Source organism: Rhipicephalus sanguineus, chromosome 6, assembly GCF_013339695.2.
Source record: "Rhipicephalus sanguineus isolate Rsan-2018 chromosome 6, BIME_Rsan_1.4, whole genome shotgun sequence".
NCBI classification, from domain to species: Eukaryota; Metazoa; Arthropoda; class Arachnida; order Ixodida; family Ixodidae; genus Rhipicephalus; species Rhipicephalus sanguineus.
Window position 1 is genome coordinate 73,035,005 of NC_051181.1, and position 72,089 is coordinate 73,107,093.

Here is a 72,089-nt window from a genome sequence, read left to right on the forward strand (position 1 = left end):
TTTTTTTCTCCTCAGTCGACTCTATTGATCCTACCCGAATGCTTTCCGCACACAATGTGGTTTTGCACAGCCTGATCGGATGAATTGAAAACTTTCTGCCCTTCACGACGTTTCGCAGTGCCTCCGTGGTCGGCACACCTTTGACCAAAGGACGATGCCATGTGATGACGTCGCAAATTTTAGTGACCTGTCATCACATTATGCCTTTTTTGCGTCGCTCGTGTTGACGCCGCCGTCGCCGACAGTTACTTTTCGCGTTTGATGAGGCATCTAAGCCTCTCGCCTTAGAAAGCTACCATGCATGATAATGAAGTGTCTTGCAAAGATATGATGGAGCCGGCCTTGATTTCAGTCCTCCAAAGCTCCTTAAGATAGTTGAGCGCATGGCCCTTATGATAGAGATTCGTAATTCTTAACGTTGTTCATGCGGTTGATGATTGATAAGAAGGCGGCGGGAACTTCTTTGGAGTGGAGTCCTGAGATATGTGAATTTTCTGTTACGTAAGCATAGGCCAGCAAGCAGGTGTGAAACTCACTCAGGCTCACTCAAGAAATAGGGCTCACTCAGACTCAGACTCACTAATATTTTCCTCAGCCTTACTTGCCCTGACTCAGACTCGCTAAAATTTGTTGTGGTAGCGAATATGTGGACCCTCTAGGCGGGTTTCTGCCGTCACCGTCATGTCCCGGATACGTATAAGTATGTATATATAAATAAAAGCAAGCAAGAAAAAAATAATCAGAAGAAAAAGTTTCCGAAGCGCGCCAGCGTGATTCGAACCTGCAACTCCTCGGCTCAACAGCGCACCGGTTTAGACAATTCGGCCACGCGCCAGCCGTTATCTGGCATACCAACGGCGAGCTATTCACATACACCATTTACCGCTGGCGGTACCAGCGGACCTCGAGGTGCTTCAGTGTGTGCAGCATTCCCCGCGATATTGCCCGAAGTGCGCGCTTTAGAGCAACGCTCTTAGGTTTTTTCTTCTGTCTGAAAACTGCTGTTGAGGCGCGCTATAAAGTGGCCCATTTCTGTACTCACTCGCGGTGTGGAAGTGCAGTGAACTAGAGTAGTGGAACGACGGGTAAACAACGCGTCGAACGCCACCGCGCGGCAGGAGACGCGGATGGGTCACTCCACGCGCCGCACTTTCGAGAAAAAAAGAATGTCTAAGAGCGCGGGGTTGTAGCGCGCTGCTCAAACACGAAGTAACAACTGTGACAGTTGTTTGTTCGTGCTCGTCCAGTGTATACCTGTGTGTTCTTTTCGAGCGCTCTTCCTTGTGTTTGAGCAGGGCTCTGCCATTGTCCAGCTGTGACCGTTGTTAGTTCGCGGTCGTCCTGTGTGCGCTCTTTTCGTGCGCCCGTTGCGCTTGAGTGGCGCGCTGCAATGTATCGAGCTGCTTGCCGTTCTTCGTGTGACATTGTAATTTCTTGCTATCGCATTCGTCTCTCGTCCTTGAGGCGAAACTGTGACTTTTTTTCAACTGGACTTACTCGGGCATCGACTCACGGCTCGATCTGAGTCTGAGTGAGTCGAGTGATGAGTGAGTTTGCCGCCATATGCATTTAAGTACGGCCTACAAATTCAATGACAATAAAAGCTCCGGTGGAAGAATCCTTCTCATGGGTGCGAAAACTCTGGAGTTTCTCTGGTTATAGCTATAAATCTATCAGACATTAATTCGAAAAGGTTCACTTGCAGCAGTTGGAAGTGTAAAGTGAAAAGCAGATACATATATGTGCGCCGCATATTTCCGGTTAATTTAAACGCTTGTAGCGCATATGTGATAAATCGTGCGCGTGGCTCGGTAATTTCTCTCTCTCTCACTCGTGCGCATGTCATCAAACCTTATATCTGCGCGATATCCTGATCTATCCACTTTTCCTTTACGCAGCCATGCCTGACAGGTAAGATTTTCATTGAGTGCAAGTTGTAGCGAAGTGTATTGTAGTAACTGTGATTTAGATATCAAGGAAGTAAAGTGGACGATAAGACAACTTGCCGCCGGCAGGGACTGAACGTTGCCGGTTCGGTCCCTGCTGGCGGCAAGTTGTCTTCTCGTCCCATTTTACTTTCCTCACATCTATATCACAAATACTAGGATACACTTAAAACCGTACAATTAATGTCTCAATTGCATTCCGTGGTTTCACAATCTGCTGATTTTCATTACGTTGTGTCAAACAAAGAAACTAGCCATAAAAAGTGCCTTCTGTCATTCGTAGAGGAGATTATTTGTTGTTTTTATTTACTTTGGTGTAATGATTATGACCATAATTTAAAGGAACTAACGTGGACGCGATAGCACCCTTTCATTCGATGGAATCCAAACCCACAACCCGGAGGCAGTCCAAAACCACATTAGATGCAGAAAGCTTCTGGGGAACGGGGGATGGAGTCAATGCAGCCGACTGAGAAGAAAATAAGAAAATGAAGAGGGTGGCTTTCCTCTTCGAGTCGTCTTAGGCAGATGCATGAGACCGCGCCAATGTTTCTCTTCCACAGGGCTGGCATCATTTACGGCGAGGCACAGGTCGTCGTCGGAATCATCATTATCCTCCTCGTCGTCATCGCCGTCTGTCTCCTGCTCATGTCTGCCAGTCGTAAGCAGCTCCTGTGCATAACGTACCGTTGCACCAGTTTGTTTCTCGTGATTTGAAGTGGGGAGCGAGTGGACATGGGTTGGAAATAGGAATGACAGGATATCCTTGCGGCTGTAGTGTGACTGATGCTTGGATTGATTACTCGTCTTTCATGTTGCTTGACTTTCGGTAAAGAGAAACATCCTGGACAAGACGTTTCACTTTGTCGCTTAGCAAAGTTCATGCACTTATATATACCACTTATTCAGTGGAACATGCGTCGTGCGAAATTAAGAGAAGAAAAAAAAAGCGCTGTACGGATTGAAAGAAAGAAAGAAAGAAAGAAAGAAAGAAAGAAAGAAAGAAAGAAAGAAAGAAAGAAAGAAAGAAAGAAAGAAAGAAAGAAAGAAAGAAAGAAAGGAAGAAAGAAAGGAAGAAAGAAAGAAAGAAAGAAAGAAAGAAAGAAAAGGATGGCTGTTTTAGAACCCGTTGTTTGTTATTGAGTGCATGAATAGATTTAAGTGCCGCACATAAGCTGATAGCTCCGGTGTGCAGCGAGAAAAGGTGAATTTATGCGTTCTGCGTCAGTTTTCTCCCCGATATTTCAAGGTTTTCTTTTTTTTTCAAGACTTGAGAAACGTACGACTGCTCGCCAAATGTAAACGATGAACAAAGTGTGCCGAATGTTGTAGCCAGAAAGAGAGAAAGAAATAGCGGTGTCAACCTGACTGCCGTGAAGGATCCTCTATTACAGCTACGCATAATTTTTTTTTTTAATTCACGTAGGGAGGTTTTTTTTTTTCTACTCAGTTCATAGGGTAGTTTGCAACTTTATATTACGACAAGAAAATGGTACCACGCAATTGCGCTAACTCCACCTCACGCGAGATCGAATGCAGAAAATAACTGAAGCGATTTGCACATGTCTGTGCACTAGTTGGACCTGTGTTTTCTGACAGCAGGTTTCGCAAAATACGTAAAATTTATTAAGAATTAATTTACACCTCATGCATTGTGCTGCCACTGTCTAGCCATACCTCCAAACTGCTAGATTGGTTATTCTCGCAGGCATAAACGGGTGCTATAATGTTGCAGTTCGAACCCTGGTTGTCTCGTACATGTTTAGAACTATTTAAAACGTTCATATAACTGTCTATCGAGAGTTACGGCACAACCAGCGCAAATTCTTGAAGTGGAACACGTTAGGCTGATTTCAGTCTCAGAACTTCTGGATTCATCAAGTATTTAGCAATATTTGAAGCATCGAAACTACTTTTCGAACCCTGCCAGTGACATTTTACAGGATTGTCGAAGGCATTTGTCCAGAAAAGTAGTCGTGAAATATTTCACGTCATAAAGCAATGTTCGTCAGCCTTTTCCCGCCACATTTACAACCACAAACTCTGTGTATTTCTCTTTATTTCAGTTTCAGCGGAAACAACGACAGAGGATTTCCCACCACCGTGGGTTGAGCGTGAGTACTGGTCTTTGACTTTTTACATATGCCGTGCCGCGTACTGACCACTGCACCGCCGGTTTGGCCACGTAGGCGTTTGCTACGCTTCCATAAATATCAATACAAATGAAATGAATTTTTCATTTTCTGTAAATACGAAATACAGGCTCAGGAAAGAAAAAAAAAAAGCTGCCAAGACAGCTTAACAGCACTTTGCAACGTTGTATGCGAAAAATATTGCACAAAAAACATTTTCTGAGCAACATGCTTTGCTGCCATCTCGGAGCAGTCAGAAAATGCGTGCATGGTAAATCATCGTAACGGAATTGATAGCATTGATAACATTGATAACAGTCGGCTGCAATCTATACTCCATCTCACAAGCTGGTTGCAGCAGGGTGGAAGCTACGAGGTGTAAGCAAGTCACATGCTTGCGCAGCAAGATATAGTTCAGTTTGTCATTGCATTATAACTGAAGAAGGTTAAGAAAACTGCGATTGTTTGGCACGTGCTACGTCAGAGTAATACGCGATACGCTAATCACGATTCGTATGTACGTCAGAAGCATTTCGTTATTGTATCGGTAACTGCCAATAACTGTGATGACACACCAACATGGCCGCGCCCATGCAGACGCGATCGCCCACTCCGATCCAAACTCGCGCTTGCTACTTGCCCACTGATTTGATAACAATAAATGAACGGTGGAATCGGCTATCAGTTTGTGTCATCTCACGCTGAGGACAAAATATCAGCTACGCTTTGCCATTATTATTGAGATTAGCTGTTTGTTTAGCCACGCCTGCTAAGCCTTGTCCCCGAGAAGAATTTTCTGCGGGAATGGAATTCAATACGATGCATAATTTCTGCAAGTTCTTCCGTAACTGCCACCGTTGCAACGATGGGCTCTAATAAGTGAATTTTCGAACATCCTGCCTTTCCTTTTTTCTTTTTTTTTGTTTTTTTTTTGGGGGGGGGGGTGGTTCGAAATTTATTGTGCTTTCTTGAACGGCGGTGACGCCAAGCTATTACAAAATTTCTTCATCGTAATGGTAAGTCAGCCTCATTATGAGATCATTTGAAACTTTTAGAGACGTTAGTTATAAAAGCGACCTTCTATCTTATAAAGAACAATTTAGTGATTCTGGCAGCCTTTATCCGCATCTTATCTTTATTTTAGACTACAACTTACACTAAAAGCGAAATTTTGTAATTTATCAATGTTAGACTACTAAACAATGAGCTGTGGATGTAAATCACTGCGGTTCTACATATGAACAAAAGAAGGGGAAAGGTTCAAGGACGTGTTTCTTTGTGAGTGATGTGTGCAGTGATGTGTGCAGCTCAACATCGTTACCATGACCTATTGAAGAAATCCAACAAGCAGCCAAATGCCTCCAACAGAAATGGTGCCCAAACGTTATGAGCGGCACTAGACTGTTGGTTGTCTGATTGAGAAGTAGCTTGTATGCATTACACGTGCGGGCGGATAATCTGCATATTCCTTGTGCCTCAAGCCTTTCTTTCCTGACTCATACCTCTCTTCTCTTTCATCCCGTTTTATAAGCGGCACTTCATGCCTAATAAATCGTGCAGTTGCTGTCAGCACAGCATTCTGTGTCAACCTTATCTGTGCGCCGTGTCACTATCGTTCCTTAGTGCCAATATGTGTGTCTAGCTGCAACTAACATAGTCGGATATTCGATTCACTCTACGACATCAAAGACAATCTACAACCATATCTGAGCAACTCACGAGTCGACTCATCCAGACTCACTCAGACTCATATCGAGCCGTGAGTCTGAGTGAGTCCGAGATCTGAGTGTGAGTGAGTCCGAGTGAGTAATATTTTGGTGTGCTTGTGTTTGAGTGAGTCCGGTTGAGAAAAATTTCAGTGAGTCCATGTTCAAGTGAGTCTGCTTGAGCAAAATTTTAGTGAAACTGACTCCAAGTGAGCCCTACGAGGAAAATATATTTCTTGAGTGAGTCTGGGTAAGCTCCACCTTTTTTTCCCGACCTTTGTCTACAAGTGACACCCAAAACATGACGCCAATGACACGTGTATGAATGCCGAATCACTTCGGCCACATGCAGAAGGTAAAACCACACATTTCGAGATCTATGTCTTGGTGTCGAGAAAGAGCTGATACAGGGGCGGGGATTTGGATGCAAGTCCTACATGCGTGTGTTACCTTCTGCAGCTACACCAAGGACCACTGTGAGGACTGCTTCGTCCATGTCATCACCCAAACCTACCCCCGAGCCAATGACATCCAGCAAACTAATCTTGCGTGAGTTCCATTCCTGCGCATACTGTTCTGGTTATAACCACAAGCGTACCGTTAAACGCAGATCGCCATACCGGTGAAACCGTTGTAGTACTTTATTGTAAAGGTGGCCACTCATAGCTATTTTTCAAGTAACCGATGGGTGCTCATACACATCGATCAAGAAATTCGCTCGATATTCAGTAAAAAAGGGCATAAGAACAGCAGATCTAAGATAAGGTACGTATTATGCCATAAATCGCCCCTTGTTCTAATTTAAGCCGGTTTGGGCAAGGTGGAGGTCATGGCACTGCATGCTCGTTGACGGATCGACTGCACACTAAGACCTTATTGCGCTTGAGAAAAAAAATGAAGAACTTTGCATTGCTGCGCAAAGTTAGAGCAACAGCAAAGCAGCAAAACTGGTCGAACCGAGGGCCGTAAAGAAGTGATGAAATAGCCAAGTTTGGGCCTAGCAAAGCCAAGCAAAACCTAACAGCAGCCAAGTTTAGACCTAGCAAAACCTAGCAACATCTATTTCTTCTCTTCCTCCTCACGCCGGTGTCGTCATACCAACTGGACATTGTTGTCCTCTTCTGCGCCATCTCTCTTCGTCTGTCGGGGGAAGACGTGAGCCGGCAGCGAGCCGGCAGGCGCGCGCACCTCGCGAAAGCCACTTGCGTCACGTGACTCCCACGTGGATAGCATGCCGCTGCTTGCCGAGCGGTGGCGCCGACGCGCGGGACGCCGCCGCGGCATGCTTTCCGGCAGTGTGCACGCAAACAGCTGTGGCGGTTGCTATGGCGACGGCTCGGCGGTTGCTACTCCTCGGCGTGGTGGCGACTTTGTCAACGGACGTCTTATTGCCAGCTTTAACAGTTTCGCTGTTAAAAACAGAGGCAGTTTGGCATGGGTACAAAAGTCCGGACGATGGCGAGAATTTGACTAACAGTGTAGTGAAACACGATACACGGAAGGGCGCGATAATACGGTACACAATGAAGAAGATGGACACGGGACGACGCGCTTGTCGTCCCGTGACGACGCGTGTCCATCTTCTTCATTGTGTACCGTATTATCGCGCCCTTCCGTGTATCATGAACCAACACCAACTCGCCCAACTTTTTACCTTACGTAGTGAAACACTCCGAGCGCTCCCAAACATCCTACCTGCGTTAACACCTTTCTCTAAGAGAGTGGTCAGGTTCTGTCTCAATGTACATATTTCGGCTACGTGAATGCGTGGATATGCGCGCGTGCTTGAATGTGTCACCTTTTTGCGTTCGATTGATTTTATACCCAAGTTGTTTCAGTGCGACAGTTTTACTCCCGCGGAGGGGTTCCTTCACTCTATCGCAGGAGTATCACTGCACTCCATAAGGAGGCGTTAGATCACTCTCTGTTTAGAGAGAGCCCCGGTTTCAGTCTGAAAAAAGGAGTGCCATCCGGGACAAGCGAAAACTCTCCCAAAGTGTGCTGGCCCCACTTTTTGTTTTAAGAGCGCAGAGGTACATTTATTTGGCGCCTCGCATCGCAACTTGATATCATTCATGCCACTCGTGTAATCCATGGTCATGCGAGATTTCCGCGAAATAAAAGAATATTGTTGCCCATTCACTCCCTTCAACAGTGAATCTTTTAACTTCGCAATATAATACTGCAGCAGTCACTAACGTTCTGCCACATTTCGTCCATAAATAGAGAGAGCGAGGGCCTTTAATCCTAACAAGACCTGCGTAATTTATAAATGTCGGGAACTTGAACATGTCACCATACATGATAAAAGCTCAAGAAGCAGTTTCCGGTTTGGGCAGCTCCTTGCCAGTGCCAGACTAGCGGTAAATCTGATTGCTAAGGGCGAAGGGCCCAAAGAATCCATCCACGAAGTACGAAGGCAACACAAAGGAAGTAATTTCCAATTTTTATATATTTTTTGTAGAGGTAGTAGCCTTCAATTGTTGGTTGTTAGAATAATTTCATCGTATATTCAGACGACCCCTCGTTCCTAACAATGACGCCACTGAATGACGCATTCACTGCAATAACATCTGCGCTCGTTTCCGTAACATATCCCGCGCACAGGCAGATAAAATAATGTCTGTCAAATTACCTCACTCCATAAAGCTAGTAATGAATTTAATGCTTGGTTGGGGATTTACAATGCCCGCTTTCTTTCAAGTCACGCTTACGATAAGTTTCTCACATATTAAAAACACAATTCTTTTGTTTCTGTAGACGAACGCTGTCAATCATGTCAGTACCCCTCTCAGAAAATTATAAGGACGCAGGAAAGAATGCCACATCGTCTACATTAGTAGAACAAAATGAACAGCATTTGTAGGCTATATTAGTGTAAATCGCAAAAAGTTACAACCGCGCTGACGAACACTTCAAACCTGTGTTTAAACGCTGCTTGTGTTTCTTCTCTAATAGCAACCACGGAGAAGCGGGTCACGACGCATTCGACGACTGCCACGACACCTTCGACGCGAGCCACAACAAAAAGTAAGTTCTTTGGGGCGAAAGCCTTAACTGTCTCGCTGCACGGCCACTTGAGCGAAAGACGGCAGGCGAATGAAGTCGTACAAAAACCGACATGAACTACGTGACAAATGACGTCGTTCTGTGACGTTACTATATGCTGTCATCATGACGCCATGTAGTAATTTCATCATGTGACGTAATAGTCACGTCACGCAATTAAATCACATCGTCATGAATCCCGAAGGACTGTGACATCGTCATGACGTGACATATATTCGGAATTCATGGCGTTATCATGACATCCCCACAAGACGTGATATGATGCCATCCTCACGTGACGCCATCACTTGGCATTGTCAGTTGGTGGAAGGTTGGCCAATCCCGCAGGCACTATAATACCAAGTGAGGTGACGAAAGCCTTAGCAGGGGAGGGTTCGGAGGGGTCGGTCCAATCTACTGAGTACGTCAATAAAGCTTAGTGGGCGTCTGACACACTGCGGCTCGTTATGCTCGGCAAGAGGTTCGGTACCCCGATTGCATAACCTATTTCATTACCAAGTGTGCCTCAGGCTTTCTTCTTAACGAGTTACGGAGAGTGTAAACATTCTTTACAACTTTCACTTAGCCGCGAACCCACATTTGAGATTCTACACCGAGGGTACCTAAAGATATGTCGTCGAGAATCGTTACGTATAACGTACTGTGAGGGATAAGGTTCGGGTAATCACGGCAACTTAAAGGATTGTTGCCGAGACGGACGAAGACATTTGCATCTTGAGTAATAAGGCTTTAATGCCACAAAAAAATGATGATGATGAAGTTTGGCGCGTTACAATGCAACCGCGAAGAACTGCCCTATAGCTACGAGCACGACACACGTTCTTGCAGGACTCAAGGTCTGACCCTCAGCGTAGTCCCCCACTGCACTACACAAGATTTTTGTGAACACTTCACCGTGTGACGGTCGAGGGCAGATCAGTCGATGAGTTGCGTTGCGTCTTACGCCGACAGCAACGATGACACAGGCATGGTCGGAGCGGAGCGTGCGGCTGAGCCGATGTGGCAAAGACGTCCCGGACAGCCAGTAGTAGGCCCAGGTCTGGAGTACGCCCGGGTCCGAGAACAACGGACCGGCGCCGGCTGCTGGAGCGCCTGGTAGACGGGAGCCAGGCTCGAGCGGTCACCAGGCACAGGGGTAGGCTTCGGGACCAGGACCCGACAAGCGCTTCACCCTCCGACTGCTTCGTTCGGTTTTCGTTACCGAAGCTCTCTCGTCGTCTTCCTCTTCTCTCTTCTTCCACACGGCTTGGCTTGACTTCGACGACACGATTCCGCCTTTTCGATGTCTCGTCGTCGTCTTCGTCGGTGCACCGCACATCACAAAACACCAACGCCGTGCACCAGATGGGATTACCGCGCACATCATGACAAAAGCCCCCCCTTTCGAAAGTTTTTTTAAAAAAAAAACTGTCCAAAGTGCGCGGGATACAAGACTTACGGCAAACAAATGTACAAAACTGTTGCACCAAGACAATAGTCTGTCTGTGGGAGTCCCTAGGCACATGGTACTTAATTACATTAATGTTGTAGAGCTAGCACCTACACCTGTAGCCTGCTCATATAATCAGCACCCACGTTCTCTGATCCTTTGATATGCTCAACACGAAAGGTGTACTCTTGCAATGCGAGACTCCAGCGTAAGACCCTGCTGTTCAAATGCTTGGCTTGAGAGAGGTATCGTAGCGGTTGATGATCAGTCTGAACGACGAACGAGGTTCCATAAAGGAATATATGAAACTTGGCGATCGCCCAAACTAACGCTAAACACTCTCTTTCAATTGCAGAGTATCTCTCTTCCCGGGGCATAAGTTGGCGGCTGGCATATGACACCGGGTGAAGAAGACCCTCGTGTTCCTGCATAAGTACGGCGCCTATGCACCTATCAGATGCATCTGTACGTAATACGAAGGGTTTCTTTATGTCAGCTGCCTTGACTACTGGTGCAGATGCTAGAGCTTGTTTGAGGGTTTCAAATGCCTCTTCTCTTTCGGTATTCCACGCTAACTTGTTCTTTTCCATCTTTCTTGTCATTTCAGTCAGTGGTTTCGCTTTCTCGGCATAATGAGGTATGAGGTCTCGGTAATATCCCGCCAAGCCGAGAAAAGAGCGAAGCTGCTTCTTCGTTTCCGGTCTTGTGGCTTTAACGATCTTCGCTTGGCCTATTTTGCCTTTGGGATATGTCCTTTGGCATGCGTCACATGATTTGACGAACCTTCGGACGTCCTCCTGTACACCGGGCCAATAAAACGACTCCAAAACTCGGTCCTTCGTCTTCTTGATACCATGGTGACCAGATATCGGGGTTTCATGTGCCAAGTTCAACACTTGGAGCCGCAACGCCCTTGGAACCACCGCTTGTTGAAATGCTTTACCTGGAGCCAAGTGGTAAACGCGGTACAAGATTCCTTTCTCAAACATAAATGGGTGGTACATGGCTCCTTTGCCGCGGATGATGGTGTCGACTTTCGCCCTACAAACATCCAGCGACCGGTCTTCCTCTTGTGTTTGGCGAAAGGACTCCTGTGTCACCTCTAAGTTTCTAAACTTAGCAGTCGTGAGCTTCCGGCTATGTCCTTTGCTTGAAACACCAACCATGATGGTGCTATTCGTCCCGTATCCATCTTTGGGTTTCTCTTCAGACTTGAATGCCTGATTAGTCGCCGACTTCTGGCTCGCTGACTCCTTCCACGTTGAGTCGGGGTCATTAGCGTCACGGGCGCCGGGAACATTTCCTACGATGACATCATAAAGTGGTGACGTCATGCATTTGACTATCGCATTTCCGCTGAAATAGGGCGATAGAATCCGTACTTCTGCTTCCGGTACCTCGATGCAACTACCATCAGCCAATAAAATCGTGGCGGTAGTACCCGTTAGCGCATCATCGGGAACAAGAGAACGGCGCACTACCAGGGTGTTGCTTCCAGTATCCCTCAAGACAGATACAGTATGTCCAAACACTTCTCCCTGTAACACCGGCAAGTTTCGCGTTGCTGTTGCGGTGAGTTCTGTGAGCGCACTGGCAACGTAATCATCTTGTGACGAATCATCGGCGCATCCAGGTGGCTCCGACTTCTGCTCGGTAGACACGATGCAAGATGTCGTCGTCTTTGACCCACCGTTGTTTGGGCATGCTCTTGCATCATGGCCTGGCTTTCGACAGTGCCCACAGAAGACTCGTTGGGGTTTCGTGCGGCAATCAGATGCTCTGTGCCCAGGTCGATCACAGACGAAACATCTAAGAGGAGGCTGGGTATATGTACATTCATCTTGCTCCTTGGTAATGTTTCCGGACTTGTTACGAAAGACCAACAAGTTTGTTTGCCGCTGGGCCTCCAAGAAGGTATCAGCCGCTTCTGCCATCTCTTCTACTGTCTTGCATTTCTTCTCCCTTAGGAACAGTGCCAGGCGATCGTGACAGTTATTCAGTAACTGCTCAGCTACAATAAGATTGCGCACGGATGCAAAGTCCTTGTCCGTTTTCGACATTTCCAGCCATCTATCGAAGAAGCTCTGTAATCTCGTGGCGTACTGTTTACCAGTTTCGCCGTGTTCCGGCTTGCTTTGCCGAAACTTTTCGCGATAGCCTTCGGCTGTGAAACGAAACCTCTGGAGCAAGGCCATTTTCGTACTCTGGTAATCCATCGAGTCTTCCGGCGACAGACGACCGAAGACTTTCAACGCTTCCCCACTGAGGCATAGACTAAGCGCTGTAGCCCACTTCTCCTCAGGCCACTCTTGACCAACAGCTACGCGTTCGAACCTCTTGAGATACGCATCGAGATCGTCACGCTTCTCGTCAAACCCTGGAATCAGGTTGTGAGGATCGATCAAGCACGGGTGGCTTTGACTTCTCTCAGGTTCTCGGCTACCTTCGACCTCAGCTAGTCTAATTCGCAGTTGAAGAGTTCTCTCTTCTATCTCCAAACGTTCCTTCGCCGCCTGCCTTTCCGCGGAACGCTCTTCACGCGCTTGCACAGATTCCTCATGAGCCCGCTCTAACCGCGCGTCTACCCACGTCTTTAGCTCAGCTCCTTGAAGCCCCATGCGTTCCGCTAGCGTTATAAGCTCTTGCTCACTCATCTTCACTACAAAGGTTTTGACTCAGTGCAAACGGCTTCGTCCTGCCTCGCGGACGCCAATTGTGAGGGATAAGGTTCGGGTAATCACGGCAACTTAAAGGATTGTTGCCGAGACGGACGAAGACATTTGCATCTTGAGTAATAAGGCTTTAATGCCACAAAAAAATGATGATGAAGTTTGGCGCGTTACAATGCAACCGCGAAGAACTGCCCTATAGCTACGAGCACGACACACGTTCTTGCAGGACTCAAGGTCTGACCCTCAGCGTAGTCCCCCACTGCACTACACAAGATTTTTGTGAACATTTCACCGTGTGACGGTCGAGGGCAGATCAGTCGATGAGTTGCGTTGCGTCTTACGCCGACAGCAACGATGACACAGGCATGGTCGGAGCGGAGCGTGCGGCTGAGCCGATGTGGCAAAGACGTCCCGGACAGCCAGTAGTAGGCCCAGGTCTGGAGTACGCCCGGGTCCGAGAACAACGGACCGGCGCCGGCTGCTGGAGCGCCTGGTAGACGGGAGCCAGGCTCGAGCGGTCACCAGGCACAGGGGTAGGCTTCGGGACCAGGACCCGACAAGCGCTTCACCCTCCGACTGCTTCGTTCGGTTTTCGTTACCGAAGCTCTCTCGTCGTCTTCCTCTTCTCTCTTCTTCCACACGGCTTGGCTTGACTTCGACGACACGATTCCGCCTTTTCGATGTCTCGTCGTCGTCTTCGTCGGTGCACCGCACATCACAAAACACCAACGCCGTGCACCAGATGGGATTACCGCGCACATCATGACACCTACTGTCTACCTACATAATGGTTCCGTTATTTCTTGTGCTCCAGTGTCACATCGGAGATACCGAAAGTACATATATTTCTAGTAGTCAGTAGACAGCAGGACTACCTATTTATAATTTTGACATTACCTGCAGTATTGGCACTGCTGAGGGAATTAAAAAATAACAATAACTTGAAGGCATCGAAAGGTCTGACGTTTTTTCCTCTTATTTCAGTTACCCTGAGAAAAACAAGTAGAACGCGTTTTGTTTCTCAATTAACAAGGGCCTTCGCCAAGCACAGGTGCACTGGCCTCTTTGTGAATGCAGTTTGCATACTTGGAGAACGGTCATGTCTACAAAGCGTGACAAAGATGAACATTTTTTTTCTCACACAGAACGCAAGCACTGCAGAACACTGTCACTTCTATGTTTTCCTAGCTTCTTTTTTTGTGGGGGGAGGGGTGTGGGGGGACGTATGCAGCCTTTCAAGATAGCTGCCTTCTGTGCCACTTCGCGCAGCACCTTGTAAAAGTACGCGCTCTAGGAGTGGAGAAAGCTTGGTTCTCTGTCCTGTCATTCCTTGCTCCGCTACAGCTATCAAACCACTCATACTTGTTGAATAAGCACACATTCTTTCCAGATACAATAATAAATCGAGATTAGTGGATATATGACATGTATAGAAATGTGACATAGTTTTCTGTGTGCCAACATAACGAATTGCTTCTTAGAAAATGGCCGCCGATGGCTGCGTTGGTGCACTTCATTTTGGATCTTCCGCGTCAAAGCAGACGAGTTGACGTGACCCCACGTGGCTTCCTTGCATATGCGTGCGCAGTTTTCTATTAGTGGAAAAGTGAGCCATGGAGGGCGGGGTGGGCGCCTCCCCCCCCCCCTTTCTCTTTGATTGGTCGAATTCAACAGAAAACACGCTCCCCAATGGATGCAAAAATGAAAACAAGTCGCAGTTTCACCGCAAGGTGAAACTGCGACTGTTATCGCATCGCAGATGCGATAACAGTGCGATGCGATTGTTATCGCATCGCAGTGTTGTTATCGCATCGCAGTTTCACCGCAATGCGATAACAACAAATTGTAGGGTTATATTAAGTGAGGCTGGCAGCTAACTGTTTTGTATACGATCTCGCGTAACTACAAAACGCTTGTGTAAGAGCATACGGCTGCTCCAGTGAGTGATGCTCTCCGCATAGTCACTTCGCGTTGAGAGCGCAGCACGTAGAAGGGTACACGAGCCGCCCGCTGTGTTGGCTGTCGAAATAGCGCGCGCGTCAGCGATCGCGACCACGCCCTTAGATTCAAAGTTCAAAGTGGCTGCTCGCGCGACACTCCCCCCCCCCCCCCGTCCTCGCGTCTTTTCATGGTCGTTAAACACGGGCGGGGCGTTTCCAGTCTGCTTCAAAGGCACGCCTCCCGAACGGGTTGATGTTATTGCATGCACCCACCGAGCGACGGAAATGGACCGGCTCGTTGGATCTCTGCTTCGGCTGCTTCTCTGCCCCGCTCGCGCGCTTTTACCCGCGGTAGAACATACGAGGAGCGGAGGGGGGGGGGACCTTATCAATCTGGACTTGATACGGGAGGAACGTGACGGTGACGGCAAAAACCGGTCGAGACTGCCCATATAATTGCTACCGCAATAAAACAGGCTAAATCAAGCGATGACGTGTTAATCAAAGAGGCCTGCTTTTAGTCTCCGGCTTGTCTGGGGTGGCGTCATAAAAGATGGGAAATAAACAGTCCTTGAAATGCAACATCAGTGGTCCGCGGCAATCGTTATCGTCAAAAAACATCAATGCCTTTAGCCGTCCACATTCAACGATGGCGGGACAGGTCCGACTGAACAGACTTACCCACCTTGCATGATTGGGGAGGGGCGGGTGGCGGCATTCCCCCGTCCCACCCTGTGCGCACGCCGACACTTCCCTGTATATGGTCACCTCTTGCTGAATCATACTCTTTCTTTTCACGTGAGGTTTAAGGTGTTAGGAGTTGTAATAGTGCCACGCGCGCGCTTCTTTTTCTATTTTCATGTAACCGACCCGCCACACGTGTGACCACTCCCTCGCGCGGGCCGCGCCGGAATGCCGAACATTCCGGACTATATTAGATTGTTCTGATAAGCTTGAGCACGCAACGCGAACAGTACAGCTTATTCTGGAACGAACGCGACCACCAACGATAAGGCTACAATCTTCGATGCCACATGTATGTACAAACGCCGACGCGCCTTACCGCAAATCAGATATCCGCCGACCGACGACGGGGATTGTCATGCTATCAGTTCACAGCGTGTATTCCTTGTAATTTGACCTTCCGTTTCCTGGATGCAAGTTCGCCCAGTAAGGAGTTTCATCATTAGCAGCCCGATCTTCGTTGTCCTCACCTTCACGACCACGTGACAATATCGATGAACGCGAATAATCGATTAATCAATGAAGAATGTCCCACAAAACGATTAATTATCACCGATGTCCGGTGAATCGAAATACACAGAGTGACAGGATTGGTGCTAAAACTCTGAGGTCATTCTAGAATGCTGAGTAAGAGCCTCGACTGTAATATTGCGACGGTTGCATGGTGGTTGATTGAGTGTGACATTCTATAGTGTCTTGAACATCCTTGAAAGAAAGCAACGACGACGACGACGTAGAGAAAGGAATCACACAGCACAGCGCTGACTCGCAGCAAATTCAGTTGGTTTGTATTACCCCCACAGCAAAACAATGCAATGGTGGGCCAAAATTTAGAAAACTTTTTTCTCAACAAAAACAAAAACTTCTTTGATTAAGCTTTCTCTGGACGAAGTTTTCATGATTGTCAATCGTATGCGCCATTCCGCTTATTTTTTCTTGGATCACCTTACGGTGCTACTAATGTCCTAACATAGGCCAATGTAGCATTTTTTCCAAGTTTAGGATTTTATTTTAGAGCCTATGCGTCGTACACAGGCAAAACAAAATTTTATGGGAGAGCAAGTTTTATGGAGAGATTTATAAAAATAATTCCTGTCTTTCATCGATAATTGCCTTTTGTAAAAAAATTTCTGAAAACAAAACAATTTACTCAAGTTTACCTACGCTCTAAAGAGTCAAAAATACAAAGCTACTATAAGGAACTGTCCTATAATGAAGTCACGATGCTCGAAAGACGTAAAAAGCAAGTGTTGAAAGAATGCCTAGAATTGTCGATTGATGGCGATTTTTTTTTCGTACCTGGTTTTCCAATATTTCGTAAAGTTCAAATGGCGCTCACGTGCGCAAAAAATTTTTCCCGCTCAAATTATTTTGGGAGAATACTGTAGAACTAATGTCTATGTGTGTGTGTACTTTTCTCAGATTTTTTTAGAGAAACTGATTTTTGTCGAGCGCCCTGACTGGGACAGTTGTTGTGGAATGACCCCAAAAGGGCATTCTAAGCGGTCATGATTACATCGGCCTGTTTGGCCGATATAAGCATTGTATCGATCTCACCGAAGGGCTTGTTGCGCATGGAGCGACAGAAGTCAGATATGTAGGGCACCGAGGAGCGCGAGATGACATCTTGAGCTTCCTGGACATAGGGTTCTCATCATAGACTTGAAAGTAACTCAGCAGTGTAACGCAGTATCAATTGGCATGTTTATACAAACTGCTGTTTAGAAGAATGGAAGAGCCTCAGCCGAAGTATATGTGTTGTGTTTCGACCGAGCTTCCTATATGCAGATGCTTGACAACGACTTGCAACTCTCCAACCCCGAATTTCAGGCACTTCACTTCCAAAATACATGCCACCAACACTCTGGGGGATGGAATTAAGACGAGCTCATTTATGGTAGTTCACGATTCTGTTGTGCACTTTCCTGCCCTGTTGAAGTCGTGGCATGAGCTGCGCCTTAAGTTTGGTCTTGCGTGCTTGGCCATGTGCATGACCACGCACGCAAGACCATGAAGTCGCTGAAAAGCAGGTCGTAGCCAAAGGGGGGGGGAGGGTTCAAACCCCACCTAAAATTTTCAATTTTGCTCTTTTATATATACACGCACACATACAAACGCACGCGCGAACTTACTTAAAGGATGGTTGAACCACCCCCGAAAAAAATTTCTGGCCACGCCCCTGCTGGGGCGTAGCCAGAAATCCCGTCAACTGGTTCTCATTTATAAAGCTTTAGAAGATGTTCTGGACTATTGGCGTTCGATTTTGTCTTTCTTGAGGAGCGACGACGCCAAGGAAATAAAGCGTGAGACGCTCAAAACTATTGTTTCGTCGCCGGAAGTTGTGCATGACATGCTGATTAAGTTGAGGTTTTAAGATGAATTTGTCTACTGTGCTCTCAATCATTAAAGAATTTGAGGCAGAAAGTACCCTGGTACACCAGATTTACCCCCATACCTCATTAGTTTGCACGCGCTCCTCACTCAATGGCGGGACGCACCTGACGTATCCACATCAGATGTCGTAAGTCTCTTGATCTTGACGGGAATGACGTCTATCGCAGACCTTCGTGGATACTACGTTGCTGTCGCTGAAAAGTGGACGCTGGCAGTTGAGCGGAACCTTTGAGATGCACTCCAGAACACCAGTAAATCGTTTTGGTACAGTGTTCGAATTTTGAATCCAAATTAGAAACACGAGCTACCCCGCGCGTTCGAAACCGAGGCGCCGACATTAAACTAGTGTTTCAAGAAACTGCCGACATAAGCCAGCTCATCAGTAACTTTGCGAACTATCATAGCTATAAAATAAGTGAAATTGTTAACTCCCTGTCGTTTAGGTGACCTCACATTGTCCAGTGGCCAGTCCTTTCTCGCTGGGCGCTGAGTCTTCTGGCTCTCCCTGTTTCTCGCGCAAACGTTAAAAGGGCATTTTCGTACCTGAGATCATTTCACATGTTTTGATCACTACGCAATTTTATTGCGTCTTTATGGCTCACCAATTGCGTGTTCGAGAGAAAGGGAAGATAAAAAAAAAGACTGGAGAAGCAAGCTTGCTTTATTAGCCAAACAGTGCACTTGCAATATACACCAAAATATGTTTTAACAAGACTGTTTGTTGGCCTAGTTGGTACTTGCTTAGCGACATCTTTTAGCCGCGAAAGAGCACATACACAAAGCAAAGAAACACACAACGACAGGACGGGCGGCCTTCTAGGACAAAGTTGTAAGGCCGCCCCTCCTGTCGTTGTGTGTTTCTTTGCTTTGTGTATGTGCTCTTTCGCGGCTAAAAGATGTCACTACACCAAAATACTTTGCAGATGAAGAAATCATGATAAAACAGCTCACGAGCACAATAGCACAATAGTTCGAAAACTCACGTTGCCCAATCGAGGAAAACCACTGCAGCGAGACAGAAGCCTTGAAAGTATCGCTTTGGCAACATTACAGTACAGCGTTTCTTCGCTTAGCATGCCGCATTCACCGTCACGAAAGGCGAGGGCAAGCCTGCCGTGCGCGAGCGAAAGTAGTCTGCAGTCACAGGAGCGGTTGTGTTGTCTACACATTCCGTGAGCTGGTTCAGCTTCCTTGAAGTGTCACGCCAGTAAACAATGCATAAGCAAATAACTAACGTACTGAAGATACGCGCGAAACCACCGCGCAAAAGTGAGCGATGCTTCGTTGACCCGACAATGCACCGAACTAAACACAAGGCCTAATAGCATACTCCCTGCATACGCCCCCCATTTATGGTACTCGACTAAAAGAAAATGAGGCAATCAACTGTTTAGCCAAGTGTCAGATAAACCGTAAAGTGAATTTGTAGTTTACTTTGGCATACATAAAATGGAGAGTATTGGAGAAAAATTACAGCATATCCACGGGTGAATGATGAAGAGCTTGGACGAAGCTCCTGAATCAGTCATGATTACACCGTGAAATGTTCAGTGGTTTCGCCCAGCAGTAATCAAAGCGATACGCCGCTTTGATTATTTTTCATTTCTCCTTTCTTTTCTTTCTTCTTTTTATTATTTTTTATTTTTTAGTTTGATTTATTTTTTATTTTTTATTTTCTATTTTATTTTATTTATTTATTTTCTATCTATGGGACAGCGCGATCTAGTATAGCATCACCCAACTGCAGTTCGCATGCATCTCTATGGGACAGCACCATCTACTGAATGATACGGGAGACGCGACGGCGGGGACGCGCCGGATGGAGCGACGACCGACCAGGTGATGCTATGAGGAGCTCCGCTCCTAAAAAATGCCATTTAGTTTTCCGTTTTCATTATTTCTCCCCTCCTCACCTGGTCGCGCCTCAATTGCACGGCGTGCGTTGATGTCTGTGTCAATAGGTTTTCGACCATTTTTCATCCCAAGTTTCGCGATCGATATAATTTGACCTTGGCAACGCTTCGAACGCTATGCAAGAAGTTCGGCCAGCAAGATATGCGACTACGCGTGTCTCGCGCTTCGCTTTCGTCGAACGTTGTAAACACTCGTGCCAGCTGAGCACGAGCCCGCGCATGATCCGTTGCGACCGGCTGTCAATGGAAAGCCAAAAACCGAAAACAAAGAGACGCTAAGCGGTCCAAAACAACTTATTGACAATCATATAAGGAGTTTTCTTTATATCTGGGGTACAAAACATCCTCACAATTACTCAGGCTAAAGACGAAAGGAAATAACATTGCGGGTGGTAAAATCATTGGACTGTTTCTTGGTTCGAATGCATCTCCTGCAAGAAGTCTCGCTAGCAGCCACGGCGTTGCAGCTGATTCATGAAACAGAGTACGGAAGGCGTTGTGTTTAGAAAAAAATTATCGTATCACAGACGGTTAACATCAATAACAATTTAACATGACGTTTTCTTGCTAGAAATACGTTCACGAGAGATATTTGCGAAGACGACGTGTCTCTGCACTGTCGTTGGAGCCAATTACATAACGGCACACCCAGCTTTAGTGATCCTGAAAAGCCTCCGTGCTCGACCTTGCTATACTTTAGAGTTCTACTGACTATTCATATACCTTTTCTAATAACCTAGACAACTAAATATAATGAAAAAGACAAATTAGCTTTCGATTTCAACCTTTAATGAAACGACCCAAGGCAATCAAAATGCAAGGAACGGTTCCCTTTAAATGTCTGCTGCCAATTCGTCAGCAAGCAATTGTCAGGTTCTACCAAAAGAAGCACTGACAGTCGTAGCAATTGATGAATGAATGAACGAACGAATGAATGAATGAATGAATGAATGAATGAATGAATGAATGAATGAATGAATGAATGAATGAATGAATGAAAAACAGCTTTGTATACACGTGCGGTGGCCTAACAGTATATCACATGCAATACGGGCCAACGATACGGGACGCGATACGGGCCAACCACTCAACCCTAAAAAACGCAGCATCGCCATACGGTTCGAATGCCACACGCGCATGATAAGTGTTGTGTCGTCACTATAGCAGAGCTAACCGTTTGTGGGTTTGCCTATACTTTTGACATGATAATAAAAGACCGGCTGTGGTATATTCACATAAGCTAAAAAGAAATAGTATAAAACGAATTTCATCAAAATCAAGCCAGTAGTTTGCCGAAAAAGAGTGGGACATATATTTCCCACTGACTTATGAGAGTATTTTGAAAAAGTGAGAAAACACTGTCCCACTGTCTCATGATGGCACCATCTCGAGATTGCATCAACGGGTATTTGGGATGAAACGGCCGAAGCAAGTGGCACAAAGTAACTATTCTCAAGTTGTGCTGAGGAAAGTTGTGGGGATCTCATTTCCAGAAGTAGAACACCACCTGCGCCTGCGCCTCTTGCGAGCCGTCATAGTGCTGTGTTCTGTTCCTGTAAAGCTTACGTCGCCGCATGCACCAGCCATTTTAGGAGCTGGCTCACCAGGTTCTTAAGCTGGGGCAAAGTCCCGCGCCGTAAGCGTAACCTCAGTTTAGAGGCGACCGCTACCGGCGCAACTCGCGCGAAAGAGATGTCTTCTTCCTCTTGTTCTTCGAGCGCCTTGATGATAAGAACGCAGGCAAAACCACATATAGCATAGCCAACTGTAGCATGCGGCGCTCGCTCCACTCCGGCAGTGCGCTTCTATGCTAATAACATGAACGAAGACAAGGCGGCGGAGCGGAGGGCTCGCAAGGCAGCAGCAATGCGGGCTCGCCGCCAAGACCCTGTGGCGAGAGCTCGCGAGGCCGCAGAGAGACGTCGTCAGCGTCATGCGGACCTAGAGATACAAGCCCGCGAAGACGAAGCAGCGCGGAAGTGGCGGCAAGAGAACCTCGAAGAGGTATGGGCGGGGGATGCAGTGGCCAAGCGCCGAAAGCGGTCGCTACCTGAAGTTGGTGGCGCCGACGCGCGCTTCAAGCGCGATTTCCTCGACCGCACGTTCGGCCACAGTTGCAAGGTCTGCGACCGCTTGTGGTTCGACAACAACCTGACCGCAATCGCTACTATAAAAACAATAATAATAATATCTGGGGTTTAACGTCCCAAAACCAAGATATGATTATGAGAGACGCCGTAGTGGAGGGCTCCGGAAATTTCGACCACCTGGGGTTCTTTAACGTGCACCTAAATCTAGGTACACGGGCCTCAAACATTTTCGCCTTCATCGAAAATGCAACCGCCGCGGCCGGGATTCGATCCCGCGACCTTCGGGTCAGCAGTCGAGCGCCATAACCACTAGACCACCGTGGCGGGGCACTATAAAAACAAGCCAGCTCCTCAATCATCATTCACTTCGTGGATATGGCGCGATTTGTTTTGTTCATTTGCATGTCCTTGCTTTGGCTGTCGAAAGTGTCGAGTGCAGCTGTTGTCCCTGAATATGCGCCTACTTTTCTCAAACTATATTATATCAACAAAGATATTTCCAAGCGCCAATATCCGCAATTATCCTGAGCAATGAGCGTGGCAATATCGCAAGGGGTCGTTTCGATGCGTTTATCGGTCTAGTTATTCCGCAAATTTACAAAAACGCGGGATGACTGGAAGTTAAAATAACCTCTCTGAAAAACCAGGAAAGAGGAAATTATCCGGTATTTTGATTGGTAGGTTCTTTCTATCTGAAGAAGAAAAAAATTCAGAAGCTACCATGAAAAATTGGTTGAACTTCAGCGTCACTGTAACACTACTTCCGCCCTTCGAAAGTGTGGTAAAAGATTTTTCCTCGAGAATACGAAGGCTTAGGTACGATATGTGTGACTTATCGTTGCGCTAATTGCAATGAGTGATGTGAGAGAAAATTTTTCCTGCAGACGGAAATGTGGGACGCATGTGTCCCGCTGTCGCACAAAGGGTTAATAAAGAGGCTGACCACCTCACCAAATTGTGTGCTCATGGCAACACTGTAGCCGAAATTTTCCACACTAGCAGACAATATCCTTCATTTAGCCACCACAAGCCAATGTTAGTCATAAGTTAGCGAAGAGTAGCCTGCATTAACCATCTTAAACAATAGCTTGTATGGTATGGTTATTCGTAGCTGCGACCGTACAGTCCTACTTTCCTTCTGCAGTGATGCGGCATTGCCATATAATACCCAACGTTAGACCCCATGCATACCTATGCACAGCAGCGTGTTACCTATGCCCAGCAGCGTGTTACGTGACGGACGCACGCTGCTTTTTTTCTTCTTGTAGTAAGTAACCATACAATGCTTACACATTTGAATAATTGAACCATACGAAACGAGAAGAGCGGGGGGGACGTTCTTCTTATACGACTTTACCGTATTCTCCTTCATCCCTGCTGCTTTATCTTTGCCGCTTTCTCCGCCTTTGCTGTCTATACTCGAACTGCTGCTGTCGACACCTCTCAGCTTGTTCCTCCGGCCTGAGCATGCTCCACCGCCTCGCCGTCGCAGGCTTCTCGCCGTTCTCTACATCATACTGCAGCAGCGCCACATGATCCAAGGCAAGGGACGCCGCGGGCTATTCCCGTTCTCCGCTACCAGTCTCCATTCTGTAGACGTCAAGGCCGACATGGACTCGAGCCGCCCAGATTAGCCCAGATATGCTGCAAAATACTTGGGCGCTCAAGCTACCGATGTCGCATGAATTCCTTCTAAGCCAACTTGACTACTACTACCCGCCTCCTAAAGTATAATCCAGATAAGCAGGCCAAATTGTGGCACAGATTGGTCCATTAGCTTTCATCATTCAACTTGTGTACACTGCAGGACTAAAAAAAAAGATGAAAAACGCACACTATATATATTGCAGTGCTGCTCTCTCTATACTCCAAAATTTCTTTGAAGCTAGCTCATGAACATAAGCATAAGAAAGGTCATCAACTCTAACGTGTACTGTCCTGTGTTAATTTCTCTTTCTGGTATACAGATACTGGTGATGACATCACAGTTGGTTTAATTGTCTGGCGGGCTATTTTTTTCTTGATCGTAGAAAAGGAGCTGAGGGCGGCGCGCAAGAGCAATTCCATGTTACCCTCAATGTGAAGCATTAACCTAAAGCCCTCCACTGCGCCGTGAATTAAATTATACTGTGCTTTGGCCAAGTAAAGCCGTAAAATATGGGAATGACAGGCTATATGTAACAGGGAACGCGGCAGACGGGGCAGTTGTCCACAATCTTCCATATGCCTGACCCTGCCTTCTGGTGCAGTGCTATTTATTATGCGTTACACGAATATCGTTTATATGAGGCCACAGAAGCGTTAAACATTTGAGCTCGTGTGCCTCCACAAGTACTCATTCGTCACATGCATACTAACGCTCAATCGCATGTCCGCCTCGGTGGCATAGTGGTTGCGGTGCTCGACTGCTGACCCGAAAGTCGCGGGCTCGATCCCGGCCGCGGCGGTTGCATTTCGACGCAGGCGAAATGCTAGGGGCCCGTGTTCTGTGCGATGTCAGTGCACGTCAAAGAACACCACATGGTCAAAAGTTTCGGAGCCCTCCACTACGGCGTGCCACATAAACATACCGTGGTTTTGGCACGTTGAACCTGAAATAATTTAATAAAAAAAATCAGTTGACGCTATCCAGAGCGCATTGGCGACGTTGCCAACTCTGAAAATGTGCAGTTGTGAACCAGCAGCCTTGTGGTAGCGAAGTACTTCGTCAATTGGCTGGGAGCTCGCACAGCTAAACAGTGAAATGTCCGCGCGTAAACCTAGTTATTTCCGCTTCTTCGAACGAATTATTGAATAACTCCAATCCCTGCAACTTAATATGCCTTCTGTTTTGAACGAGTAAAATCTCGAGCTGCTCTGGTATTTTGCATACTTAGCATTTTAACGCATCCCTCGCTGTCATATTTCATGTATTTGATGCGATATGATCTCCCTGTATAAGCTAATTTAGCATAATTGCACAGAGTCTCGTTTTTTATTTGTGTAGCATTGTCACACGTGTTTAAGAATTTTCGCTAAAAATTACGTAATATGACAATATGTTCGTTAAAATTATTGTTCGTTTAAGAACTTTCTCGCTGTATTGCTTTCTCGAGGTACCATGCTTACATGATGCATATTATTTTTATTTTGTTCGAAAACGTCGCCCGCTATTTACAACGCTTTTGGACCTAGTCAAGACGTCCACGGCGACTTTCGGCGCAATAATCGTCATCTGAAGAAAAAAGTTGAAGTTAAATTATCTGAATTTAACATTTTATACCACGGTACCATGTTGCAAAATCGCAACGAATAGCCGTTTTAAACACTCTCCTAGACTGGTTCGCCGCTTGCACATGGAAACTCCACCTCATGTTTCCCGAACTAACCGCCAGGATAAGAAATATATTCGTTTATTTCAATGTTCCTTCGTGTTCATCGCGTCGCTCGAAGCGAGCCAGTATGCTCAAAACGCGTTTTCAAACGTCTGACGCTCGACCGAGCATACAGCGTCATCGTAGTACCCTGGCTTATACAACAGAGTCGTTCGACTCTCCAGGATACGAGTTCGCGACTGCGCCGTTGGTGTGCGTGTACGGCAGCGGCTTCAACGAGAGCCTCGAATTTCCCGAGGAAGGCTTGTGCGACCTGACCGTGTTCGACTCGCTCTACAAGGACGACCGCAACCCGTGGCCGGAACCCGACAAGGACCTCCGACACTTCCTCAGTGCGGCGAGGCGACAGCGGAAGTCACAGTTTGGCCTGTCGTTTGATTACACGTGAGGGTGCTGCCCAACTATACCTTCAAAAAAAAAAACTTATATGCTTTGAGAAAGCAATTAACGCTCTCATATGCAACGATGGCAATGTTCTGATTGAATGTTTCAAGCGGTGTTTTAGAGACATCGCCTTTTGATGTTGCCAGTGTGTAGGGTTTAAGTTCGTAATCAACTTCTTTTAGGCATAATGCATGAATTATGCATAAGGTCCATCATGATAATCTGGGTTTGAGGTTGTAGAAGTAGATAGAGAAGTCATGTATCCCGTTGACTGGGGTTAGTTGGTTACCCATTGTCTTGGATAATAGTGCAGTAACGGATGGAGACGACTTCAAAGGGCCCCTTAACCACTCAGAGTTCCGAGACGAGAGAATGGTCTCTTTCTCACCTTCACTACCCTTCCCGCAGGTGCTATCTCCTCCTCGCCACTTATTTCCTCTTAAAACGCGTGAACAATGTCAGCAATAAGCGTTGAGCCTATCATGAGTTCGCGTTTTTCGGCTATACGCTGCTCTCCTCTCGCGCAGTCGAAAACGAAGAAAATGAAATGAAATCAGTTGATGGCGCATGATAGTCATGCGAGACAAGGCAGAACGGGTGTGGGACTGCATGGCAAAGCAGGGTAGGAGACAATTCACAACTGATATCCCTCGCATATGAACCAATCGAGAGCTTATTTCCTCATCACGTCGCGTGAACGGCCTGCTAGCGTCAGGAGTGGTGCCGTAAAAAAAAAACGGGAAACGCCAGGAGAGAATAACGCGCTCGTTCTCCGTATTTCCAGTGGTTGCTTAAGGGCCCTTCAAGCGAACACATAACGCGGAACTTCAACTATTTATCACAGACGTTTAATTTCTGCGCACGCGTACACGGGTAACACCACGTATAAGTAAAGAATTACAAAGAGCAGGCGCACTGCACAACCGCCTCAGCATATTCGAAGTCCCGATCAGCAGTGGATTCGTGTATTACTGCTTCCTCTGCTCTAACTGAATTTGTTGACATAGATCGCTGAGGCAATCTTGTTTAACATGTGTAGCAGTACAAGTGTACGTGCACTGTGATTCGCAGAAAAAAATATTTAACCAAATGTGCATGACAGAATGAAACAATAAAAATATTACTGCTGCGAGAGATATCGGTGAAACCGCACGCACGTGCCGAAAAGTTCCCGAGCTCCGTCGATAACTCTATATTCAAGAAAAAAAATCAGGGGGCGTAAATAAAGAGATCGACAATTTACTAATCAATCTCTGATCGGTACTCCCAGCGCTATAAGGATGCGCATGTGCAGTGTAGCTGCACTTTCGTATTTACTCAAATAGTAGTGGTGTTACGCGTTTATATATGTATGACGAGAACGTCTGAAGTAAACAGTCGTTAATCCCTGCTCTCTCTTGTTGTCTCTTCACGTAAATCTGTCCCTGTGCATCGCATCTCGATTATCCATGAGACTTGAATGCAACGGTTCGCGGGGGTGCCTCGCTTATCCATGCCTTACCATTTGACCTGGAAGCGTTTTGTGGTCATGTACGAACAAGTTCTGATGATATGTGTGCGTATATATGTGCCGTTTTATTGCGATATCCACTATAATGGCACTAAAGGCACGTTTTTTGCCTCCGCCGTCGGTGCTGCCGTGAGGTTTCGTATAAAGTCCAAATCGATAACATCGCCAAGCGCGTCGTATGTCAGAGTGAAAGAGTGCGAGCGCAGCCGACGGACGCATAAGGAAATGCGCCGACCATCTTTCTTTGCGCTAAAGGCCCATAAGTTGGTGGGCGGGGTCGAGGGATATCGTACATGTTTGTCATGTACGTACGTTAATGTATGAAATCTATTTGGGCACGTTGGTAAATCTTGATCTTAACAAAGCGCACACGCACGAACACAGAAGAATAAGGAACCGATGGCACGAGCGCTGACTATCAACTTGATAGTCAGCGCTCGTGCCGTCGGTTCTTTATTCTTCTGTGTTCACGTGTGCGCGCTCTCTTAAGACGAATGTATGAAAATATGCCTAAACGCATGGGTATATATTCCTGTTTCTACCAAGCAGGTGTCTTCCTGTTTGTGTTGGCGTGCTATGGTGTTGCGCTTCCGGGAGAACCGCACTCTGCTCAGCCAAGAAAATCCAACGTAAAATGCGAAATATAGCCTCAATATAAAATACCTGTTCTTGCTTAAAAGTGTGTACTAACAATCAACTTAAGAAAAAAACTGACAGGCTCCCTTATGCGTTCGCCTAACGACTCGAAGGCGAAAGCCATCTTGTTTTTCTTAATCGATGATTAATCCTCCCCACCGCCTTGCGGAAGCTTTCGGCACCTAGTGCTGAAAGTTTTGCATTGCCTCCAGGATCGGAGGCATTGCTTCTGCACCTACCTTGGTGTTGCCTTGCCTCTGTGAGTAGCGCACCTTTGGCCAAGCGACGGTGCCAAGTGATGACGTCATAGTGACGTCCTGATGACGTTACAAGATTTGGCGATCTGTGACGTCATGATGACGTCATGACGTGATGATGATTTTTGCATCGCTCGTGTTGGCCTCGCCGACGGTCACTTTTCGCGCTTGATTAGGCATCTAAGGCTTTCACCTTATTAACTTGGTGTATTCTGAAGAGATTCCATTGGGTCGTTCGCTCATTGAATACACCATTTCCCGCTAAAGGGGACCATGAGGCGATGCGAAGCCGGAGCACTTGCACGATCGCGTTCCGTTGGCGTTCTTTGGGCATGCTACCGACCTCGCGTCGTGGAACGCGAAGAGGAACGCTACGCGCGTCTTGTGTTCCCTCAGCCTGGCCGTTAATTCTCACAGGGCGAGCGGAGAACGCAGTCGGCAGGGGGGGGAGGTGATTCTTAAAGGGCCCCTCACCAGGTTTGACAATTTTGAGCTAACGAGCGCAATGCATACACTGGGCCTTCACGATCACGTCTGCCAAAATTTGCAACGCTACGCGCCGCGGAAATGGGTCAAATTTCAACGTGAACGCTGCTTGCCCTTCCTCTCGCGGGCGCGCGCTTTACAGAATGAGGGGATGACGTACATGAGAAAATGGCCCTACGTAGATGGTGGTGCTGTGACGTCGCTCCTCTACGTAGACGACTGTGCTCTGACGTCGCCAACAGTAGCACGTGACACAGCGATAATTATTTGACACGACATGTGTAGTTTGCCTAATTTGTTGCTTGAATAGATTAATAAAACTTGAGAGAAATAATGAGACACACAAAGAGAATGTGTGGGTCTTTTTCATTTTTTTTCGTGAACTGCAGCGAGATGCGGGTCTAATGTGCCTCCGTTTCCCATGCGTTCGTGTCACCGCGGTTAGCGCATCGAGCAGACGCCAGCCCTTGAAACGAAAGTAATGTTCTGCCGCGTTCGAGCACTCATTATGCTCATTTATTCTACCGCGTCCAAGTAAACGTTAATGCGGCACTGGCTCATGATACCGCCACTCTCGTGCCCGTACAAATGTCTCAGATTTCATGCCCGTCCCGCAGAAACAGGCAATACACCACAGAGAACGCCGACAAAACGCCCACGGCCGCTACATAAAAAATTGGCCGCGTATCTGCGTGCTTCGCTGCAAATGTCGTGTAAAGACGATAGAAGAGGCGCTGTGTGAGATATGGACGCCATCTGGCAATACGTCGGGAAGCATGAGTGCTGTGTTGCGTGCTGGTAGTCCCGGCGCAGCAGCAGGCGAAGACCGGCGGTGACCAACGCGACCGGCGGGGACGCCAGCCAGCCCGAAAACGCGGTTTGGCGCGAAGCGCTGAAGCAGAGAAACGTCCGCACTCAACGAGTACTCTCCACACACTCTTTTATTTACACGTCGCCTGGGTAAAACAGGAACGCCAGAGCGGCGCCCACAACCGGCAGCCTGAAGGCCGCCCACAACGCTGCTTTTTCATTTTTTAAATATTTTTTTTCACCTTCTTGGCCTTCTCAAAACTGAAGTTTTTCAACACCAACCCATGGTATTCGTACAGTGCAATACAGAACCGAAACCGAAACACAACAATGAGCTCGTGCGAAGGGCACGGAGGAAGGCAAATTTCAACGCAGTCGCATTTTCAGCTTTGTTGAAACAGCGCTCACTAGATGACGACGAAGTAAAAGGAGGCGCACGACAGGCAGCGCCTGTCCTGTGCCTTCTTTTACTTCGTCGTCGTCTAGTGAGCGCTGTTTCAACAAAGATGAACGCATACCAACTCGCTCAAGCTTCCATTCTTATGCATTTTCAGCGCAGCTTAAGAAACTAGGGTCTCTAGAATTACGTATCTATGTATTTTCTATTAAAGGAACACACCACCTAATACTTACCTAGTGATGTTGCGCCTCAGATATGCGTAATGTTTGCTTTTTGATCAACAATGTACACAAGTATGAACCTAGTCAGCCGTTCACGATGGCTGGCCCTTGGGCAAGCGGTTCAACTTTGGCCGAGTGGCTGAATCGAGGGACGTGCCGACAAACAGAAGACAGAAAGACAGACCAAAATTTCTGCGTTTAAGTTCCCCAAGAAAGACTATCGTCTTTAAAAAAGGTAGCGGCCGTGCAACGCCGCTCGCGTACTCGGGCTGGCTCGGGCACGTCATGCGCGCGTGACCATGCATGCGCATGACGTGTTCATGCGTATGTGTCAAGTGAAGAGGGCACGGAAGGGATTTGGCTTGCTAAGGCTACAGGGGGCGAGTGGCAAGGGTTTGAAACTCGCCTCCTCGCATCATGGTTTCGCGCCGCTACAAATTATTGTTTTTCTCAGCTCGTAATGAAGCGATTTGAAAAATTCTTGCGGCATACTGCTCTTCATTCGGCACACAACAACTTCCAGCGTCTAACTAAAATTTGCTATGTGGCCTGGTGAAGGGCACTTTAAAAGGAAGAAGGAAATGAAAATGGAAATTGGGTGTGGAGTGCACGATAACTGTCTCTCAAGTGAGGACACCTCAACCGATACATTCACGGGGGATTGGGGATTAAAGGGACAGTGAGAGTGAAAAGAGTATGGTAAAGGAAGAAAAAGAAAGGTATGAGTGGAAAAAAACAGTGAGGGGGTGGGGGGGGGGCAGGAGAACGGGCGTCCGAGTCACCGTGGTGAGCGGCTAGAAAATTCGTTCGACTAGGCCGGCATCCTCGACAAAAGCGAGTAGGGCCGCAAGGGCTGATCGGCCACGGTGCACGTGGCCGGTGGGATGGAGCAAGTCCTGTAGGGTCGCACACGGCAGTCCGACGAGGCGGTACTTCATGGCCAGCCGCTTCCGCGCAGTGTTGAGAGAAGGACAGTCAAACAATAGGTGGCACAGGGTTTCTATCGCGCCGCAATCGGTGCAGTTCGGTGCAGCGGTGCCGCGAAGACGATGCCTGCGTTTCGCGGGCCACACAGAACCGGTCCTCAGGGCAGGCGTCCGAGAGGGGGGCAGCGTAGGAGAGGAGAGAGGGGGGGGAGGGGACGCGCATGCGCTGGTGCTCATCGCGGCGTTGCGCAGGAGAGAAATTCGGCATGTCTAGCCCGCGTTTCAGAGGAAGAGTGGAAAGGGGGAGGGGAGAGGGAATGTGGAGAGGGGGAGAGGGGGAAAGGGGAGAGGGGAAGGGGAGAGGGGAGTGGGATGGTGGAGAGGGCAGCGCATGCGCAGCAAGGGCGGTCACGCCGCACACCACCACCACCACCACAGGATTGAACTCCGCCATAAGATACTTCGCATCTAATAGTGATTCCGCTGCGGCGGGTATCTGGCATTCTTTTTTACGTTGCTCTCTTGCTGCAGCGCCAGTGTCGTATGTCGTTAGTGTAAGAAATGATACAAAATATTGGTAGCTTCTCTCGAGATACACATCTCGGCACTCATTTAGCACAGATGAATTTCAAGAAGGGGGTAGAACTTTTGAACACGCTATGTACTTGTCTCCACTAGCCTATCATTAAACGCTTTTTGGAGGGCACTTCGTCAACGTTGTGAAAACGGGCCGCGCGTCTCCACGGGCTGCCTTGCACAAAGGAAATTCTTATGGAAACAATCGCCTTTATCAGAAAGGCACACATTGTGGACCGTTGCGAAGCAAGGTATATTCTTAAAGTGTTCTATTCCATCTGGTAAGGCATGCGCCGGTGGCGCACAAGCTTAGGCATCCGATTTGCGCAATATAGTGGGCTACAGCCTAAGAAAAAAATGTCTGGCGATTGGTGTAGCTCTAAATCCTGCGCTAAATGCAGCTCCAGTACTGTGAAACCTGAGCAAGTGTGCAGCATGGACACCCAATGATGCCCGTTTGTAGAGTTCCCACTGCTCCGTTTACCGAACCATCGATGACGTCAATGTTTGAAGTAAACATGTAGGGTTTCCCCGGCACGAGTAGAATCTTGTTATGGAGATTCGCAAACTCTGCGTGCGACATGTGCGCTACATTTCGCTGCGGTTTATCGACTCCCTGCTTCTTACGGCAGTTGAGATACGTGTCGTCTGCAGCGAGTTCCGTCAGGTTGTTTCCCCTTTCAGGTGTAGCGACAAAGGCACCGGGGAAGCTCCGGTAGGAGAAGAAATCGCGTGCTTGGCGAAGCGGTGGCGTCCTCTCTTGCGTAGCGCGGGAGTCCGCCGCATGTTTCATAGGCGTTTTTAGCGATTTCAAGTTAATTATTGCGATTACTTCTTGGTTATTCCTGTTAACTATGTTATTTTAAAAGTTGTGCGTTTATCTTAACCCCGTTATGAACATTGCTTGCTTTTATTGCGATAGCAATTACATGGACAGTCTCGGCGGGTTTTTGCTGTTGCCGTCGCCGTCGCCGTCATGTCCTTTCAGTATGAAGTCCAAATCGATAAAATCCCCCCAGCGCATCATATTTTCTACCGTGGCTAAAAGCGCGCGAACGGGGACGACGAAGGCGGCCGAAGCAGAGATAAAACGAGCCGTCCCGTTGTCGTCGCTCGAAGGGCGCATGCGATAACATCACCCCACTCGTGAGGCCTGCCGTCGAGGCAGACAGGAAACGCCACGCCCTCTTTTAATGAGCATGAAAAAAGACGCGAAGACGCGAGGTGGGAGGGGGGGAGGGAGTGTCGCGCGAGGAGCAACTTTGAATTTTGAATCTAAGGGCGCGGTCGCAATCGCTGGCGCGCGCGCTATCTCTAAAGCCATCACAGCGGGTGGCTCGTATACACTTCTACGTGCTGCGCTCTCAACGCGAAGTGTCTGCGGAGAGCATCGCTCCCTGGAGCGGCCGTATTCTCTTACACCAGCGTTTTGTAGTTACGCGAGAACGGATACAAAACTGTTAGCTGCCAGCCTCACTTCAATTTGTTGCTATCGCATTCATTGCTTCGCCTTTGCGGTGAAACTGTGAAGCTTTTTTCAGGCCTGTAGTCACCACTTGCTTTTGAGCGTGGACATGCCACATGAGACGGACGGACGAAAAGCCGGGCCCCTTAAAATACTACCCAGTTAGAAATCGACGCAGAATCTACTTCGGGAGTTGTCCAAGTGGTACGTCACCCTAAAGCTTTACTGTAGGTTGCAGTATTCATTGGAACGTTGTCGACCGGCTTCGGCACAACGCCTCTCATTCCCTATCTGGCGTTCGTCAGCTTCTGGGATGGCCCAACTAAAGATGCGTCCCGCGACCGCCACAACCCGTGTTTGGCATTGCATTTTTTGCGAAGTCGGGATTTTTCTGCAGCGCACAATGCTCCACGTCGCCTTTGCATGTTCTCAAGGCGAAGCATTTTATTTCACCATCACGAAATATCAAAAAGCCAATTCGTAGACAATGTTCTCCTCTTATATTTCGTTTGTACCACCACCAAGTAAAACGCACAGATAAGGTTCAAGCATAATCCCATTTTGCAAGCGTCAGTGTTTAGACAAGTGTTCCAAAATGGCGAAGACCATCAATAGGGATCAAAAAAGGTGTTTGGCCCGGTTGGTAAGACATGAGGTTTATGGTCGCGGGGCCGTCGGTTCGAAGCCCAGCACTGTCAAGAAAGTTGTTTTGTTTTATGTGTTTACTTCTTTATAGCGATTCGTCTTACGTGACATTGGGACGGAGGGATTGGTTGTCGGACACATCAGTGCTTGCGCACTTAAAATAAATTGTGGCTTATCTTCCTGTGCCTGCAGTCTATTGGTGACACTTCCGCCTGTAGGTTGGTCGACATAGCGATTTTCTTAAGGTCTTGCTCGTGTGCCCAACATACCACAGAGCATTTACAGCGGCGAGTATTGCGTAGGAGAGAGCGGATTCGCTCGTACTAAGCCATGAAGGGGGGGCGGGGGAGGGGAGAAGCTGCGTGCACTCGACTGGGCATGCGTACTTTGACCGACCGGGCATGGTCGCCCGTAGCCGCTTGCGCAGTATTTTAAGAGGCGATCAACAGGTGGCATATACCTTCGTACCTGTTGTACTCTCAGCGCAACATTTTCGTTGAAGCCATCGACAGCATGAAGCTCACTTCGCTCTCTGCTGCGGGCGCGTTTTCTAAAGGAGTGAGCTGTTAACCTTTTTTCGTGTAATATTTATATTTATTTCTATCGCATTCATATGCTTGGACTTGCGGCGAAATGGTGACCCTTTTTTTCTTATTCGTGTTGCAGAAACTGGCGAAAGTTATCCGGCGAGCTGACTGACGGCGATCCCACCAGGAACATTGACGACTACTGGTTCGATCGTATCTACCACTACGGAATGGTTGACATTTCTCCCTACACCGAAAACGAGTTCGAGGTAGCAAGGACTGTCGCATTGTTCGAGGTGAGGCGCCTATTTCGAATACAGCCGAGACGTCTATTACGCTTCCAATTTCGTGAAGGTTCTCGACGCAGACCACTACAGATTCGCTGTCTCATTTTCTACCATCCTCACTTAATGAAGAGTTAACAAAGGAATTGATGTATACTCATGCAATTAACAGTGTTTGAGTGGAGTTCTCATGCTTCGCCATCATGTCGGGTAGCGTTGCGTTTACCATTCGATAACCCCGTGATGACGCTAGCACTGGTGTAATCGATGGTTGGACTACATGTTCTCAGGTCGGTATGAAATGTATGAACGAAAAATTTAATGTACACCCAATAAGTAAACTCTCTTTAGCTGTAGCAAATAGGCGATAGGCGGAGCAACCGGAGACGCTAGTGCGTACTGTACAGAATTCCGCTTTGCTGCCGTTTGAGCCAGTAGGAAAGGTGCCGCAGAAGCCTGTAAACAATCAAGAGCTGACGAGTTGGTGAATGCTACAATATCGCGGAGTTTAACCGTGTCGGGAATACATCCCGGCATTGAACCAGCGAACTCAAGTTTCACCTTATAATGGTGGGTCCAGCCAAGCGCGCCGGAGCTTAAGCCACATTGTAACTTACATTGCAAGCTTACACTCTAGGTTTGAGTACTCCTTTCGGAACTTAGTCGCAAAAGTCTCAGTCCGAGCTAGTTGATTATTTGATACTATATCGAGAACGGTAAGCGCACCAAGACAATGACAACAAAAACGAACGCACGAGCGCTTCTGTGTGCTCGTTTTCGTTGTCTTTTTCTTGATGCTCTTGCCGTTTTCAACCTGACGCTAGTGTTGGCTCGCAATCAGTTGTTACATGACCGAAAGCTTAGTGTTTTCGCTGGCAGTGTCGACAACTGATAGCCGGGGTCAAGCGTACGTAATATCGATATTCGAGAGCGAAATAACCTGGATGCAGATATCCTTTGTGTTACGGCTTATGTCTGAAAACTATCTCTGCTCTTTTTGTGAAAGATTATATGAATTAGCTTATCGGATAATGTACGGGAGGATGTGTGGATGATTATGAAAAATGCGAAAGTGCTTTGCGTGAGCTATTTTGCACAGTAATGTGCAAGGGGTGTGTTCCTTCTACGCAGAAATTGTACGAGTTGCTGGCTGAGAAGTCATACCACAGTGGATTTGGCCAGCACACGATCATTTTCTTCGGGTTCTCTCCTCTGAACCATAGATGGGTTTCCTTCGTGCCCTCACTGTTCACGTAAGTTCTACCTCAAACCTGTTACCACTCCATAGGAATGCCGCAAAGTGCAGCAGCTAGCATAGCGACCAGGGTAGCTGGCATTCCCACGTTCTTTCTCGCAAGCGCTGCATGTCATTTCTCGACAGGGTAAGGCTTGTGCGTGGGGCTGAATAATCTCGACGCAGCTCAGCACGCTTCAGTGTTGTTTCCACAAGGCTGCACGGAACGCCCACGCTCGTAGGATCTGTGCTTCAAGGCTTTAAAAAGTGTTAACAAACCAGTAGTCGAGAAACAAGCAAAAGCGGTTTCCTTTACCGGTGAGAGAAGACAAGTAAGAACTGCGGCCGACTTCTTTATGAGCACTGGGGCGAAGCACCATAGGTGTGCGCAGAGTTCTCCATTAGGGGAGGACTCGTAGGTCGGCCAAAAAAATTGCAGCTCACTCAGACTCACTCAAGAAATATGTTTTGTTCTTAGGATTCACTCGGACTCAGACGCACTAAAATTTTCCTCAGCCGGCTCACCAAAATACTACTCACCCGGGCCCACGCAGACACAGACTCACGGCCCGATCTGAGTCTGAGTGAATCTGAGTGAGTCGACTAACGAATCCGTTAGCGTAAATTAGCTTATCCGATCATGGTGCCAATGCTATTCAACACTAATATCTCACATAATCGGTGCTCTACGATACGCCTTTTGATATTGTATTTTCAAACGCGTGTTATCAGTGGTTTCAAACCAGTAAGGACATCTTTATGAAATGCGCGACTCACACGAGATATATTATCAAGAACTTCTCGTGAAAGAGTTTACAGAGGGAGGTCGCGGCAACAACACCCCGTCCCCCACAACTCACGCTCGCAATCAACATTTATTGATCACTTGATCAATAAATGTTGAGGTGACGCACGAACGCTGATGCGTTGTCATATGTGTGAATAGACTTAAGTATAAACGTAAACCGATATTAGACTGGTAGTAATGCTGAAGATGAGTAGATAGGACAATAGGTCGGTAATAGAAGGTGGAGCTCACACAGACTTACTCAAGAAATACGTAGTGTTCTTAGGACTCACTCGGACTCAGACTCACTAAAACTTTCCTGAGCCGGACTCGCTCGGATTCCAGCTCACTAAAATATTACTCAACCGGACTCATGCAGACTCCGACTCGCGGCTCGATCTTTGAGTGATTCTGAGCGAGTCGACTTATGAGTGAGTTTGCCGACCTTTGCGGGAGATCAAGATTCACCGTATAAACCCCCATTTCCCCCACCTAAATTATTTGTCGCGTCCGAATCATTTGTCGTGTTCATGCAAAATTGAAAATGACGCCATGACGTGCTTTTCACAAGGACATGCCTGTGATGCCCGGCTCTCCAGAGCTCTCCAGAGGTAAGGCGGAAAGCAAACAGTTCTGGAATGCAACGTGAGGCGTCCTCGCCCGCCATCGTCGTCAAAAACCTGCATGGCCGTAGCCCTGCACTTAAAACAATGAACGGGACAGGCCTGAATATACGTAAACGTATGATGCAGACATTGCACCCCCATTGATGCTTAACCCCCCCCCCCCCCCCACTTCACTTGTACGCACGTCAATGTCCTTCACAAACTAAAACAAAGATATACTCATAGACTACTATGGTCTGGTCAAACCTGATTACTGCGAGCAGGCAATAATGTGTTGCAACGTAGTTTAAAAAAATATTCCGTTATTAAAAATATTATAATTATTTAAAGTTCGTCGGTCTATGCCTTTCACTGAATCCGGTAGTAAGGGAAAGCAGCCGCTGGAGTAGTTCGGCTTAGTCCTTCGTGGTGAGATGTTTTTGTTGTTTTTTGTTGTTTATCATCGGTCTATGGTGAAACCAACCATGCGTTCACACATTTTTTTTTCGTTTCCAAATATTTGTTTTATACGGCTCCGTGTTAAAAAGGAGTCCACAATGTTTTCTATTACAGAACCTTCAGACCTCACCTGTTCGTGATTCGAGGACATTACTCGCTCATCAATAATAATGAGTCAATCTGCAGGATAGTGGCGCCCACGTTTCAGAGTCGTGCGCCAGGAACGTACTTCACATTGGTAAGCGAATATTTCAAACGTTAATTTCAGAAGTTTTACGCGCGAAAGAACGGTCTGTTTCCGAAGCAGATCGTAGTGGGGGACTACAGAATTACATGGCTCAAACGAAGTTTTTTTGGAGTGCACCATACCCTAACTACAGGGGCAACCTCACGTGCATGGCATAGCCCACTGCAAACCACAGCAGGTTTCCTTAGAATCAGCAACACTTCGGCTGGCAGCAGGGAATGCAACTGCGCAGACAGTATACCTTACGCTCGCTTTATTCGCGTTATTTACACAACTACAGGTCTGCAATTTTATAGGCCACCGGTGGGCCGGTTTCAGCTGACCGAAAACAAGACATTCCCATTTTATAGAAAATTCAGCAAGGCGGCCCGCCGAGCTAGTAGGTAATAGATGAAACAAAAATAGGGATGTGTGAATAGAAATTTGGAAGGCCGAATCTAATGTACGAACCGAATCGAATACTCTTTGAATAGTTTTGGATATTGAAAAGCCGTTCATGAACTTTTATAAAGTGATGTTCACATACCCAGATTCATAATTTTAGCGTAAGAAGCAGAAATGCAGCATCAGGAACATATAATCCCATTCCTCCAATGCCCACAAGACTTCGCAAAATGCGATCGGTGATTGTACAGACTATAAAATCTGGCTCCCCAAGCATTAGGTATACCCCGCCGTGCTACTTAAGCTCTCGTGCTTTACGCCAGTACTATGTCCGCTGGGACTAATTTTACCGCATATTCGCACTCATTTGGTGTTAAGCATGAAGCCCTCTTAGCTACCTTTGTCGGCGACCTTCACATCACCTTGAGTCAAAAGCCAGAGCCGTTATCCGGGAACTCAAAAAAAAAAAAATTCACCGCCATATCCACGAAGTGAATGATGTTAGAGGAGCTTGCTCAGGGATGATCGGGTAACCCGCGAATGCTCCGTACACATTCCTCTACCATCATGTATAGACGTGACAACGTTGTTATATACGCATTACATACACAATGTTTATTAATTTACGGTTGGATGCACTGTATACATTTTGATGAAGCATATGTACATTTGGATGAACTATAAACATAATATATACACAAGAGATGTTGTTTTACCAAGTTCAAGAAGGGCGTCCCTCGATGAGTTCGGGGACTGGTTTACCTTTAAAGATGATTGCTTTATGATGGATGAACTATATGCATTACATATACACAAGAGATGTGCTTTTACAAAGTACAAGAAGGGCGACCCTCGATAACCTCGGGGACTCGTTTCCCTTTAAAGATGATTGCTTTATGATCAGTAAAGTATGTTGCCAAGGGGTCATCGATGATGGGACGCAATGGAAAGTTCGAGAAGGCAACATCGATACAGGTGCCCTTGATGGTGGTGGGACGTTTGCAGTCGTACGATACGCATCGGAGAGCGTAACGTGACATCATGTGTTGGCTGGTTATTGGCAACGCGAGATCTTCCCGAGCTGCTGCTGCGTTGCGAGCCCGTCGCGCTGCTGCCGTTCATGCTGCGGATCGGCAACGAAGAGTGTTCACTTAGTGAGCTCCCGGCGAAGAGAAAGGAAGCGAGCCAAACGAGAGGCGCGGCCCTCAAGCAGTCACCTAACTAGCGCTTGCGCCGAGCGCGGTGTGTGCCGCCTTGAGCGGCGGCGCGATCTAGTGAGCATTCTTGAAATCACCGGAGAGAGCGCAGCTGCGCTCCTGGCGGGACCAATGAGAAGTAGTGAGCCACCGGGCACGCCGCGTGTGGACAAGGCACGAGCATAAGAAGCTTGGCGAGCAAGCTCCTAAAAGAAAATTCGGGGATTGTTCCTAGAACAAAACGAGAACATTCGGGCAATCAGTCAAATGAGTTTTGAGGTGCGGGGTTTGCACCTTCTTCAATAGATGGCGCCGTGCTGCGTGCAACGCATCAGTGTCGTACGTCGCGTCGTGACCGCATACGCTAGTGAAAGCGCAAGACTTACCCTACAGAGAGAGAGGAATCCAAATGGGCCACACTGCACAGCGTGGCGGGCTGTGGTTGGATGTGACCTTGCTAACATGCATTATACCTATTTATAGCGAAGCTATTTAAGCCGCAGGTTAGGCCGTTAGGTGTCGCAGAAAAACCTCGCCGAGCGATGACATCACCATGCGCCGCCTTGCAACTCGTTGAAGGAGTAGAAGGAGGAGTAGAGGAGAAGAGAAGTGGAGAGGAGAAGAAATAAAAACAAATAAAGCCATTTCCACGCATGTGCAATCCTAGCAAACAGCGGAGCTTGCATGCAAGCGCCACCACCTGGCGATCGCAGATATTCTTCATCTTTCCTGATCTTCGGCTTATTTCTTCTTTCTTTCATGTTTCTTCCTTTTAGGTTTAGGAGCTTTTTTAACAATTGAAGGCAAACGAAATATCTTTCTCTGCAATCAGGCATATAGCATAGAGCTCAGTATTCGTTTCAATAAAAAAAAACCACGAAATCAAGCATCAACCGCATGACGAATGGTAAGGCGCCTGCCAACAATGGGAACACCATCCGATGCGTTCCCGGTAAATGTTAGGTTGCAGCTGCTTTGCACTTCGGATGACGTCAAACAGCCCTTCCTTTACGCCGCGTGTGTTTCCCGCTTTCATATATAAAAGGCAGACCCGTCTAGCAACTCATTCAGATCATTCTAAGAGTGCCATGGGTAAACGACGGAAATTAAAGACACCGGAAGAACAGCGCGAACGCAATGCTCGACGAAAGGAACAAATCGGCCTGGCTGAAAATGGTCGCAGAACCAATCAAGGTCTACCGCAGTGACCACAAAACGATTATCACTAACATTTCTTTAATAATAAAACATACCCCCCATCAGCACGTGTGGTGTTTGATGCAGCTTCACTGTCCATTCACCTTCGCAGGGCGGGATGGCAGCTAATTTTTTTGGGTGGGCTTGACAGAATTCAACAGGGAACTATTCGATTCGAAATTCTCGAAAATTCTGCGACCCCTACGTGGACAAAGCGAAATCTACTAAGAAGCGTAAAGCAAAATGGAAAGATGGTTCGAGCCCTGCTTGTGAGAAAATAAAGGACGGTAGAGTGCGCTTTTCCTGGGCGGGTATTTTAACAGCTGAGCTGTTTAAGCCTAACGTTGGTTCATGACGGGTGAACAGAAACGATCATCATCATGAACCGGCACGCGCTCTCTTCGCCCTCTTCTTCATCTTCGTTACCTTCTGCTTCGCTCCCAGAACACGTGCGCCGATTTGTCCGGCGTGAGATGCAATAACTCTGATGGGCGAGAGAACGAGTACAGAGACAGAGAAAGAGAGAGAGAGAGAAAAAGTAAGAAACATAAAAAAACATGGCTGATCCCTCCGTCATAGGAATCGGTATTACACGAAATCCAATCGTGTCTTCGCAGAAGTAGTCATTATTGTGTAGCGATATATGAGAGCTTCTGCAATGTATATGGGCGTTTGGCCACTTTAGCATCGTTTGACGTGAATGGACCCACGTTGACGCTTAGTGGCACATCTCCATCGCAGCAACTAACGCCCACGGTCATGATTTAGCGGTTGTGGTAGCTGAAGTTGTTAACATATACCTGGATACAGCGTATCGTGAATCCCGCGCAAAGATGGCACCAACAAACACATAATAAACACTGCTACTCGATATGCACTTCATCAAAGCATCGTCAGTTAATGCGAAACGTCACGGTGTGCGTTTCTCAGCAATAGGATAGCCTACGCCTGTGCTCATGCATATAATACTACACTGCGCTTCAGCAACACGGGAGGCAGAGGTTCGTAGCTTGAGCCGCGAACGCGCGCAGGCGTTCCACATCCCGCTGACCTCTATCAGCACCGACTGCTAAAACTGCTGCAGCGCTTATTGCAGCAGTTTTATCAGTCGGTGATATCGCACCGGAAGCTGTCGGCGGCGGAGAAAGAGCGTTGGTGTGTGTGGAAGCTGCACTACTCCGACAACGAGCCGTCACACGCCAACACGAAGCGAAAGGCAAAGAACGTAACTGCGTGCAGGGATACTCCCCGGTGCTAACGCGGCCAGTGCTTTTCGCTGGTATCGAGACGCTTTAACTACGGCATCCGAGAGTGCACGCCGGCGGTTTTCTCGGAGGCCATGCTTTAACTGCGTCGTCGCCGAATCGTTCTGTGTCGGCGCTAGTAAGTGTCATACCGCAATACTTCTCTTTACTGCTCACAGACGGCGGCACCGCGCCGCCCCGCCAACAGAGAGCACCTCGCAAGACAGAATTTGTGAGAGATATAAGGCGCTCTCTTGATGCAGCGCTAAAAGACAGAGACTAAGTCTCCCTCTTAGTCTCTGTCTTTTAGCGCTGCATTAAGAATGTATTTACACCAACTAGCCCAACCTTCTATGCTGTTGCAATATAAGGCGCGTTTGTTCTGTGTCGCGCATCTGCCTTGTGGGTTTAGTCGGTAGCACGCCGGGCGCTTACCTTCGCGTACCGAGAGATCATAAGGTCGATTCCCGGTGGCGGAACATTTTCGCATAGTTTTTTTAAAGACGATAGTCTTTCTTGGGGAACTTAAACGCAGAAATTTTGGTCTGTCTTTCTGTTTGTGGGCACGTCCCTCGATTCAGCCACTCGGCCAAAGTTGAACCGCTTGCCCAAGGGCCAGCCATCGTGAACGGCTGACTAGGTTCATACTTGTGTACATTGTTGATCAAAAAGCAAACATTACGCATATCTGAGGCGCAACATCACTAGGTAAGTATTAGGTGGTGTGTTCCTTTAATAGAAAATACATAGATACGTAAATTCTAGAGACCCTAGTTTCTTAAGCTGCGCTGAAAATGCGACTGCGCCGAAACTTGGCTTCCTCCGTGCCCTCTGCACGAGCTCATTGTTGTGTTTCGGTTTCGGTTCAGTATTGCACTGTACGAGTGCCATGGGGCGCCGCTCTGGCATTCCTGCTTTACCCAGGCTACGTGAATATAAAAGAGTGTGTGGAGAGTACTCGTTGAGTGCGGACGTTCTTCTGCTTCGGCGCTTCGCGCCAAACCGCGTGTTCGGGCTGGCTGGCGTCCCAGCCGGTCGCGTTGGTTACCGCCGGTCTTCGCCTGCTGCTGCGCCGGGACTACCAGCCCGCAACACAGCATTCACGTTTCCCGACGTATTGCCAGATGGCGTTCATATCTCACGCAGCACATCTTCTATCGTCTTTAGACGACATTTCTTTTCTTTCTCATCCGTTAGCGTCCATTTTATCAACGTCATATCCGTGACAGAAATATGTCACTGTGGTCTTGATGGACCCCGGCATAAAACACTTTCGTGTTAAAAGAAAGAAAGTGAGATAGAAAGAAAGGAAAACAAAAATTCTTGGTGAAACGGGATTCCAACCCACGTACCCACGATCCGAAGGCGACCGTTGTAACCACTCGGCTAACCAGGTACTCTAGCGGAGCATGAAATAATCTTGTATAGTATAGTATAGCAAGACGGCGTGAAATAGAAGTGAGGAGGAGAGATATCAGGAGGATGAAAACGAGGAGGAGAGGGATTAAAGCATAGGCTTTAAGGAATTGGAAAGAGAGGAGAAATAAGGGCAGAAAGAGAAGAAAGGAAGGAAGAGGGAGAATAAGAAAGTATAAAGAAATAGAGAGATATAAAAAGAACGGAAGAGGAAGCAAGCCAGAGATAGAGGGAGAGAGAGTGAGACAGAAACAAAAAAAGAGAAGGAAAGATAGAAAGAAGAAGACAGAGAATGAGATAGGTGGAAAGATTGACAGAAAGAAATCAATAGAAATAAGTATAGACAAAAAAGACCTAGAAATAACAGGGCGAAGAAAGAAAGAAAGAGAGGAAAAAGGAAAGAAAGAAAGAAAGAAAGAAAGAAAGAAAGAAAGAAAGAAAGAAAGAAAGAAAGAAAGAAAGAAAGAAAGAAAGAAAGAAAGAAAGAAAGAAAGAAAGAAAGATAAAGAAAAACTAAGAAGGCCGCCCAGCTCCCCAGTTTCTGCAGGCTTGGCACTACTGTAAAAAGGTGCCTCAATTTTTTCCAGCGACGCGCTGTTATCCTTTATTCTATGCTAGTCTTAGTCTTGTCATCCAGCTCTCGTGACCAACTGATCCCCGACCGTCGGGACCATCGCTTTAACCACTGGTCAATGCAAAAAGCGCAGAAGGCATTATCACCATAAAAGGATCACTACGAAACATTGCGCCTGTCTTATTTATCGCCAACGAGTTATTTTTGCGCTGTCTATGTTCACATTGATAGGTTCTTGCTTGTTAAAAGAGTACAAGTATGACACTTTCTACTTGTCATTGCTGGGCGGTACTGGAAGGTTCCAAGCACTTAGTTATATACATTTAAAAAAAAAGACGTTCGCACAAGCCTTAGGGCACCCTAAATAATTTGCTACAGTGCGTGTTTACGTGGATCAGATGGTGTAACTAGGAACTGTACTACCCTTGTCTAGCAAAACTTTGCTGCTTTAGTGTTTTCGTGTGGCCACTGTATGTCGCTCTTGAATATGCCGAACTGGTAACTATCATTGTCACGTTAATTGGAGCACAGTACTTTCAGCTTCCGTCACTTAATCCTGTGTTGCGTCTGGTAGCTTTTATATACAAGCATACATCGCAGAAATGGTTGCACAGTTCGAGGCTCCTTTCTACCCCGCAACAATGATAGTAAACTGACTCGCGCACCCTGATTTGCTTGAACGCTGCGCGCCTGGTAATTTTAGGTCACGAGTGGTGTGCCCGCTATCAGCGTGGCATAGCATGCTTAAAGGAAAGCTCAAGAGGCTTTAGAATTCGGTAAAACTTCGTGGTTGACAAGGACCGACATTATTGTCGGTGATGTTGTAATTTTTTTTACACGGTTGTTGCAGCAGGAGCTTTAAAATGCGCGAAATAAAAGTTTGTCTTCCTCCGCTCACGCGAGCGCAGCGCGCTCGCGTGACTCCACAAAGGGCGCGATGTGTACTATATATTATGCAGAAGGGTAAATGATGCGCTGCAGAGGTACACACAAACGCATGTTTGAAAAAAAAACGCGAAACAGATACGTGCCTTTTGCACTAAGAACTTTATTCGTTTTCTCTCGTCAAGCATTGATTCTCAGACAGTGAAAGATGACGTGTGCAATGACGGAAGGAATCGTAATAAAATAAGCTCCAACGAGCACGTGCTTAAAGGCATGAATCAATTCATCAATGTGTGCGAGACCACTCGTTGGAGACTTTACATTGTCTAAATCTAGCGCTACCGATGGTGGATTTACACAACTGCGGCCCGATATCTCATTCATGAAACACACTTCGATTACTTCCTTCTGTTCCTTCCGACACGCGCTAGCTTCTTTGTCCTGTCGAAACGTGGTCCGCACTGATAATTTGAAGAGTGCGGTGCTAAACTACCTGAAATCGGGTGCTTTCGAAGCAAATTTTCTTGAGCTACAGTGCATTTTCTATTTCGTGTCGTGCGAGTTTTGACGTGTTCGTCCTTGTGCAGTTCAATGCTCACGCCGCACTCAAGTACGTGGCGGACAGAGTTCAAGAAGGCGCAACGATGCTTGCGGTGTCGGCGAGCATGGCGGGACGTTGGAACAGGCCCCAACAGTACCTGAGGCACGTAGCCAGCAACTACAGATTCCTCGAGAAATGTATCAAGCTTCCTCGGCATGTGCAGCAGTTTGGAAACCTGTACGAGGTAAGAAAAAATGCTTCCGAGGTCTCGAGACCCTCGAATGGGACATTATCTATTTTCAGCCGCTGGATTCGTGTTTGTTTTGTGATCTAAATAAGTTTCGGATTACGGGCTTTTTACAATGCGGGAACGTTGCCATCAATATAAATATTATATAATCTGGGCGCTGAACCCTTCGTATATCTATTTTCGTTGTACGTTACTTCACCTTGTACACATACATCACATACTTCCATCACAGCTTCCAATCGTTTTCAATACGGGCTGGAAAGCGATTTCTTAATGTGTATTGTCGTGGAAATTTCTGAACCAAGGTTAGGACTTTGAGAGTCATTCTTTGATTTTTTTTTTTGATATTTAAAACACGTATACTGCGTTGGTGATTTCCTTTCTTAATCTTTCCAGACAACCATTTATTTTGTAGCAATAGGTGCTCCAGCGGTAAAAGTTGCGGTTTTGAAGTTCTTTGCAAAAGCAGTTAAAATTGATAGCCTTTTTTCAATGTTTCATTCACTTTTGTCTAAGCATCCAGAACATCACTATAGATAACCAGGTAACTGAACTGGAACGCTTTTGTAATTACTCGTATCTTAAGTCAGCTTCCGAGAAATTTTGTGTCAACGCACACAACGCCAACACCTGTGATATCATTTCGGAGCATTGCGGTATGACAAAACTTGATCTCATGAATAAAAACGTGTCAAATTACCGTGAGATTTTCCATGATGTGTGTCAAGAAAGCCCAAAAGCTTTTTGCTGCTGCTGTTGTTACAACAAACTCGTCAATACGAATACTTTGCTCAGATACTGAGAAATCTTCCTTTCAGCATCTGAAAATGATACCTTGGCAAATAGTTGCTATTTCGCGATTGTGGCTTACCGTGAATAGTAAAAAAAAAATTTTAAAGCAATCATGTCTTTAATGTGTCTTTTGAACAGAGAACGTTGTGAGCTGCTATGCAGATAAATATTACACAGCTCGGCCAGGAGACCGACCAGCTGCGTTAATCTTGATAGTTTTATCAAGGAGATCATGCTAAAAGACTGGGCGTGCACGCACGCGGACAAGAGAGGAGTCAAGACACTACATAACGCAGTGCTCAGTAATCCACCACTTGGCTAAGTGCCACGCAAATTAATAGTTCATACTGTGGCAGTGTATGCTGACGCTTTGTACCATTACACATTGCTCTACAAAGCATATATGCGCTTGGGGCCCGGTCCACTGAAAAAACTAACGTCACAGCCCCTGCGTGCACTGATAATGCTTGCGTCCGTGTATTTTCGTAATTTCGGTCGACTTTAGTGTACGATGGTAATGAGAAGCAAGAAATTACACAGATGAGAGTCGGAAACCTTGATGTCCAGGATGTCCGTTGTAATGTCCAAGTTCTAACAACGAATCATTGCAGCTTAATTGCAAGGCTACGGCTACAGCGCAAAGTGCGCTCCACCTCACCGCAACAACATTATGTGTGCGTGAAAAAGCCCACGAAAAGGATGAAAAATGATTCTTTGTTTCCGAGGCGTGGGCTCCAAAAAAAAAGAAAACCTGAATTGTCTGGCAGGTATGCAATCATATTGAGAAGTTAGCACGATGCTCTCTATAGGTTTTATATCTTACAAAAATTTATTTAGACAGTCTATAGACTGTCTAGACCCATTTTTAGAGTGTCTATAGACTGTCTAAATATATTTTTGTAAGACATACTTCGAGCTCAAAATGTCAACTCCAGGCTATGCGCTGCATATTCGCTGTAATTTGGCTTATTTCACATCGCCCGCTCCAACCACACGTGTTTTATTTTGCAAAATAGCGAAATACTGCTTCTAAAGCCATAAATAAACGAATTAGGTTCAATTACATTTGCAAGATTTATATAGAAGTGTATCTCAGCTTGGATTATTTGGGCCATGCTTTTTTTTCTATCATAATATTCTTAATCATACCGAAACTAAATTTCATGCCATTTATGATATCCTGGCTGTTTCGTGCGCCGAGCTCGTCTCCAAGCCAATTTCGGCATTTCATGAATTTGTTTTATTTTTGTCCAGTTCGCAATGGTGGTTGTTTGAACCGCGTGTGATTTATTTTGCATGTCGCGTGAAAAGGTTCCTGGTTAAAAAGTGAGCTAATTTTTTCTCCGAAATAGTTCGATTATCCGGCAAGCCTTTATTTATTCATTAGTCTTCTGTTATTTCTGCTTACGCTGATTTGATGATCATGGCACTCATATTACGTCAGTCACACAGGCTAGTTTGTTTTAAATTGTTTCCACTTATCAAAAGTGCTATGAATTATCATTCTGTAGACAGCGCACGTGCCGTCTTTTCCTTGTGCCCCAACCTTTGCCCGCATCCCTAGCGCTGTTACTCACCGGAAATATTTATAATACCTTCAATTTATGTCGTGCAGGTGTGCAGCAAACCCACCTACCTCACAGTATATGACAGGGCGTACAAGGCCGAGTACCGATACAACTTCGATGACGGCCTTTTGCTCAGCTACGACACTTCGGTGTCACTGAAAGAAAAGGTGAGACTTTGGCCTAGTTGCACAGTACTGGTTGCTGCGTTTTCTCAGCAGTGGCGTTTTCATAATGTCACGCTGCATGTCAACCCTTTGCGCATTCAGTTGATCATGAATATCAAAATTGTGTAAGAAACAACAGACTGTCAGTACTGAAGGTAATGTTCCCAAAACCCCTGTACACAGTTAGCACAGACTTCATACCTATAACATTATATAACATTAGTAAAACAACACCTTTGAGAGCACCTAGTCCAACACGCTATATGAAAAACATTACAGCATATCCACGGGTGAATGATTAAGAGCTTGGGCGAAGCTCCTGAAGCAATCATGGTCTCGGGATCCGCTTCTCGTTGAGACCGTTTCGCAGCGGCGTCCTTGGCGCGTACCGTCTCGGGATCCGCCTGGCTGCCGCCAAGCGAGCGCCAAGCAAGCGAGCCTCTCGGGATCGAGAGGCTGCCGCCAAGCGAGCTCGGCGCCATATGGATCTCGAGGCGGTGCGCGCCCGCGAAGCCGCCGCCAAGCGCGCGCGGCGCCAGGCGGCAGCCTCTCGAGCTCGCACCTCGGGATCCTGCCGATGAGCACGAGACGCAGCAGCCTTCCGCATCCGGCGCTCCTCGTCGTCCATGGTGCGCCAAGCAGCACGATCCGGCAAGCGCACTCGTCCACGTACGGCGACGATCAGGGAGAATGAGAGATAACGGGCGCAGCAGCCAATCTGAGAGCAGCGGCACTTATAACGCCATCTAGCGTGCATTCACCCAACCGCCATATTGGACACATCTCTATGGGACAGCGCTATCTAGTATATCGTCACCCAACTGCAGTTTGCATGCATCTCTATAGGATAGCGCCATCTATTGAATGATACTGGAGAAGCGACGGCGGGGGAACGCCGGACGGAGCGACGACCGACCAGGTGATGCTATAAGGAGCTTCGCCCCTAAAAACGTTAGTAATGGAACTTTAAATCAGACTGCGAGTATCCAAAGGCGTGTATCTAACACACTCAAATAACCATCACTCCTGAAAAAGTAAAGATAACCTAAAATAATATGAAACAATCCATGCAACAAGTGCATTCCCTACAGTGAACGCGAACTATGCTTTCTTGAGACAACCCCGGGCCCTGGTATCTCGCGATCGTGTCCGTTAATATTTATGTCGGTATTTGCGGACGTAAACTGAACCTACACATCTATATAGTTACTAACGAACACAAAGAAACGATCTTGTGAAGTGCAGATACGAAAAATAGTTATCTCTAAACGTGCCATACCGATGACCATTACAGTGCCAGAAATCTACGAATGTCGCAGCTTTTGGGTCATATTTCTAAAATTTATTTTTGGACCAGTGTTGCAGCGCAACTTCTCAAACTCAAGCCCAAATTAGTGTGCCGCGAATAGCACAGACCCATCAGCCGAACTCAGCGGTTACGCTATACCAAATTGGTGCAGCTCACTATTTTCCTTGGAAAATAGCGAATACATCATTTTGACATCATTTTACAGGCGTAGGCGAAAAACGTTCCACAAAGGCAGGAATGCTTAGGTAGAGTTTCGGTCTTGCTTTTGTTACGGTGGTCAACTTGGTGAAAAACAAGAAGGACGACAGGCTTTTAAGGCTGAACTGTGCGGTTTTTTTCATATTTCACAGACGGAGGTTCTCGAATTTTTATTAATATATGACATGTCTATGAAGTAAATAACTGAAGAGTATCCAGGTGCAAAAAAAATTTAAGACAAGCTTCTGCAGTACTAATGGCAATAATATTTCTTTCGGATAGGCTTCTGTGCAACATTTTAACCACTTTTTAACATCCTGAGTACGTCAGCGAGCGATCGCCAGTTTTGGGCTAAGAGCGATCGGGGCTCGTCCCCAACTCTGTTATTTTGTCCATTTCTGGAGGGCTCCCATTGAACAGATATCTACTAAAGGATTTTTTTACAACGTGAACCTAGCTGCACAATCTCCTGCACATTTGTTGAGTAAGATTTTTAGATGCGAAGCAGCTTATGACGGATGCTTTGTCCGTCCTTTCTCCCACGTCCGTCCCGCGGCGTCCACCCCCCACAGCGCACGCGCCTCCCCTCCCCCTCTCTCTCCTCCAGGATAGCTCTACTCTACGGAGCGGATCTCACGACAGGTGGTGCGACAGCTGCATACTCTGCTGGGGGCAGCCCGATAGTTCCGCGGTATAAAATGACGGAGCGCGCGCACCTGATTCTCTCCTGCGCAACGCCGCAATGAGCGCCAGCGTCAACGCCACCGCCAGTGTCAGAGTTAGCGCCAGCAAACGCGCAAGCGTCAGCGCCAGTGTCAACGTCAACGCTGACACTGGCTCCCCGCTGCTCCGCATCCACACATGGTTCCCTTTAGCGGGAGATGGCGTAATTTTTTTCATATATTTGAAGCCCGCTTTGAACGACAATAAGGGCATCTGGGAGCCTACGTTTCTTTTGTAGTCAGAGTTTCATGTGGGTGTAAATGGCAGCTTATAATACTTACATGCCTTCGGGAAACAAAACAAACACTGACGAAGAAATAAATACATGGAGAAATCCCGAAAACGTGGCGTTTTGGCCCCCATACGGGTGGGTATCTTGTATACAAAGGCAGCAAACGCAGTGGCACTTGTTTATATCTGGTGAGGTGGCGTAGTGTACGTGCGTAGATTTTGGTCATACTTTTAAGGCGAAGGCCTAAATGCTACATCAAACGCGAAATTTGACTGTCGGCGTCGGCGTCCTGCGGCGTCGGGGACGATTGATGCAAAAAACCATCATGTGATGACATCATCATGACGTCAAAAATCGCCGAAATTTGTGATGTCATCATGACGTCACATCATGACGTCAACAAAGAAAGATAAAAGAACCAGAGAACAAAGGAAGAAAAAAAACAAAGCCCACCAAGCTGCGCTGTTCCTTCAGGCTTGGCATCACTAATGCGAAGCTGCCATAATTCACTATTATTATTATTATTATTATTATTATTAGTAGTAGTAGTAGTAGTAGTATTAGTAGTAGTAGTAGTAGTAGTAGTAGTAGTAGTAGTAGTAGTAGTAGTAGTAGTAGTAGTATGATGATTATTAGGGGTGTGCGAATATTCGAAAGTTTCGAATATTCGTCGAATATTACATTCGAAATATTCGTATTCGATTCGAAAATCGTGTATTCGATAATTTCGAATATTCGAAAAATTCGAATATGCGATTCGATTATCATGCATAAAATAACTCGTCTTCCACATTTCTGCTGCGTTCGTATCGCTAGAAACGTTGCCGAGAGGAGCGATAAACATCGTAAGTACACGGAGGCACGATATCTGCCTGCGACGAGCGCCCCAATACGTATGATTTATTGCTGGTGCATCTCCGACGTGCAGCGCTGTTGGCGATCATGTAACCGTACATTTTTAATATTATGCGGCCGTAACGTGCCGCACTACCACTCGTTCACTATGCGGGACCACTTCTGAAGAAAGACAGTGACCCGTGTGACTGGTGGCGGACTGTAGGCACCTTCAGATACCCCAGTCTGGCAAAGCTTTGCCCCATGTAGCCACTTCTGTTCCAAGCGAGCGTGCCTTTTCAGTGGAAGGGGGGGGGGTGTATCTGTTACAAGGGAGCGCCTGCTGCCTGATCATATGGAGCAACTCATATTTCTTCATGATAACATGTAGTCATTATTTTCATTGTGCCGTGATATTTGCTTGTGTTGTGATGTGCATTGTGCTAGCCTGGACATTGTGTTCTGGTGATAGCAGTGGATGGTGTGTTGCCGGTCAGGCTGTTAATGTTTCTTTTTTTTTTTCAAATAGCTGCATGTTAAATAAAATATCGTTACTGTGGAGGCAGTTTTTCTTTGATATTCGATATTCGATTCGATATTCGAAGGTGGATATTCGTATTCGATTCGTATTCGAAAACTTTGATATTCGCACACCCCTAATGATTATGAGATGGTTGCTTAGCGGCTGTCCACCGGGTGGTTTGGTCACTCACCTTGTTCGCATAAGAAATTGATCATACTGATGCCATCGTAACATAAGATATGTCATTCAAGCAATATTACGTGACCACTTACTGTCTCTGTTTTCGTTTTCAGCTGTGCTACTACAAGACAAACCTCACCAGCGTCCCCCCTTATGGACTGGCCCTGTTCGATATGCAGTACGAAGACTGGAGTGGCGTGTGCTTCGCGGAGAAATTCGCCCGCCTGCGCGCCCTCCGCAGATTACTGGACTTCCTCGCCGAGCGCTTCCGTTTCGCCTCCGACTTGACGGGATGCTTGTTCAGCACGCGCGCAACTTGAAAAGCGCTGCGAGATGGGTTTGATTCGCGAACCTGTTGACACTCGCGTCTCGATGTATGCGTAGCACGGGCTACTAACGAAAGTATGAAAATTACATAAACCACACTGAAAAACACTTGCTGGACAACTATCTTTAGTTTTTTTAGATGCGAAGCAGTTCTTTGACTAGCCTGTGTGACGCTGTCCCTCCGTCCGCACAAACGCGAGGCAACGCGCTTCCCTCGGCGCTGGTGTTGGAGCGGTGCCAAGTAGGTCACGCCGCAGCTGGGCGTTGACGTCACGCTCCCCTCGCACACTTCCCTCGCAGATGCGCGCGTACGTCACTCTCTCCCTCACCCGCCGGAGCGTCTGCAGCTGCCGGCTGCAACGCCCGCTCGCCTCCCGTGTCCGCGTTTCAAACAAACGTTTACACCAGTAAACACTACACCGAGTTTCGCTTCAAACGAATCTTCCAGCGCTCGCCGCAGCACCCGCGTTAGCGCCGTTCAACCCGTGACGCCACCCGTGACGCCACCCGTGCGCAACGCTGCTGCTTGGCATCAGGGTTGCCAATGGTGGCTACTTTTCGCCAAATTGGCGAATTTGAGAGGCTCGTGGCGACCTAAAATTGTGAATGGCGACACGGCGAATTTTTGGCGATTTTCGGCTTAGGTCTCCACTACGTTATGCATCCTAAGCTCAGTGTCTTCCCAACGAATGAGCGGCAACATTCTCTGTATTTACCATGGTTTTTGACCCACGAGTAGAATGTGCACATTTCGCGTCATTCGGTATGTCCGTCCTGTAACTCATGTGTATCTCCTCAATTCATCTAGATACAGGAGGTACTGCAGCGGCCCCTAGCGACATTCTAGCAACATGTAAGTCAGCGGACTACCTTGCATACCGCGAGGCGGCAGTGTTTTACTATAAGTTTAAAGGCTTTAGGTGCCCTGAATGAATGAAACAACTTTATTGCGAGATCCGGCTAGTTGCTGGTCCGGGCCAGACCGCTCAGATGGAGGACGGAAGACTTTGTCTTCCACTAGCCTCCCTGCTTCTCTAAAGTTTCGCTTCTGAAGGGGCTAGACGACGGGTTGGCCGCGTCTTCCGATCATTTGTTCCGCCAGAGCTCCAACTGTTCTGAATAGGTTGGCGACTTATTCACTGTTTCAGTTGCCCCAATTCAGCTCGTAAAGACTGTTTTGGAATAGCGAAGAGAGGCGGATACGCGGCTATTTGTGCAATAAAAAATATTTATTGAGGCATTTTCCACTGTTCTCGGTGAGCGTGTGCAATGAAAACAATTGTTATATAACATTTTACCTTATGTACCTGTTTATTAATAACGCATCGGGTTGACGCGTGTAGATATAAGTGACTATAAGAAAGGGTCGGTGGCGTCCGGTATCATATTAGTTCACACTGAAAATGTGTAAGACTCACTAATGATCGGTTCCTGTAAGAATTCTGTCGCGTTACCTTCAATGAACTTTTTAATCCTTTTAATTCATAGAAGGGTACGTAAAGCTGTCTACAAACAATGATTTCACAGTTTTCGCCCAAGGTTTACCACACTTTTACCTTTGAAACGGTCGGATAGAGATGGAAGTATATCATGAGCGTTTCATTCATTCACCTTTGCGCCACCACGCACATCTTGCGGATACTCCAAGAAGGAGCACCATGTACTCCCATGGTGAAGCGGGCGATACGACTGCATTGAGTAACGTCGGTATAATTTAAGGGTCTGGGATGGTACTGTATTCTGTGGGGCTATACATCAGTGGAAATTTTTATTACTATAGGTATGCCGTACATATCTATAAAATGGCGACTTTTTTGGCGAAATTTGTGAAAAAATGGCGACTTTTGGCGAGTTTTTGGTCGTCGTTTGGCGACATTTAGTCGAAAGTCAGTGGCAACCCTGCTTGGCATCCCATCAGGGCTCCCTTCGGGGAGATGGTCCAATTTTTTTTCTAATGTTGCCTTACCAATTTGCGTCATCACTACCATGCTCTTTGCGTGTAAGATGTCGCGGTTGCATGCATCGCTGAGGGCGACACAGAGGGGCCTGTATAACGCAATATATAATGGCACATTCTAGCGATCCGTGATGGTAATTAGGCGCGAAATCTTAACATTAGACAGATTGGTGGCTACCTTTATTTCATGCTTAGAATAGGACACAGCTCCCTGAAACAGGCACTTCAGTCACACCTTACTTGACATCGCAACAAATGCGGTCTGGCCTGATGATTCGTAAAGCAAGTACTATTTAACTTTCAGTATATAGCTAATTAAACTACGCGTGACAAGGCGCCTGTTGCTATTCGTGTCTTAGAACCCAAGTATGGAGTACTTCTGTGAAGGCATTCTATACATAGCGCTCCGCGCTGTATAAAATTCTTCGACTTGTTCATACATTTACACCCGATTAGGCAGAGTGCGACGATGTTTTCTTATAACTTCGTCGCAGGAACAATCAAATTGACAGTGTGTTTCTAAAGCGTTCCCAAACATACACGCGGGCGTAGTTTAGGTGCGCTGATACAATGGTAGCACCATGACAGCACCATGGCGACAGCGCCTTTACACTCTGCTTTCGCATGTATCGTGCGCCCCATAATATTGGCGTGACACCACGAATATGTACACGCTTTTCGCGCGCGCCAGTAGGTTAGGTTCATTAAGGTTGCACGAGTTTCTAAACTAATTTATGTCCAAACCAATCTAAGGGTGAGAAGCCAAAAAATACTCTCTAATTAATAGAAGAAACCAGAACCAAATGCGAATTTCTTGTTGACAACACCCGAAGTAAAGAATCTTGATCTCGGTTTGCTGTTTTTCTTTAGTCTTGTTAGTATTTTAACACGAAAGTGTTTTATGCCGGGGTCCACCAAGACTTCAATGACGTATATCCGTCACGGAAATGACGTCGAAAAAAGGTACACGATCAGATGGCAAAGAAAGGAAGGTTCCGTCACCGGGCATCAAACCCCCGACCGCTCGGTCCGCAACAACAGATGTCGGGCACGCTATCCACTGCGCCACGCTCACAGACTGGAAGCTTTACAAACGCGCCTTCTATATCTACCACTCTCCCGGTCGGCGGGGTGGTGTAGCCCTCTGGGAGCGGTAAGGTAAAGTAATTCGTCATTAATATGGCCTCCGCGATCAGCATATGCAACGCGTTACACGTCCGTGCCATTCGGAGCGCTTTCAATAGAAGTTGAATTTTATCAATGCCTTAACACACCGCGAGGTGGCGACATTGGCCCAAGCGTCATAAAAACAAGGTAAAGCGTCGGCCTCGCTCATAGCATCACGCTAATCCAAACCAGAAATGGCTCTGCGACGCGCGCCTGCCTCACCTGGCTGACCCCGCTCACGCGCTCGCGCCGAGAAAAATCGCGGCCGGGCTGGCGGGGTGGCACGACGCGCCTTGCGTTTCCCTCTAGTCCGGCCGTGGTGTTCAATCGCATTTTAACATGCCGCGGGATGGCGACTAAGTTCTGCGTCCAATATGCGACGCTTCTCTGGCTATCACACCTCGTTCTTTGATTACGCTTTCGCCGTTGACTACTACAGCTACCACGTTTGTTTAATCATTTAACATGAACGTTAGTCGTCGGGATTGAGATGTACCACCAATCATCAAAGTAGGTGCATCCACGCTAAACGGTGCTATAGCTGCCAGACATCAATATGCATTGTGCAAACTCTCTTATATCAATGTACAGTAAACATTCAGTTACTTCTGTAAGGGCACGCTTTACTTACGTGTTATTCCGATTCCTATGACGGAGGGATCAACCATCTTTCTTTAAATTTGTCTTGCGCCCATAAGTGTGCATGTACTGTGACGCACCAGACATCCTATACCATATCCTATAGGGATGTGTACAAAAACCTTGCACCGTAGGCAATCAAGCAATACCCGAAGAGCACTGGGAGGCCAAGTCATAGGACTCGGATCCAAAGAATCAGTGCAGCCCGATAGAAGGGGCTCGTATGATGGCCATAGCCCGCGGCTTCCTGGAATAAGAAGGCAAGCCCACCAGGGCGCACACTGCGCTTGCTCAGCATAACGTGTTCTTTCTCCGCCTCCTCCTCCATGGTTTTATAACGTATCATGGAACAAGATATCGTAAGCATTTTTCGAGAGACCGAGGATATATCGGCATAGATGAAAGCGTTACGTTGACCAGCAGCTATCGCAAGGTCACCAAAGCCTGAAACCGATCTTTTGTACACGCACAAACAACTTTGCACGCCCACTTTACTATCTGTGCCCTCGGTCCTCACGATGCAAGGAGGGAAAATATGAAACGCAAGCGGGATGTTTAAAACGCAGAAATGGCCGCCCTCGTAGACTGGTGATAAATCGCTAAAATTTTTTCGCCGATTGTAGACGGGAAGCTCCAAAGCAAAAAAGCCAGCAGAACTTGTAGTACATCCAAAATTAAACAACAATACAGTGCTGTCGGTGCCCCTGCTCTGCGGAGGAAAGCTTGACGTTGATGTGCTATTGCTGCAAGGTCCGAAGAACTCTGAAGTGCCATCGGTAAAGAGTCATGGCCGGCTTGCCAACTATAGTAGAATCTATAAGCGTGAGCCTTCCGGCTTCTCACATTACGATGTTGGTTTTTACGCGACCGCTATCAGGAGGACGAGCCAAGCACAGCGCGAAACCTCTTCAAAGCTCATGCGGACTATCGCCGTCATATCGTAGCGACATAAACCAGCAATCACTCGTCCTGTAGCCCATAGCTCGCCAACGTTGTTTACATGTCAATATTATGTAACGAGCACAGCTCCAACACAATGATAGTAGCCTTTTCTGTCAGTGCGAAATTCCATACTGCACCGTAGCAAGCAACTAAGAAACAAAGTAAACTAACTGTTACCAGTATAGCAGCGTACAATGCAGTCTCTGTAAATACAATAATCCAGACGGTACATTGCTCTCAATCCACGCTGCAAACGGACATCGAGACACAGTACTGCCCACTATTCACCGAGAGTCCTTGCGATTAGTTTTCACGCGAGCTGCGCGCACCGAAAGGTTGCGGCATTCAGTACACATTTCGAGAGCCACGCCAAGAGACACTCCCTTTAGTTTTCACACAGTCTGGGCCCACCAAAAACTTAAAGCGTTCACTTGAGAGTCCTTCGAGTGCTGCAGCAGTACAAGCGAAACCGCTATTATTGTACCGTGAGTGTTCCCTTTGCTAGCCATAAGTTCGCCTAATAAATCTCGTTTCACTGCTTCGTTCTTCACCGTCACAGCCACGCGACTATGTAATACCCAGCGTCGGTTTCGCATTGACTGTGCGGTTGCTTGCAGGCAAAGCTTGAGGCGTGCGTCCGGCAGGATATTCGAAGTTTCTTAGTAATATCTGGAGTTTCACGCCTCAAAACCACGATGTCTTTTTGAGAGACGCCGTCGTGACGGGTTCCCGAAATTTTGACCATCAGGTGTTCTTGAACGTGCACTGAATTTATACCACTGGGCGTGTTCGCCCGCGATAGCACACGCTGTCGTATCTCCAAAGGAAATCAGCGGATGGCTCATAGGTTTGTACGTGTTGTGCTCTCATCGCAAAGTTTGCGTTGAAGCAATGGACAGCACAAATGTCCCTTAGCTCGCGACAGCGGGCGCATTTTCTAAAGGAGTGAGCTGCATGCCTTACTTTGCATGACATTCCAATTGACTATTTCTTTCTTTTCTTCCTTGCGTAGTGCAAAAAAAAAAAAAACAAGCCATAGTTGTTGATGTTCCTCAGACACTTGGCGCAACCCACTTCGGGAGATTGGCCATGAATCAGACGGTGCCGTTCTTAAAGAATTATTTCATTTGCTGAATAAAATAGTTCAAAAATGAATAGTGTAGCCATTACACATTAAAAGTATAACTTCGTAAATCTTGAAAAATAAAATTACACCATCTCCCGCTAAAGGGGACCATGAGGCGATGCGAAGCCGGAGCACTCGCACGATCGCGTTCCGCTGGCGTTCGCTGGGCATACTACCGACCTCGCGTCGTGGAACCCGAAGAGGCACGCTACGCGCGTCGTGTCTTCCCTCTAGCCTGGCCGTTAATTCTCGCAGGGCGTGCGGAGAACGCGCTCGACAGGTGCGCGAGAGAGAGGCAGTGTAGGAGAGTGGAGAGAGGGGGGAGGGGACGCGCATGCGCTGGTCCTCATCGCGGCGCTGCGCAGGAGAGAATTTCGGAATGTCGAGCCCGCATTTAAGAGGAGCCAACCGAGGCAAGCGCTGGACTGAACGCGCGCAGCGCTCTACCACTTGAAGGACAGGAGACTAGAGGAGGAGAGTAGCGTATGCGCCGTGAAAGCAGAAGCGAGAACGCAGGAGAAGCGCAAGCAGGTGCTGGTGAGAAGTGGAGAAAGTAACGCGCAGCTGTTGGAGAGAGGGAAGGAGGAGAGTCTCGCATGCGTAGTGTGAGTGCGGACTACTACGCCGTGTGCGGATTACCACGCCGTGTTACATACCCCCGAGCAAGAGATACTTCACATCTAAAACGAACGAAAAACGACCAAAAATACATGAATATTAAGCTGTGATTAAGAAAAGAAACATTCGAAAAAAAAACTGGATTAACATACATTTAACCTTCAATTCTTTCAGTCTCTTGTATGAAATTGTATACAGCGTCGAAAGTATTCCTGTGGCTAAAACCAAGTGTTGTAGCACCAAATGGAAGAACCACCGGATGTGACAAATTCAAGCCAATAATTCGGAGGGGTTCTTCTAGCAGTCTTTTTCTTTGAATTTTAAACCTGCGGCACGTTAAAAACAAGTGATCCAGAGATTCACTCTCATTACAGTGAAGACATAAAGGTTGACTGAGCTAGATGAGACCTGTGAAGGTAAAAACTCAGGGGTGAAATCGACATCGTAGCCTTATAACTGATGTTTCTTCTTTCCTAGAGGAACACCATCTGTTCTTCCAAGGAAACCTTAGTTGCGGGAAATCTGATGAAAACAAGGAAGATTTGTCGAAGTTATTGGACGTTGTAAGCTTCTCGTATCGCGCTGCAGTGAAATACGCCGACGTCGGCAATATATGCATAACAGGGCCATCGTGATTTGATACTGCAAGTGCATCCGCATATTCATTCACTATTAAACCTTTCTGGCCATGTACCCACACTAAACGAATAAGACGTAACTGTCTTGGAATTAGCAAATAAAATGTCTCTAAGGTACTTGCTAAATTAGCTGCACTAAGGAAGAACAGATAGAGAGGCAGCCTGTTAGAATAACCACTTCCGACAGACACTGAGGCAATTTCCGAAACGCTAGGATTATAGCCAGCAATTCAGCGTGGTATATAGGCGTAAAGTCAGGTAACCGAATTGAGTATGTTTAATCCAGAGAGAATGACGCGATTCCCACACCTGCCTTCTCTTCGCAAACCGAAGCATCAGTCGCTATCACAATGTTTGCTTATAGATTGGCCAAATAACCTTCCAAAATGTAATTTAGATATCGAGGTGTAACTGTTTAGCATTCTTAAGATAGATATGGTCAAATTCAATCCTAATTGTTTCTAGAGTGCTGAGTATAAGTACTTCACAGAGGTGAACTTTTATTGGGTCCAGAAGTCTGTGAAAAAATGACTCGGGGGCAACGTAACCTAGACCATTGGTGATTAAGAAATAAGGCCGGCAGATTAATGCAAACATACTGTGCCCTCCCCTGGGGTGACGCATAGATTTTTAATATTGTTCGTACTGTTAGAATAATAACCCTTTTGATAAGAGAAGGCAGGCATGATTCTTCGTATAGAATATTGTTCGCGACAAATTTAGGAAGGCCGAAACATAAGCGTAATGATTCACGTTGTAGAAGAACCAGCGGTAGAACTTTGCAAGCCGGAGCACCAGAAAACAAAACGCAGCCGAATTCTAATATCCGTCGAATGTATGTACATACAATAAATCATAACGAACACGTCTCTGCGCAAACCGGCGCGCTTGTTGCTAAGCCTACGTAGCACACCTACTGCGTGTACTCCCTTAACAGACATGTTTTCTATATGGGGACTTCAGGGAACTTTTTCGGTGTAGGTTAATTACCCCTAAATACCTACTGATTTTACCTGGGGTATAATGTCTTGTCGGTAAAGTAATGAAATTCGCTCTAGGACACTATGTGCGAAAACTACGATTGCACTTCTATTGGTATTGAGCGATAAGTTAATGGCCTGCAGCCACGTTTCCAGTCTACTCATATATGTCTGCAGAATTTCGTATAGTGTTTGAATGTCCGCTGATGCAGCAAAAATTGCGATGTCATCGGCATACACATGCACCTGTACATCCTGTTGTACGGGAATCGTACATAGTAAAACTATAAACAATAGCGGTGCAAATACAGACCCTTGCGGGAGACCTTTCGTTTGTATATATTTCGAAGAAGTCACACCGGATGGCGAGCAATAAAATTTTCTACCACTTAAAAAAGCGTACATCCATTGCAACAAAGTATTGTGGCAGACCTAGGTTCTGGAGCGAATGTATCAGTTTCACATGCTCCACACCATCATAAGCTTTTGAAATATCTAAAGTTAGTTAAGCGGAATATTCTTTTTCTCATGTCGAGCAAGTTCTATTCACCTTCCTAGGTCAACGTGCGCACACCAAATGGAGCAGCCACGCTTGAATCCAATTTCACTTGGGCTCATTATCATTTTTTCTGACAACCAGCTATCCATAGGGCTATGTAAAATTCTTTCCATTAGTTTTACTACATTCGATTTGAGGGATAGAGGCCTGATATCATCTAAGGTAAATCCAGCGCTTTGCTTTTTTAAGAACGAAAGGGCTTTCGCAACTCTCCAGTCAGGTGGAATTCATGAATCGCTGCTTGAGTGATTGACAAGTTCGAGTAGTCCTAGGGAGTGAGTTTCTCCACTTTCCTTGATATTTCTTCCTTTCTTCTTTCCTTGATGTTTTCGCCTCTTTAGTGTCCTCGCAGAAATAAGCAATCTCCCGCTGTTCGCGCCAGCGACTTCGGAACTGATAACACCAGGGCATCAGCGTTTGCACTTGGTGAGAGCAATTTTAGATTATTCGGCCCACACTGCTCCAAGACGGCGGTGTCTAAGCGGTATCTGTTTCATAACAACCCGCCACGGTGGTCTAGTGGTTATGGTGCTCGACAGCTGACCTGAATGTCGGGGGATCGAATCCCTGCCGCGGCTGCCACGTTTTCGATGGGGGTGGAAATTCTTGAGGACCATGTACTTAGATTTAGGTGCACGTTAAAGAACCCGAGGTGGTGGAAATTTCTGAAGCCCTCGACTACGGCCTCCCTCATAATCATATCGTGGTTTTGAGACGTTAAACCTCAACAATTACACTCGTTTTATTAAGTATATCGGCGTACAATGCGACAGCATCCAGCTGTCGCAGAAAAATGACCTTATGAGGGAATTATACAACAGCACAAGAAAACGACCAGGGCAATGAACACAAATTTCAAAACACCAAGAATCGCTCAAGGCTATCGATTTTCTTAATAAGGCTGAAGGCACAATTGCGATGCTTAGAAAAATGACTGGTCCTGCGCTTGCATTGTTCTGTGATCTAATAACCAGTTTCGTCTCACGCGTGCTTACGAAAGTGACAAGCATGATTAGAGCACAGTCTCAATTGTAATTCATGTTTCGTTCTTATGGACAGCGCTGAAGCATTCATTCATTAAAAAATGTACCAATTTGATATTGACTATCTACATCAAGGATGCGAATTCCTACAGCGGTGGGGCAACAAATGTAATAAATTGCGTTTTCGCTGCCAAGGTTATCACGTATCACATTAAGGTAACGGCGTTATGTTAACGCGAAATTACTTTTGGTCCTTAATAAAATAATATTCTTCAAATTGCAAGGCCTCGGTAGCCTATACGCTTACGCATCACACATAACTGTGTTAGGGCTTACGCGCCCTAATATTATCGACCATAGATAACCGAATTTCACTTATATTGCTGTACAGGGCGCGCGAAGGTTTGCGAACAGCGGAACCGCTACCAGGCGTCAATATCCCAAAATTTTCGAGCGTGCTACTAAAACGTGCACAGCCATGAATTGTTCACGGGGTTCACAAGTGCAATAATTTGGCTCTCGCCTTAACACGACCAGGGGACCCACGGCTGTGGTCTAGCGAATGCCTAATAAGGTGACAATGACGGGAGTGTCGATGTGTCCAACACATTCAACAGTCCAGCAGAGTCCAACAGTATCCTCCGGCTCAGTGCTGCGATAAAAAGGGCCGACGTCTAGAGCCAGAGAATTGACCGCGCCCAATATGACCGCAGCTCCACGAAATACTGTGCGTATGACTTCGCAGACCGACACGTCTATCTTGCCTTCTTGGAAGAACAGCACGAGGGCCTCTTCGACGTTGCCAAATTCATCTCTCGCGCCCTCGAGGTGTTTGGCCATCTGACGAATCGTGGTCTTCGCCGGGTACTTGAGACTGCAGGCCCGGACGACGTCGCCGTACAATATGGAACCCCATAGGAGGGGGCGACCCGTAGGCTCTCCCGTGACGGGCCTCAGTACCTTGAGGCGATTGGTCCATAGCATACAGCTGGCCACGTGATTCAGAATGGGCGGGCTCCGGAACGTCGCCTTGTTGAAGGCGCTGCTGGCGTAGAAGGCGAGCCGGGCGGGGTATCCCGTACCCCTGTGACGAAATGTTACCTGCGTTTTGGAAAACGACGCACGGATTGCACACCCCCTGGTAACACGACATTTCTTTCGGACAATCGATGCATTACATAACGTGAGAACGAAAAATCCGGCACATCCCACGCATTGTGGAAATCAATGTTATGCGAAGCAGTAAGCGTGCAGCAGCCTATGCCGGATATTTTGCTTTGAGGCAAGTCTTACAAGGTGGATCGACGTCTTTGAGTAAATTTACTAGTTGTGCGCATACCGTAGGGCTTACCGGGCACGCCGAGTACACTGGCATGCAAAGGGTAGCTCGTGGTCCGACGTAACATCGGCACTCGCGTTAGATCAGAGACGTCAAGTTTTATCGCCGCGAAGTGTCCGCTACGGTGCGATGATGTGCATATCTATACTCAAGCGCAACGACTGACTACAGTTTTCACAGTCATGGGTGCACATATGTAATGTTTACTACATTTATGTAAAATCGGTTAGCCAACTCTGCAACCGCGATTGCCGTTGTGCTGACGCAACGCTTCTACGTGGCCTTTTTCGAAAGCAGTTTGAAGCACTCGCGTGGCTCTTTCGTAGAATACTTGACTGCCATGCAGAATGAAGGGGTTCGATTGCGACTCGAGCCATGATTTTTATTCTTTGGATGTATCACCCACTGACAATGACGACACGATCTGCTTTCTGTGGCACGGGCTCCATGGCACTGTCGCGTTAAGATTTCCAGTCTGGTTTCATATAAAATAGACTGTGATCACCTGTGGCGCCCACCCGTATACCACGGGCAGCTGTATACGGGTATGTGCCACACGTGACTGGTCGAAAGGATTTCATGAAGCACGTTACAGGGAAATTACGTTATTCATGTCATGACCTGCGAATCGTGTTCGTCAAGGGCTGAAGTCCTCCTGTGCCAATTCTGGTACATACCAAGTTAAAGAAACGACCACGAGAGCGCCTAGACGTAGGCGGCTGATGGATATATCGATAGATAGAAACGGTCAAAATGACTTCCAGTCGTTAAGAAATGCTTCGCATTTAATATGGTTGTTAACATAATCGCATAGAGAGAGGTACGTAAAATTAAGCTAGATTGATAATATTTCAAACGTTGGGCCACACTGGAGGACTCATATGGAAAGCAAAACAGCACTAAGCATGATCTGAATACCACTAAGCCAGAAGCATGCTAAATCTCAAAACACGTAGTGATCATTTTTTCAAATGTTCCCACGGGCACCCGGTGACGCCTTATATTTGAAACGAACGATAACTTGGAACTGGCAAACCTAATGCACTTTGAGCGTTTCTATCTATCTATCTATCTATCTATCTATCTATCTATCTATCTATCTATCTATCTATCTATCTATCTATCTATCTATCTATCTATCTATCTATCTATCTATCTATCTATCTATCTATCTATCTATCTATCTATCTATCTATCTATCTATCTATCTATCTATCTATCTATCTATCTAGCCGCCTACGTCTGGGTGTTCTCGTGATCGTCTCCTTTCCTTGGCGTAGAGCGAATTTGGTATGGGAGGGTAAAAGGGTTTGACGAATATGACTGTCTGGTCATGACATGAATAACGTGAAAATGCTGCGTGACGCGTACGTCGTCAAGCCATTTCCTCCAGACACGTGTGCCTCGTACCCGTATGCTATGGGCCGCCGTATGCGGGTATGCGCCACAGGTGATTGACAGTTTTATATCTGCCCAAGTATGGTGCGAACAATCATTGGTAATTTAAATGCACGAGCGTTTAGAAAACCCCACATCGGTTTGTAAAGAATGCAAAGAATAAATATCAGGATCCAAGAAGGAATCGAAACCAAGCATTCTGCGTGGCGGTCAGGTATTATACCACAGAGCCACGCGAGGTCACAAAACTGCTTTGATAAAATACCCTATGCAGGCGTAATGTCGGTGCGACGTCATTTGTGGTTGCAGCGCTGGCTATATAATTTTATAAGCATTGCATATGTACTCCTATGATACAGGTGTCATGTCTGGTTAACGTTAATGTTTGGTTCTAGCGTTGGCTCCGCTTTTGGAGCAGTGTAATAAACATTACATTTTTATTCGTATTGAATCGTTGTTTGACCACGGGGAAATACGCTAGCTAAAGTTATGTATGATATCCACATCATCGCACCATACAGTGCACCTTGTTAACGCTCGGCTCAAAGCCAAAAATGCAGCATAGACAGAAGCTCGCCGACTGCTTCGCATGAAACCGATTGCCACAAGGCGTAGGATCTGCCTAATTTTTTTGCAAGACCAGAAGACTACATTAGAGTCTACGTAAACCTCAAAGTAACCTAAGAAATCTTGCGAACTTCTCTAAAAGAACACTTCACGCAAGCTTAAAAATGTTGAAATAGGTCGCTTCGTTCTCACACAAGAGTGGTGTGGGGTGGGCGTGCAATTTAAAATCGGAAATGAAAATTTTGCCCTTTTTTACTCATAGCAACGCTCTGACGTGTAAATTATGTGCCAGCATCCAGCATTTCGTGACACCTAGCCAATCGGCAAACGATATTAGACCGCAATGCATGCATATCATCTCACATTCTTCGTCATATGCATACGTGCTAACTCTGAGATCGGACGCCGCAAGAGAACTTCGTATGCTAGCTCGTCGCATAACGTTGGACTTGTGGAAGTCATCATCTACATTTACAAGTGCACGGCTGCATGCCTTGGACCCTGATCTTGAATTACGCATCCCGTCCAGCTTATCACGACGTGACTCTACCCTGCTGGTCCGTCTATGGCTTGGAGTGGCCTTCTCAAATGCCTATTCGTATATTATTGGAATGGCTGAGAGCCCGTCGTGTGAAGTCTGCGGGTGCAGCGAAACAGTCGCGCACCTTCTCTGTGAGTGCACCCGCTTCAGCTCCGAAAGAACGGCCCTCTCAGCCGCATTAGGCCAGCTGGACAACCGCCCTCTCACGGAGAACAAAATCCTAGGGCCCTGGCCTACCCGGTCTTCAGCGCAAGCCGCTCTGAGGGCGTTGTTGAGGTTTCTCCACGCAACCGGACTCAACATCAAACTGTGACTGCTGGAAGAAAATGGTGCTGTGTAGTACTTGGACTGCGGTTATGACTTCGTTTTGTTTTGTTTCGTTTTGTTGTCGTTGTGTTTTGTCGCGTGCTGTCGTCACAAACTCTTCTTCTTCTCTTTCATTCTTTTACATCCCCTTCCCCCTTCCCACGTGCAGGGTAGCAAACCGGAGACTGCTTCTGGTTAACCTCCCTGTCTTTCCTTTCTCCCTCTTCTCTCTCTCTCTCTGAGCAAGTGTGTTGATAGAGTGATTATTGAACGTCTTTAAAAGGAAAGGCAAGAACAAAGAAAAGGAAAGCTAATAGACACTCTTCAAAGCAACGTTTATGCAGAAGCACGCGTGTATTACATAGCACCATTATCCCAGCTGTCTCACGTATCACACGTAAAATCGACAAAAAAAATATACAAAGTTGTCGTTCTATAACTTAAAGGGCCCCTAACCAGCCTCTGAAAATACAAACAAACGAGCGCGATATCCTCTCCTGGCGTTTCTCGTCTTTCTGGCGCACTTCGTGGCGCAGAACTGCGCTTCCCGTGACGTCTTACAGTACATACTCTCGATTGGTCCACATACGCGGAATACCAGATGTGAATTGTCTCCCGCACTGCTCTGTCATGCAGCCGCTCATCCGTTCTTCCTTGCCTCGCATGACTATCGTGCGCGATCAACTGATTTCACTTCATTTTCTGTGTTTGCGACTTCGCAAACGAGAATAGCAGTGCGTATCCTACAATCGCGAAATATTGATAGAGTCAACGCTTAGTGCTGACATGATACACGTGCATTTAAGAAATAAGTGGTGAGGGGACATATGGCCTGTAGGAAGGTTAGTGGGGGCCAGGAGGAACCCACTCCCTCGTGTTTGAACGCGGGGTGGTAGGGGCCCTTTGAGAGCATGCGAACACTTGAGCTAAGACGAAAATTAGTAAAAAGGATGGCTACGCCGTGGCATCAAACCAAGCCGCAGCCACGGCACTTTTATCTAGTACTGAGGTACATACATCGCTACATTAGCTGAAAATGACCACCGAACGCTGCCTCACGCACGCAACTCACTATGAAACTTTACCGAACAACCCGCATTGAGACCATTTCGGTATGCTTAGAAGTGATGGAATCAAAAGCAAGAATGCGCAGACGCTTGAGAGGCTTAAAAGGACGCTTGCCCTGTTGGCGCAGCGACGTTGGTGTTTGCGCTTGACGCCGACGATGGAAGCCGTAGGGGCCGCGGCCTTCCGGCAGGCTGCACACGGCGCCCGCTCGCACTCGAGTTCTACGCCAGGATACCGGAACAGCACCAGCACGCAGAGGGAGGCCGAGCGGCATCGCGTGTCACCGCGACGCGTAAAGCACATGGGCTCTTCCACGTACACCTGCACCACGCTGGTCTGGTCGGGGAACCGAGAGGCGAGGCTACTTGCATCTGCGGAGGCCACACCATGTGCACGGTCTGCCACGGTGACTATAAAAAGGCTTCGGGGCTATTTTATTCGTGCACGAAACTAGGATACCAAAATCGCTACGGCTGTCTGAAGCACAAGTACATTTTCAAGCACGTATGGCACGAAATATGCATATACGTGGAAGAGTACATTACGGCGCGGCTCAATATACGACGCCCAGCGTACTTCGGCGACCTGCCAAAGTCTGCTCAGGCGGCGAAGAAACGTGAAATAGAGCTGTATGACAATGGCCCACGACATCTGATAGCGTTTCAAAGCGAAAGTTGTTGTGATATCACAACAACAGCTGATTTTGGTGCCGTAATTGCCTGCCGCCGCCACCGGTGTCCGTAACCGCTACAGCGCCAAATAAGAAAAATCGAAATGAGAAAAAGGTCCTGGACCGGATGGGATTTGAACCCGGGCCCTCTGCCTGGCAGTCCAATATGCTACCACAGAACCAAGCTGGTTCTTGAAACTCATTTGCAAAAAGACCCTATACAGGCATCATGTCGGGCAAGTTATCGCGTTAACGTGTGTACTATACCGTGGTAGAACAGTAGAATAACAACCAGGTGTCAGACAGTGCGAATTGCGCAACGAGTGTGTCGTTTAAAGCTTCCCACCCGCTACAAAAAGCTCAGTCATAATTCTTCACCGTTATCAGCCACAGCGTCAACAAAGTGCACATAATGCATTACAGACGTGTAGCGGATAGCACGCTTCTCCGCAGAATGACGCATAATGGCATAGTGGGTGCTTGCCAACTTCGAAAAATTGTAATGTCTTAAGGCCTAGTGAACACCCTTCAAATGTACTTGTATTAGTTGCACCAGGATCATTTACAACGGGCTCCACTGAGGCTGCTTTTCCGGTTTTCGTTGTGACTGCGCTGCTAGTTCCGCGCAGACCTGGCGTTTTTATAACGGAGCTGCATACCCCGGAACAGTTTTGCCTCCGTGGGCTAAAAAATCACAGCATATCCACGGAGTGAATGATGATGAGTGGGCGAAGCTGCGGAGGTTCATCGGTAAACCGTGAATCTTCCGTGAATTCTGCCCAGTACATCATCACCGACGTGAGATCGGGCGCGTTTATACTAAAGGTTCGATGAGTTATGACGACTTGCAGCTCACTTTAATTTTACATGTACGCTGTGAATTTTCATTGTTTAGAAAACCATTGCTTTAGAAAACATCTGGCGTCTTTCATTAAGCAGCTGGCGTCTTTTCGTTTTGCTTTAGAAACATCTGGCGTTCTTTCGTTTTGCTTTTACAAAACATCAGGCGTCTTTCGTAGGTTTATTTCATCAATCAACGGCGTTTTGAACAAAATTTTTATTGCTAAATCACGCACAGGAGAAAATCTCACCAGGCACTACCTTGGAGGTAAACAATGGCTGCTAATTGGAATGAGAGACAGAAGAAGTCGGCTATTAGCTAACACTTACACTTCTACTTCTACTAACGTTTCCTACTGGAACATGCCAATGGCTGCTAATGGGGAATGAGAGACAGAAAAATTCGGCTTTTAGTTAACGCGCACGCTGCGAATCTTTTATTGTTCAACAACGCACAGGAAAAATCTCCCACGGGCACCACCTTGGAGGTCAAAGCGTAAGACTGGTTACGCACTACGACTACTACGACTACGACGAGGGACGAACGGGTGCCGCCTTAAGGAGCTTCGCCCCTAAAACAACACGCGCGGCCCCTAAACCACCAACAGACGCTCGCGCTCGCATGCTCCTATCCGACTTGCTATACCGACGCCTGTCCAGGATGTGGCACCATCCCCACGACCTTTCACGCCACCGTAGAGTGCACCACTGTCTACTTCACTCTTTTCCCACAAATCGTTCGGTCCACTCATACCCCGGAGTGGCGGGAAGGCAACCTTCATGACGGCGCCCCCGAGAGCTGTCGGGTGTTCGCCCGGCGGACCCGGGCTACCGCAGAGGTTGCCATAGGAGTCTAGAAATAGGGACCCTTCCCCTTTTATTTGCCCTTTAATAAAGATATGCTCTCATCATCTGCTAGCAGATGCGCGTGTTCCTTGCGTACTTCGGACGCTGAGGACGCGCATTCGGAGAGGTGGACAGACCAGCCTACGAACGCGTTCGCTGTAGACTCGTTCACAACTGCAACGCCACAAATAAATTTCGACCTCTGAGTGGTGTAGGGGCCTTTTAACAATTGCAGGCAAACTGCATGTCTTTCTTTGCAATCAGGCATACAGCACAGAGCTCATTATTTGCTTCAATAAAGATAACCAGAAACCAAGCTTCAAAACCGCGTACTAGATGACAAGGCACCTGTTAAAATTGGGAACACCCATCCACGCGTTCCCGGTGAAGATTAGGTTGCAGCTGCTTTGCACTTCACACGAAGGCTTAGAATAACGTCAAACGGCCCTTCTTTCTCTCCCCGTGTGCTTCCCGCTTTCATTATAAAAAGGAGATCTGTCTGGCAACTCATTCAGTTCATTCTAAGACTGCCATGGGTTGACCGTGGAAATTAAAGGCACCAGAAAAAAAGCGTAAACCCAATGCTCGACAAAAGCAAGAAATTTGTCTTGCTGGAAATGGTCGCAGAACCAATCAGGGTCTACCGCATCAAGCACACATCGATTATCACTACCATTACTCTCAGGTAATAATAACCCCTCCCCTCCCCCCCCCCATTAGCTTGTGTGGTGTTTGATCATTCACGTTCGCAGGGCGGGATGGCTGCCAATTTTTTTTTTCCTGGTTCTTCCGGAGCAGGATTTTTGGCTCCCCGGCAAGAAAGCTGTTCTTTGTAGATCCTTCGCCGTGAGCCGTCGTAACGCCCAGCAAAGCTCCGTAGTGTGGCGGGAGCAAGACAAGCAGAGAGTGGCGCTGGTAGGAAGAGAGGCACGCTAAAGTAGGGCTCAGTAGGAAGGAGAAAGGGCTAGGGCTACGTATCGCCCACACCTAGAAGGTGTTGGCATCGCCGAGAGTGGCGAAAAAGAGGCTCACACGGAAAGGGATAAGGTCAGGAGCGTCGTTGCGCCAGCGCCTAAGGAAATTTCTTTGGGTAGCGTGGGCTGTACGCTCACTCGGATGAGGATATAGTGTACATGCAACGACGCAGCACCTCGAACGGCGACCCGCCAAACTTCGCGGGCATGCTATGCACAGCAGCAGCGCTTGCAACGCTGTTTGCGTTCAAGCGGAGTCGCGATAGGAATACGCAATTTGGGCGAGTGCAAGGAAGTAATTTGCTTACACCGTAGGCGAGTGCGCGGGTGGAATGGGCCATGGCTGGACTGAAACACTATCGTAGTGTTCCTGCGCGACAATGAAGGTACGTATCCTTGCCCGATAGCTTAATATAGAGTGTCAAATAAAGAACGATGATGCAACAGAATAATTCTTAGAGAAGACTTGTGAAACAAATATTTAGAAAGACCTGCAAGAACGTAGAAAGGCAATGTCCTGACGAAAGGGGGCATCAGCTTTGTTGTTCAGACGGCTTGCAGGGAGTGGAGCTGGCTGCACTTTTTTTCACGGGTCGATGTGGAGCGTGCTCGCGCGTTTCACTGGTCGTTTGAGAGCAATTTGCTCCGACACAGATCACTCTCTCTTGCTCTGCCGCCAAGTCGAGGATTTGGGCGGAAATAGGACGATCAGCATGCGCCGCTTTCGTCATTCCGCGAGCAACCTTGGCCGTGCTTTGCAGCGGCGACCAAGGTTGCCATGAAAACGTACAAAGCGGAAGCGCGAATGTTGTCCGGAACTGGTCTACGCGACGTGTGCATACAAAACTATCGGTGTAATCTCATGCGGTGCGTTGCCGTGTTCCACTGGCAGGTTCAGCTTGGTGCAATCCGAGTGCTCGCTCCAGCATTCTGACGGCCGCTCCAGATGTCGCAATGAAAAACATAATGAATCTCCGTTTAGGTAATTGGTAGAGCAGCTTGATGAATAAAACTAGCTTAAATGAAGGCAATGTTCGCGTTTTAACAGCGCATATGCAGCATTATCCAACATTAGTAGCCATTTCAGCATCCTTATCGAACGTTTCATATGACTTTGCCAGCAATTGGTACCACTTCAGTTAAGAATGAAGAACATGCACCCAATGGATGCAATAATTTAGTCAGCGATAGCCAACATCCGCCAGTGCTAGTGTGAGTGCTTGTAGTATATGCAAGTTAATAGGATAGCTCAAGCCATGTGACTTGGTAATGTTACTTAATACGTATGCTAAGATTTCGGGATCTTCAGGCTTATTTCAGACGTGCTCACAAAATAGACGGAGCCTTTCGATCTGTTCAAATAAGCTGGCTTTTTTTTTACCTCTAACGGACTGCAGTCATGCGCACGACTTCTGACCTATACTCACCGTACTGTTTGTACGAGCAGAAGACCATCGCCAGGACTGGGTGCCTCTCGGCCTTCTGTGCCAGGCGCAGTCGAAATTCGAGTTCCTCTGCGAATGCCT

General features: G+C 47.1%; 1 protein-coding gene across 1 annotated transcript; it reads left to right on the forward strand.

Moving 5' to 3' along the window:
- Positions 1-1,900: 1,900 nt before the first annotated feature.
- LOC119397343 (uncharacterized) lies at positions 1,901-52,493 on the forward strand. Its single transcript, XM_037664776.2, has 13 exons — positions 1,901-1,911; positions 2,510-2,607; positions 4,013-4,064; positions 6,244-6,333; positions 8,743-8,814; positions 23,483-23,577; positions 25,556-25,793; positions 34,392-34,548; positions 35,668-35,789; positions 37,736-37,859; positions 45,352-45,549; positions 47,963-48,082; positions 52,192-52,493. Exons 1-13 carry the CDS (start codon positions 1,901-1,903, stop codon positions 52,396-52,398), a joined length of 1,584 nt encoding a protein of 527 aa, XP_037520704.2. The 3' UTR covers positions 52,399-52,493.
- The last annotated feature ends 19,596 nt before the right edge of the window (positions 52,494-72,089 follow it).

Excerpts from the sequence above, each read along its gene's own strand:
- LOC119397343 (XM_037664776.2), top strand. Across the intron at positions 2,608-4,012 it reads CCTGCTCATGTCTGCCAGTC|TTTCAGCGGAAACAACGACA; the intron begins GTAAGCAGCTCC and ends TCTTTATTTCAG. Across the intron at positions 48,083-52,191 it reads CGGTGTCACTGAAAGAAAAG|CTGTGCTACTACAAGACAAA; the intron begins GTGAGACTTTGG and ends TTTCGTTTTCAG.